At 43.2% G+C, this 72,089-nt stretch overlaps 1 protein-coding gene across 1 annotated transcript; it reads right to left on the bottom strand.

Moving 5' to 3' along the window:
* Positions 1–14,548: 14,548 nt before the first annotated feature.
* Positions 14,549–42,108, bottom strand: Atp12a (ATPase H+/K+ transporting non-gastric alpha2 subunit). The gene is given in 23 exon segments (NM_001172916.1): positions 14,549–15,563; positions 15,778–15,869; positions 16,294–16,395; positions 16,622–16,755; positions 17,211–17,356; positions 17,503–17,626; positions 19,050–19,204; positions 19,300–19,468; positions 19,846–19,996; positions 23,028–23,164; positions 23,827–24,002; positions 25,318–25,510; positions 30,537–30,671; positions 32,473–32,582; positions 32,705–32,903; positions 34,057–34,325; positions 34,562–34,679; positions 34,797–34,931; positions 35,691–35,804; positions 36,544–36,747; positions 37,607–37,666; positions 41,087–41,227; positions 41,956–42,108. Coding segments are annotated over 23 exon segments (3,102 nt in total). The 5' UTR covers positions 41,965–42,108; the 3' UTR covers positions 14,549–15,534.
* Positions 42,109–72,089: the final 29,981 nt, after the last annotated feature.

Raw genomic sequence — 72,089 nt, 5'->3', positions numbered from 1 at the left:
TACATCACATCCTGGCTCCACCCCTATGTGGGTGGAGAACTGACACCATCAATCCAAGCACTATACAATGAACCATCACATATGAACAATGCAAACTCATGAGGCCTGAGGGAAACCATGACAATGATTTTCTATATTTCCACAGAGTCTGTAGTGATTTTGCCTTTTTCATTCCTTATTGCATGAATTTGAGCTTTTTCTTCCCTTTTTAAAATAAGATTGACTGGGGGCTCATCAATTTTATTTATTCTTTCAAAGAATCAACTCTTTGATTCATTGATTCTTTGGATTGTTTTCTAAGTCTCTGTTGCATTAATTTCTGTTCTGATTTTTATAATTTCCTCCCGTCTTTTGGCTTTGGGCTTAACTTGCTCTTCTTTTTCTAGATGTTTGAGGTGTAGCATCAGGTTATTTATTTGTATTCGTTCTGTTTTCCTGATGTGGGAACTCAGTGCAATAAATTTTCCTCTGAGGACAGCTTTCTTTGTATCCCACAGATTCCGGTAAGTTCTATTTGTATTTTTGTTTGCTGGTAGGTGTTGTTTAATTTCTTCTTTAATTTCCTCTGTGACCCACTGATTATTCAAGAATGTGTTATCCAGTTTCCATGTGTTCGTGGGAATTTTGCAGTATCTAGTATTATTAATTTCTACTTTCATGGTGCTATGATCTGATAACATATATGAGATAATTTCAATTCTTTCGCATTTATTTAAATATGTTCTCTGGGCTAGTACATGTTCTATTTTAGAGAGTGTCTGATGTACTGCTGAGAAAAATGTGTATTCTGATGTTGTTGGATGGAACACTTTGTATATGTCTACCAGGTCCATTTGTTCACAGGTGTGATTCAGTTCTGTTATTTGTTTGCTGATTTTCTGTCTGGTTCATCTGTCCTTTGGTGTTAATGTCTCCTACTTATAATTGTTGTATTGCTCATTTGGTTTTTCATTTCTATTAATAGTTGCTTTATATAACTGGGTGCTCTGGAATTTGTTGCATATATATTTAAGATTGTTATTTCTTCCTCTTGAAGTTTTCCCCTAACCAGTATGTAATGAGCTTCTTTATCTCTTCTGATCATTCTTGGTTTGAAGTTCACATTGTCTGCAAACAGAATAGCTACTTCCACTTTTTTTTTTGATTCCTGTTGTATGAAGTATTGTTTTCCATCCTTTGAGTTTCAGACTGTGAGTATCCTTTGGGTTATATGGGTTTCCTGTAAACAGCATATGGTTGGATGTTGTTTCCTTTTTTTTTTTTTTTCTGTCTTTTTCCTTTTTATCGGTACCGGGGATTGAACTCACGACTGCCTGCTTGCAAGGCAGGCGCTTATGCCACTGAGCTAAATCCCCAGCCCCTGGATGTTGTTTCTTTATCCATTCTACCAGTCTGTGTCTTTTAATTAGTGCACTGAGACCATTTACATTAATGGTTATAACTGTTATACGTTGGTTTATTGTTGACATGTTATCTTTCTGCTGTTGTATCTTTATCTTCCTATTCTGTTTAATTGTCTGCTTTGTTTAGTGTTTTTTTCCTTAAGTGTATGTAAACTGTCTTTCAGTATTCTTTGCAGGATTGGCGGGGTGATCTGAAGTTCTTCAGCTGTTGTTTGTCATGGAAGTATCTTATTTCTCCATTGATTTTGTTTTTTGTTTTTGTTTTTTAAAAATTTTTAAAATTTTATTTAAGGAGAAAAAGAGAGAAAAAAAGCAGAAAAAGGGTACAAGTTATACAGAATTTCAGAAAAAAAATAAACAGTAGGAAATCACTAGTTACTGGATTACATATTGTCATCTTAGAAATATAATTTTGAAGGACAGTTTTTCAGGGTACATCAGTCTAGGTTGGAAATCATTTTCTTTTTTTTTTAATTTTATTTAAGGAGAAAAGAAAAAAAAAGCAGAGAAAGGGTACAAGTTATACAGATTTGCAGAAAAAAAATGAACAGTAGGAAATCACTAGTTAATGGATTACATATTGTCATCTTAGAAATAATTGTTCAAGTCACAAAATTAAAGCTTGTAAAGTGGACATTCCATCAATGATACTGCAAACAGTTTTGTTCAATGATCCAATAAAGCTCTGTGAAATCATTTTCTATCTTATACACTTAAATATACATGCAGTTATATAGTATAGAGCACTTTCTTTTCCTCTCTTTTGTACAATGACTATTACACATTTTGGGTTTCATTGCTCCCATGGTTCTTATTACTTTTTTGGAAGAGAGTAAAACCAAATGTGACATAACAGAACAGAATCGGTCAAGTCAAAAGGGTGGACATAATAGATAATGTGAAAACATAATACAAGGTGATCAACAATGGTTATTTTCCTTTAGGATCTGAAATACTTCACTCCATGCTCTTCTTGACTTTATTGTTTGTACTGAGAAGTCTGCTGTGATTCTGATGGGTTTTCCTTTATAATTAATCTGTCTTTTCTCACTGACCGCTTTTAATATTCTGTTGTTATGTTGGATTTCTGGGATGGTGATTATTATATGTCTGGGTGTAGTTTTATTTTGGTTATGGCTATTTGGAGTTCTATATGCTTCACTGATCCTGATGTCAGTTTCCGTTCTCATGTTTGGTTAATTTTCAGCTATTACTTCTCTAAATATCATCTTGACATCCTTTATGTTGTCCCCTTCTTTTTCATTTTTCCCTATTAATCTTATGTTTTTTTCTTTGCCTCATCTTGCAGTTGTTGAATTGTTATTTCCTGAGTCCTTGTTATTTTTAAAATATCTTCCCTTTCCTGTTCACTAGCTGCAATCTTGGCTTCAAGGCCTGAAATTCTGTCTTCAGTTTAATTGTGGTGGTTTTTACAAGTTTCAATGGAATTTTCGATTTTCTGTATATCTCTTTGTATCTGCTTCATGTATTCTGTTTGTTTCTTACATTGTTCATCCAAGGATTCTATCTTTTCATTTAGTTCCTCCAATTTTTAACTGTGTCTTCTTTGGATATGTTCAGCATCTTTTTCATTTCTTTTATCATTTCTTCTTTTACCTGGAAGATTATTTCTAGTTTGAATTCCTTTAAAGCTTCTTGGAGTTGCTTCTTTATTTCAGCTGCTATTATTTCAGGTATTTCAGGTGTATGGCATATGTTTTCTTATATGTGCATAACTTCTAAGGTTTCTTGAGATTGTATTTTGGTCTTTTGTTTTGTCATTTTCCTATATTTCCCTGTTTCAAGTGTTATTCCAAGGCTTCCCCTGGGCGTGTTAGAAATCCTCTTCTATGCTCTCAGTTTCTGGGACTCTGTCCACCTAGTTCCCTGAATTGAGAGAAGGTCACTGGGGTGGGGCATGCAGAACCAAGCCCCGCTGTGCCAGTCCAGTGTGGCAGGAATCTGCAAAGTTCCCTGGCCAGTGGGAGCATGGATGTTAAACTCCCTCCCAGGGACTCGGGATGGTGCAGGGACACTCACCCCAGGCCTCCAGTCTCTAATTTCAGGGCGCAGGGAGGCAGGCCCAATTCCACGGAGCTGGCTGAGCATCCCAGGAAACCGGAAAGTTGGTACAGGCTGTTACACGCCCTGCTGAGCTGGTTCAGTGTGGCAGGAAGCCATAAAGTTCCCTTGTGGGTGTGAGCTAAGATCTTAAACTACCTCCCAGAGGTTCCAGATGGTGTGGGGATACTCACCCCAGGCCACCTAGTCCAGAGTTCAGGGGACAGGTAGGCAGGCCCAATTCCCCAAAGCTGGTCGAGCATGGCAGGAAACCAGAAAGTTCTGGTTCTGTATTTTTGATTATTGTCTGAAGAGGTGTTTTCAGAAGCAGATTCTCTGGGCTCCCTATGTGGTGGTGGCTCTGTGGGGCTCCGGCTGCGTGGGCCTAGAGGCGGTTAAGACACACTCACCCACCTGGAGACCTCGGGGACAGGTCCTCGCACAAGTGGTGAGGGTGAAGGTGGTGATGCATCCCAGCAGGTCTGGTCCACACCCGCGACACCAGTGCATCTTGCCCTCCTCCTTGCACCCTCTGGGACACGGACCGGATCCAGGGAGGCAGTGGAGGTGGTGATGGCAGTGGTGGCAGTGGTGGCAGGGGCAGCTGTTCGGCACCAAGTCGCTCTGCTCCCCCAGCCTCTGGCGGGCCCATGGTGACAGTGTCAGAGGTGGTAGCTGGAGTGCGGTGGTGAGGGGATGGCCTGTCACGGTGTACTGAGGGCGGCCCGGAGGTGCTCAGGGCTGCATGGTGGCACCATTGGCCAGGAATGTATGTTTGATTGGTTCTTCTCACCTTAGTTTCTTCTTGGGATGAGAGACTTCCTCTCCCTCTGTTCGGGGCTCTCCACACTGTTGTAACGTTAGAGTTTGCAAAAATGTGCAACTAGGTTAGATTTTTGGGAAGCTTATAAAGGAAAAAAACCACAAAGCAGGGATGGGAGGGGATAAGGGTGGAGAAAGCTTTTGCTTTTTATTTGGCTTGGGGGGCAGAGTTTCTTGCTTAGCTAGTTGCCTTTATAGGAACTTTTGCAACTGGTGATCAGAGAGTTTCTTTTTTCAGGGTCTCGGCAACTTGTGATCAGCAAATTCCAGGAACAACTGTGTTTCACAAAGGGGGACAAAGGTTGAGACAGAATACAGGGTTACCAGGATAACAATGCATATAGAACAGAATGGCATTGCTTTTGTTAGAGCACAACAATAAAGGTATCATGGTATATTTTGTTGTCTTCACAATAATTGTCCATTCATCCAGGTATAGAAAAATCAAACCAAAAACAGAACACTCTTGTTGTACTCTAGGAAAAAATAGCTTCGTTATATGTGTATTATAGCAAAACCTGTAACGTGGCCTACTGTGTGTTTTCTTTTTCCCTCTGGATGACCTAATTGATATGTTAATCAATGCTCTTCTCTGTAAAGAATTGTAAAACCTAGCCTAATTGATATGTTAACCATTGTTGCCCTCTACAAATAACAGATGTAGTGCTAAGATAAGCTAACAGGAGTTGTTAATTACTCCTAGGCTTGCCCATTCTCTGCTGAGGAAAACCAGAATGTTTCCCTGATTTAAACTTGTTTGAAGTAAACTTGCTTGTGTGCAGGGAGACTTGCTTGTTAGCACAATCCTTACCTGACCTTGCTCTCCCCAAGGAATGTAATCTCACCATATTTTCTGTAATGCCGTACTGCCTCCCCTTTTCCCTACCTATCTATCTAGGGCTAAGTTTCAATTTCCTGACAGGCCATAAAGATTTTGGGTTTCTGGTGACCCCTTCCCGACCCAGTGGTGGTCTGTCATAAAATGTGCCTTAGCTTCAAAGAAATTACAGGAAAATGTTGTGGCTTAACCCTGATGCATCAAAAGCGTTAAGTTCCAAATCCTTGTAAAAACTTAAGTTTCAGCTTCTTGTAACTTTCGACCCCTTCCCACATGTTTTTGTTAACAAGCTGTCCTGAGATAATTAATTTTCTATTTTCTTCTCTGAATGTTATTGCAGATGTGCTATTCCAAGATAATGCTTATCTGCAGGATGGGAGTAAACTTGAAAGACACCAAAGGCTCCTGAGGTTGTCAGAACTAAGTGGACAGCTTTTTACAGTTTCCAGATTTGGGTGAACAGTTTAATGGCTCTGCGGGTTTCTTTTGTCTCCCCCCCCCCCCCCGCCTTTTCCTCCAGCCTCTTTTTAAAGTCCTTCCTTCAGTCTCTGGCGCACAGTCTCCAAATTGGCTCCCAGGGACTCGTTGCCAGGCCTGGCCTAAATAAAGCCTTTGCTCCCCAAATTTCAGTTTCTTGCTTCCTTGGATTTTATACCGGAGTCCGAGTTATCACACTCTAAAACCAATCAAAACAGAATATTGAATATAGCTAAACAATCAGAATAAAGCGAAACAGTAAAAGCAATATTGACCTTCAAAGACAAGATAGAATGAAATCCCCCATATTTGCTATACTGCATACTGTCATCCTCCCAGAGAGGCTCAGACCTCTGGCCCCAGGTCAGCATAATCAACCAAACAATACAAGCATTTAGTTGTTTTATGTATCTTAGTTGTTATCAACTCTGACTGACCTTGAAACCTCCAATTGCTAATGGAAGGGGTGGGGCATTTGATTCTCGGCTCATGCATCAGTAGGCTCACAGGAGACACTGACTTAATTCTCTGCCTGGTATGCCTGAGGCTTGCTTGTGCCACTTACTAGGAAGGATGGCTCATTGCTTTCTTGATCGGGTCCCCCAAGTTCTAGCATGGCTGGTTCTTGGGAGACAAAGACGCAGCCTTTTAAAGGAAGATAAATAGTAGGAAATAAATGAATCATTTTCATTTATTATTTTTGATTTTAAAGATAATAAAACCCAACAATACAAAACAGAATAAAGCCAATCAAAACAAAGCAGTGAAATTGATGCAGAACTTCAAAGCAGGATATTAGGAAAGCAACAATGGCTACCATAGTATATCTTGTTATCTTTACAGCAGTTGTCCATTCCATCAGATGTAGCAAAATTAAACCAAACAAAACAGAATAAAACCAACCAAAACAGAACATTGAATAAAGCAAAAAACAATCAGAACAAAACAGTGAGAACAGTACTGGATTTCAAAAATAAGATAGAAAGAAATTCCCCCATTTGCTATGTTGCTTACTGTCATCCTCCCGATAAATGCTCAGACCTCAGGACCCAGGCCTGTAAAGTCAGCTTAACAATAGAAGCAGTTGCTTTTTGTACTTCAGTTGCTATCAACTCAGCCTGTCCTCAAAACCAGTCAGTTACTTATGGTTGCGTATGTGTGTGTTGGGGGGGGGGGGGTCTTGGTTCTCAGCTCACTCATGAGAAGTGCTATATGATTCTCTCTTCCTGGGCACTACATGCTTCCATGACTTAGAAGAAAGGCTGGCTGGCTGGCTTCTTGGCAGGCTCCTCCCAGTCCCAACATGGCCAATTCTTGGAAGGCTCTGTCTGACTTCTCTCTTCTGCATGGCTTACCACTATTCTCATTTATATAGTTAACACACGCTTAATCTAGGCTGTCTAGTCATTGACAGCATTTGCTTTCTTTTAGTTTTTGACATGCTGTGCTAGCAGTTCCTAGAGCCTTCCCCATCTCAGGCTAATGCTTCACCCTTGAGCCACACTCTTAAACACAGTAACATAAGTTTTAATATTAAATAAAAGGGTAAAAAATAAAAAAGGGCAGAATAAAAACCTTTATATTTTAATTTTGCCTACACATAAGTGTAGTATACAAAGAGACAACTATTTTTTAATGCTACTGTCTAGTGATATGTAGGATGATTTTAATTTATTTCAAATGTTCTCCATTCTTCTTTCCATATTGTCTCTCACTGTGCTGCCAAGGCTGGTCTCATAGTTGGTCTTCAGGCCTCAGCCTTACAAATAATGAAACTACAGTGTACATAACTTCAAATTCCCTTAAGTGTGCTGCAATTTTATAATCATAATAAAAGATTGTTTTAAAAAGTGCACACACACACACATACACATATACACACACAAAACATGAATCTGGCCTCATTTTAAAATCTCTGAGCTACTCTGCTGTGCCAATTGGATTTATATTAACTTTTTTCCCTTAAAATGTATACTGGCCTTTATAGGGCAATTAGGTAACTCTCTTGTCTTGCTAGCCTGAGTCCCTGCTTTAGGATAATGGAAATTAAAAGTAAGCCAAATTTTGTAGGAGAAAATGTTTAACTGGAAAGAGACAGTAGACTCTGGTATGAACTGAACAAGAGGAATGAAAACAGGGAGATGACTCCAGCCTCAATAGTTGAAGGGGACACACGAGGCTCAGATCATCTGAAGGATGGCACCAATTTTAAGGACTGCCTTGGAGGACTGGGGTCTGGTTGATTATTATTTCAGTCCTGCTTTTGTAGCTCAGGAGGAATGCTCATGGCTTGAGCAGCAGTTAGGTTCCCATAAGATAATTGTTTTGCTTGGGCAGTCTCTGTTTTAGGAGGTTCCAATGGAATCCCAGGTGGCCTTAGTGTAGGACAATCGCTAGAGACTTCTAGATCCTTTTTAGAAGAAGGCCTGCAACTGGATGTTATAAAAGTTGGTCTCGTGTCTCTGTAAATCCTGAAAACTAGTTACTCTTATCTTGGTGCCTTCAGTCTTTCAGGTAAGGCTGAAAGTTTAGGATTTATAACCTGGTATTTGGATTTTTTGTCAATAACTAATATGCCCACATCCAAAGTTTTAAAGTAATTAAGAATACAAAATGAAGTTCAAGCTTTTTTTTACTTTTAGTTACCTGTTGGCCACCTGTAAGCCCAAGTGAAGAGACTTGGTTTTTAGCAAAACAAAAGAAAAAAACTCCATATGGAAGTCCCTATCTATCTTAGAAGAAAGCACAATTTCTATTTTTAAGGGTAACAGGTTAAGGGTCCAGGAGTCTGTCATCTGTCCCTATAGAAATTTTTATGTCATAATTATGTTTCCTCAAAAACAAAAATCCCAACAAACCCTCTGAGACAGCATTTTATTGCTTTTATTTAACTCTACAGCTTTATAAATCTACCTGATACAGCAGTGTCATTTCTAGGACTCCTTAAATGAGCTATTTCTTCATTTTACAAATACTTGTCAATATTCTGCAAGAATCAGTAACCCCAAATGCAACAATATTTCCAGACATGGTGGCTGCTCTGAAGAGACTTCAACATTAAATCTAAATCCTTGCAAATTTATCCCACCCCAGGTGACATCTTGTGGCTTTGTGCCATACTGATAGCCTTCTATTGGCCTTGGAGGACCAAGAGTTGCCAAGTGTCACAGCCAGCAGCACTCAGGCAGCTTGGCAGGAGAAAGAAGGACAAGTTATTCTTAGCTGAAGCCTAGAAAGTGAAAAGAGTTTTGGCCCAGATAGGACACTGTAGCCAGGAAAGCCACAACCAGAAGCAGGAAGCCCCATCTCCCCTGCCCCTAGGAAGTTACCTGTGACGCCATCTTCCCGCTCCTGGGAATTTACATATAGCGCCAAACCTAGGACCAATGGGCTACCTGCGCATCCCTAATGCCCGCCTTAGGTTCCACCCCAAACTGAGGCTATTTACAGGCCCCCACGCCACGTGTCCACCGGAGAGATTGCCGGACGCCAGCGGTGGGGGTGCCGGTCATCTCTCTCCGTGTTCTCAGAATGAAGGCCACTTTTTATTTTATATTTCTCATCTTTTGTTAATATTTTTCATCTTTTGGGAATAACCCTAGCATTTGGTGCCGTGACTTGATTGGCAGGCGATTGACTCCTGGGACACACTCAGTTGAGTCTCCTAGCCGATAACCAGATAACATCCTGGATTAATCCTGAGCTTTTTCCTCTCCCAAGATATTCCTGTCACGAGCCGCCTGCACTCCGCATTGGCCAGATTGATTTCAGGTGAGCACTCCCCGGGGAACTTTTGGTACTGGGCAGCCCCAGTCAACTGTTCTCCCCGTCTGCGTGGGTCTGTTCATTTTCACGTCCTTAGGACCGCCCAGGGCAGGGTTCTTTCTGGGCAAACCTGCGTCCACAAAATCTCTCACGTTCTTTGGGTTCGGATAGCCCAAAGCAGAGATTTTTGGGACTGCCCACACGGAAAGAATGCCTCACTTCCCTTAAAGCCTTGCGCTTTCACGGGCAAAACTGTTACTGACCCCACGTAGGCTCCACTCCTAAATCTCTCAGTGACGACTGGAATTTACGAGATTTTGGAACCGTAGCCACTGTGTGGTGCCACAAATAAGTGACAACTTGTTCTGGACCTCCGGTTTTTTTCTTGCCTGAATCAGTCATGGGGAACGTATTTTCTAACTTCCAAAAGACGCCTTTACAATGCCTAATTTCCAATTTACATACTCTAAAAATTAAAGGTACCATAAAAACTAAACAACTAACTTTTTACTGCCAGGAGGTCTGGCCAACCTACCCACTTATCAGCAAGCCTTGGCCCCAACAAGGAACATTTGACCCCTGCATTCTCAGGAACTTGTACGATTTTTGTCAAGCTGGCAACAAGTTATTAGAACTCCCTTATATCCAAGCCTTTCTTATTCTGAGAACACGCCCATCTCTCATTAAGTCTTGTGCTCCTGCTGAGATACTTTTAGCTAACTTTACCGCGCCACAAACTTTTCCGTCCTGTCCTCAGGATTTGCTTGAGGACGTTCCTCCGGTGTTTTCCCGGCCGCCGCCTGCCTACCACCAAACTCGTTCCCTGCCGTTACCTCCCGCCGGATCGCTCTCCCCTCCCCCTATGCCTGATTCTCCCAGCAGCTCTAATCCCCCTCCGTCGCAGATACCTCCCGCTGTGCGATCGTCTCCCTCTCTGCCTTCCGGGACCCATAACTCTCCCAGCAGCTCTGATCCCTCTGTTAGCGCTTCCTCGCAGTCTCTGACTTCTTCTTCTCCTGAGAATTCTCTATCCCCTACAGCATTCTCACTGCCCGCCCACCATACTAGGTCTTGGTCGCTATGTCCTTCCAGCAGGCCACGTGATTGTTCCAGCTTGCGCCAGGAACAGTCGCCATGTTGCAACCCTCTGCCACGTGGCATGGTGCCACCATGTTCAGGAGGGCCACATGGCGACAGGGCGCTGCCATGTTTCGGGTCACGTGACAGGGCGCCGCCATGTTCCCAGGACCCTCACTGTCAATGGGCGTCCCCTTGTGGTTCCTCTTGTGAACTGCAACAGCTGCCCTGTTGCAGTGCACATAATGCTTCATTGTGCTGCCAACAGCAATCCTCTCACTGCAAGGCACACAGTGAGACGCCATCTGCTCGTGTTTCCCAGGGTGACCGGCAGCAGCTCTGTAGCCGCTCTACAGATGATTGCTCACATGTGCCTACCGGAAGGATGGCTGCTCAATGGCCCTCTGCTCCGGAATCTCCTCAGGCTCTGCTACCGCTTTGGGAGCAAGCTGGCTCCAAGGAACTTGTTAACATCCATGTGCCTTTTCCCCTTTCTGATCTATCCCAGATTGCCCATAAATTAGGTAGCTTTTCTGTTGACCCACAGAATTATATCAGGCAATTTGAATTCATTACTAATTGTTATGATTTACATTTTAAGGACGTTTATGTGATTCTAAATACCACTCTCAGCTCAGAAGAACAGAATCAGCTGTGGCAAGCAGTTCAAGAAGAAGCTGATCACAGACATGAGGTAAACACCGCTGATAATGACTCTGGGCCTATAGCTGTGCCAGGGCAGGACAAGCATACTAACTATAACAAACTTTTAAAACAGGTCCAGGAGGCTAATCAAAACTGGGCAGGCCCCAGTTCCTAAATTGGCTTTCTAATCCTCGAGCCCTGCAAGCAGTTCTAGCTTTGCGCGCTGTGTCAGGCCGCCTCCCAGCTCCTCCCCCATGCACCGTCCCAGCCCCTCCCTCCCCTGTGTGCCGTTGTCGTCGCCGCTGCCGCCATCTTACATGTTTCCGGGGACAGTCCCAGCCTGCCCCTGCATGCTACGTCCCAGCGCTTGCCCCACCCGCTGGGTGTGCTCTGCCGGAGCGTCACGAAACAGCAGCTCAGCAGCTCTGCTCAGGCATGCTTTTTTTACAATTCGGCTCCGCTCAAGAGATGCTATTTTTTATCACAATTCTCAAACCATTTAATCAAGGTTATTGGCCACCTGATAATTTTACCAGCCTTGTTTATCAATCAAAGCCTTCACCAATCTCCTGTTTAACAACTAAGGTTATAAATTTCTTTTGCTGGGAACCACTAGCTCTATTTCAAGACAAGGGTTTTCTTCAAAGTTTTATTTGTCTTGGTTCATACCACTGCAAATAACAACTTTAAAAGTAAATGTGTTCAGAATTTGACAGTATTAGATCAGTTTCGATAGATTTATTCATAAGATTGCTAAACCTTTACTGAAAAATGTTTCCATTAAAGCCTTTTTGGGCAGATTAAAGCTTTTTTTTGTTAATTCTATGTGTCACCCTAAAAAAAAAAAAGCAATATGCCATCCAGATAAAGCCTGCTCTCTAATCTAAAATGCCAATATTAAATTCCTGCATACTTACTTAATTCTACTATAGTCCAAATCCCAAACAAAAAAGGCAAAACTTGACCTTCAAACCTTATAGAGATCTTAATATGGTTTTCATATTTTTAACACTTGTGACACTTGGAGTTCTGAGACAGGTAAACCTACACAAGGTGGAGCTGCCTGGCCCCTCCATGGACCACGCTCAAATGCAGCAGAAGACATTGGGCAACAAAATGCCCCATCCTGGCATTCTTTGAGACCTTACTCTAGGGCTACTGGACTGTCCTAGCCACCAGAGAGTGGGTAAGTCATCCTAAGTAATAGCCCTCATAGGAAATGTCAACACTGCCAGATTCGTCACCGACAGAAAATTGCTGCTGAAGACTGAGGGGGTTCAGGGCAACAACAGCCCCCTTTAAGGTATCTATCTCAGATTCCAAGTCACACTACAGTCTCAGGTAAGACATTCTCTATATTTGTGGACATAGAGGCCATATATACAGAGTTCTTCCTGAGTATTCAGGCTGCTGTATTAAGTCCTCAATCTCTATGACAGGGTATTGATGGTCAACCTATGCCATTTATAAACAGGGCCTATTTTGTGCAGGTCTCAGTCCTAAATCTTAAAATGCCTTTTATACGGGCTGACTTAGACACACTGAGGCCTCAACAGCTTCCACCTGTTGTCACTGGCGGACCTCTCCTCAGTGATATAAGGCCACCCCCTTCCTTTCTTGTTCACCAATTTGTCAGACAACCCTGGTCAAGACTCACAGATACATTTTTGTCTTCTCACTTGGTTTATATTTTTTCAGGATACATAAAAGCCTTTCTCTACTTGCTAAAGTTCTGTTACAGCAAATCATTCCAAGGACTACAACCAGGTTACAGCGACCCATGCCTAAATCAAAGTTGCTAGACTGCCATTCTGGTTTCACATCACTCAGGCTAAGAGGTGCCCTTCCAGCCCTAAATCTGATCATTCTGAGTGGTCATCTCATCTTCTGTCACCTACCTGTCTCCGTCTCACAAAGGCCTCACAGCCACAGTTAACAGGCTAAGTCATGTTTTGTTATCCACTTTGGTTCCTAATTCCTTAATGATCATTTTTACAGCAGGACTCTTTAACAGTATTGCCTACAGACTCCAACATCATGCATACCAGAGACAAGCCTTACCAACCTACCGTCTTAACTTTTATGCTTTCAGATGGGGGAGTAAGCACCTCTCATAACTCCACTCCTTCTAACCCCGTGTTTAATTTTCAGAATTCTGCCTTACCATGGAAATGTTTCTACCTCAACATGGTCCTGATAGAATGATATGTTTAAATCAAAGGCACCTTTTCCTCTACCTCACCTGGGTCCTTAAATATGACAGTGCCATAACATCTTGTCTCTTTGTTTTTCCAGTCTGACATATGTGCATTCACAAGTGAAGCTGTCATGGCCAAAACACCTGGCACCAGCATCTACCTGGGCATCAACCTTCATCCCGTCAACTCCCCTAGGCTCCAGTACAGCGCCCTTTGCCAGCAGGAAGTACTTAAAGAGAGAAATCTTCGCCCCTTTTCATAATAATCATAAGACGGGATATGAAAGGATTTTGGCCCAGACAGGACACTGTAGCCAGGAAAGCCACAACCAGAAGCAGGAAGCCCCATCTCCCCTGCCCCTAGGAAGTTACCTGTGATGCCATCTTCCCGCTCCTGGGAATTTACATATGGCGCCAAACCTAGGACCAATGGGCTACCTGTGCATCCCTAATGCCCGCCTTAGGTTCCACCCCAAACCGAGGCTATTTACAGGCCCCCACGCCACGTGTCCGCCAGAGAGATTGCCGGACGCCAGCGGTGGGGGTGCCGGTCATCTCTCTCCGTGTTCTCAGAATAAAGGCCCCTTTTTATTTTATATTTCTCATCTTTTGTTAATATTTTTCATCTTTTGGAAATAACCCTAGCAGAAAGCATGAACTCCCTCCCAAGGGCTGGAGCAGGGCCACTGACACCCTGCCCAAATTACCGTGGTAGTCACGGAACTACTACTGAAGGGGCATTTTCCCCATGACTGTTGTTAAACTGCAAATTAAAAAGTATCAGAATGGTAACATTATTTTAGTTTAAGTTGACATATATAATCTACCATAGACATTTTAACTGTGTGCCTAAAGAGAAGAGAGCAGCTGTTCTTTCTACTCAGAGTCTCCCTTTCACCCATCCAGCGGTAGTAGACGGAAGTGAAAGGGCACTGAATGGAGGCAATTTAACCAAATGGAATTTTCAGTTTTGACCAAACCGACTAGTTTTGTGTGTGTGATAGACGGAAAGATAGTGAAAATGACTTTCCCTAAGTGTTGCTGCTAACAGAGTCCTGGCTGAGGGCCGCAGGCGGCCAGGGCCCAGGCTGGAGCACAACATGGCAGAGGAAGAGTTCAGAGATAAAGCCCTACATTTCCACATCACCAGAGAAGTAAAATGATGGGGAAAAGCAAAAGGACATAATAAGATCATATCTCCTTTCTTATGATCTGTACTGTGTATTTTAGAAAAACTCTGAGACAGAAAACCACAATGAGACCTGATTTTATAAAACGTCTTTACTTAAAAAAGGCAACCTCTTCAGAGGTTAACATGAATACATCTAAGTTACAACATACTTACATAAAATTATTGCTGGCAACTGTTTTACAATAAGTATTGAGCTGGGTGTGGTGGTACACACCTATAATCCCAGCAGCTGGGAAGCTGAGGCAGGAGGATTGCAAATTGGAGCCCAGCCTGGGCAATTTAGCAAGACTGTTTCAGAATTTAAATAAAATGGGGAGGGACATAGCTCAGTGTGAAGGATCTGAGTTTAATATCCAGTACCACCGAAAAAATAATAATAGTAACAACAACAACAACAACATCTATCGGAGCCACAATAATTCTGCTGAGTTTGATCCTGGTAAATGAAAGCCCCTCTGGATGAGCTGAGAATTCTGAGTTGGGGTGTAAAAGCGGGACACGGAGCTTTCTGTTGGAGGCTCTGGTGCTAAGGTAGAGGGTGACATGGGAAGGGGGACACAAAAGTGCTGGGGAGGTGATGGGAAGTGGGATGATGTGATGTGACCAGGGAAAGTCATAGTGAGGAAGTCTCAGTTGAAGCCAAGGTTTCAATGCTACTTGGATGTACACCAATCTCCCAAAAACAAGGTGATAATGAACGTATATGTCCTTGGGACAATTCACAGAAATCTCAGCTGGTCATTGGGTCTTTACCATGTGAGGAAGTAAAGTCTGAACAATTCTATTTTAGTTTAAAAAGACCACAGCAGGGATTTGGGTTACACAAGACTACTTAACACAGAGAGCTTTCCATACACATAAACACATTCGTCTCTCTACCATTACTTTAGAGTTCACATATTTTAAAATAAAGAGATGGAGAAAGAGATGAAAATCCTACATAAACATTCAAACCTCAGCTTTAAAGTACAAAACATCTCTCATATAGTTTTCTGTATGAGCATTTCTTTTGATGATGTTGGCACTGCATAGAAATCTTCCGGTGAGTGACACGGTTTCAGTAATACATGTTTTTATCCCACCAACCTGTAGAGGTAACAACAAGTGTGTCAGAAATGGAGAGCCTCTGGAAGGCAGTGCAGAATCTCAAAAATCACATTGTTGGGCTAGGGGTGTATCATTGTGGTAAAGTGCTTTTTTAACATGTGCTAGGCCTTGGGTTCCACCCCCAGCACCACACACACACACACACACACACACACACACACACACACAGACAGAGAAATGTATTCCTACTTACTCCCAGGGTAGAGCCTGAGGAAGAGTTTTCGTACTTCATCATACACCCAAATCAAGATGGCATGTGGGACAGCCACAAACCAGTACTGAACCCTAGAAGCAGAGGGGAGTGAGGGGAGTCCAGCTTTTCCAAAGGGATAACCCAGTCCCTGGCTACCAGGCAGAGAAGTCTCATTTTTCCAGCCTTATGGGAAAGCACAACAAACTTACTCTGCTATACAACACAATGCTCCTAACTTAACCTGGGTTGTGATCACTAGAAGCAGTATCTGCCATTCATACAACCTTTTGGATATGGGTAGAGATGGCCTGGTGGGGCCTTAGAAACCCACTGCTTTCTTTTTTGGGGGTGGGGATGGAAATGGGCAGGTCAGATGCTGGACTTAGCACAGAATCAGTTTGATCTCTTTGGAAAGACTTAAGCAGAAGATTTTGCAAGAATCTTAATATTCATTTAGGCTGTAACAGTGAAAACAGGGGCTGCATCCTTCCTCCAGGCTGATGAAAGTGAACTCACCTGAGCATGGTGAAATTCAGGGCTGTGATGCTCCCAAGGCCACAGGAGAGAATCAGGGCAACGATGATCTGTGAGGTGATCCCCACCCAGATAACTTTATTTCTGTAACAGACCACATGAACAGACTCTAATCAGCAGCTCCCTAATCTTACACCCAGTGCGCTGTGCCATGGTGGAGTCAGTCAATGCCTTCTGTTACGGGTGTGGCCATGGGTAGGTCCTATGAAGGAGCAGCCTCCTGCATCCTGGCATGGTGGTGCCTAAACCATGAAATAAGGAAGTACCTGACATTGCAAACCATGTCAGGAAACCATGGCATAGGAAGTACCTGAACAGACCCTGCTGGAAGATGGAATTCCTCCGGGTTTTCCTGATGATCAGATCTGCTATCTGCTGAACCATGATGCCAACAAAGAAGGCTGTGTAGCCTGTCCACTCAAGGTATTTCCTCTGGTACCTTGTCTGTGAATGGACAGGAAAGATGAGACTGAGACCTGGAGAAGAACTCCAGAGAAATGTCAGTGTTGTTCTGCAAAGCTTGATCCTCTCACCAGATTGAGGGTAAAGCAGCTCCTTATGTTTGAAAAGAAAGCTCTATTTCTTTAAGCCAGCCAAGTAGGGAACATATTAATTTATTTGGTTCAACTGAGGGCATTATTGGACTAGTTACACGTCCACATGCATAGCAAAGGTAATGTAAAAAGGGCAGTGCTTAGGTCTAGTTTGAGAGATGGGGCTGAGTTCTGGCAAAGCTTGAACCAGGGTCACCAAAAACTCCCTTCCCCCATGAACTGAGATGGTTTTAGGGGTCTCATCGATGTCACTTAGAAAAATGAAGGTTTTGTGTCCTTCCAGGCTAGAGAGAGAGACGAGAGGACAAGAACCACAAGATGCTGGCATCAGAGCTCCCAACTCACCCATTGCTGACCATAACTGTCTTCCAAGTCATTCACGTAGTCCTGTTCCCATTTTACCCGCAGTTGAATGAGAGAAGTGGGCCAAAAGCCCTGCTGTGCGTAGACAGTGAAATACACGAGGAAAGCTCCCAGGGCCTGCATGAGGCCTAAAAGGGTGAGTGACATGGTCAGACTCTGTGGCAGCCTCTGAGAACCACCTCACTGTCCTGGGATTCCTCTCAGTCCGTCCTGCCAGCCCACATCACCTCTCAAAGGAATAGCACGTTTTCAGGGAGGAATGCTTTCATCATACCAATATGCAGGTAAGAGTAGATGGCAAGCTGGTGGTTCACTAGCCTGTCCTTTTTCTTGTGGCGTGGCTTCCTGTTCATAATGTCACTTTCAACCTTCTCATATGCCAAGGCGATGGAGGGAATCTAGAGGAAAGGAAAGGAGGGCTATGAAGTCTAAGCCTGGGCACTCAGTCTCAGCACTGCCATGCAGACAGCCAGTGACCTAATGAAGTGGGTGGGAGGATCTGGATGGCGGTGGGGGTGGTGAGAATGGGGAACTGGTTGATCCAGTTCCCTGCAGCAACAGGAGATGCCCTTGTCTGTGTGGAATTTGACAGCTGGATTTAAAAATCCATCTGCTTTTGCGTTGGAGATACAGTGCCATGCTAGAGCACTTGCCTGGAGTGCATGGAGCCTGGGGTTTACTACTCAGGACCATGATGGGGAGAAAAAAAGAGAAATCAATCTTTTTATTATTGCCATATATTGGTAGTTCTAAATAATGCTTACTGTAAAACACCTGTCTCTTCCTCCAAGGGTTTCTCATACTACCCTTTCCATTTTGGCATGCAGTTGGACCCCAAAGCAATGTGGTAGAACAGTGTCCTCTCCCAGACTCTGCCAACAAGAGGACCTTTTGAGTCAGATCCCTGAGCTCCACCACCAGGCTTCCTGGGCTGGGAACTTTGCATTTCTAACAGGTTCCACATTTGGAGAACTACTAAACTGGGAAAAGTGAGCAAATTTTAAAGACTAGGAAAGTTACCTGTGTACTGTGGGGACTATTCCCCTTAAAGGTTAAGACATGCCTAGTCTCCCCCAACACAGAGAATACACTGGGTATTCCATCAAACAAGAGGGAAGAAGAAGGTAGTTTGTAAGGCTATATTCATGCTGAATTCAGCTTATTTCCTCTGGGAATGAGTAAGTCAGAGACACATGGGGCAAGAGGGGACACTAGAAGAGGAGAGGTTCAGGGGATATTATTGTAGGACGGGGCTTTGTAAGCCTTAATAACTGCTATTTTGTACTGCGGTTAGGTAAGCAGCGTCCAGATCAGATTCTCCAAGGGGTGTGGTCCTGGGGTTAGTGCTTTAGCCACTGGGCCCTCAAGGCACATGTACTATTTGGGTAATTTCTTTATCTGCCCCAAACAGTGAGGAGGCACATGGGCTAAAACTGACCACTAGCGTATTTTCTGAGGGGTAGAGTCATGTCTTTTTTTTTTTTTTTCAGTGCTGGGAATTGAACCCAAGTGCTCTGCCATGAGCTACATCGCAGCCCCACGATTTATATCCCGAAAAGTGCTACACGGAGTGGTTTTAATTTCTAAATTCTTGATAGCAGTCTCTAGTCTCTTGCTTTCAAGTGTAGTCTGTGGAGAAATAGCACTGGCATCACTTGGAAGCTTGTTAAAAACACAGCACTTCAGGCTTTACCTCATGGTGATAAAGTTTCAGAAGCACTGAGTTTGGCCATCTCTTGGCCCTTGATAATAACTCTGAATATACAAAGTTCTTGTAACCCCTAGGGTGGCTATTAGACTGTTCCCTTTTGAATCACTTACTATATCTGTGCCCAGGTCAATGAACAGGATGGTAATGGTGCCAATGGGCAAGGGGAGCCCGACAATTATGTAGACCAAGAAGGGGCAAAGTTCAGCAATGTTCTTGGTCAAGGTGTATGCAATGGTCTTCTTTAGGTTGTCAAAGATCAGGCGACCTAGGGAAAAATGTATCTCTTTATAGAACTTGTTTATCAACCCCCTCCCCCAGGCAACTCTGGCAATTGGGAAGACACCTTGAGTCCCTACTCACCTTCTTCTACTCCTGTGACAATAGATGCAAAATTGTCATCCAGCAAGACCATGTCAGCTGCATTTTTAGCAGCATCAGAACCTGCTATCCCCATGGCAATCCCAATGTCTGCCTTCTTTAGGGCCGGAGAGTCATTCACGCCATCCCCTGTCACTGCAACAACTGCATTCTGTGGGTATCCAGTGAAAGAATGAGGGTAAATGGGCTTGAGGGGCCACTGGTTGTATGTGTGTAGCTTCTGTGCAAATACTACCTCATCTTATATAAGGAATTTAAATATCCACAGATTTTGGTGTCCTTGGGGTTCCCAGAACCAAGCCCCTGTGGCTCCCAAGGGATGAATGTATCCACTGTCTTCATACGTTTAGTGTTATATTTTTACATCTCTCAGTATTCTATAGCCACAACTATCACATGTGGGATACAATGCAGAGATCTGGGCAGTGTGCAGCTGTGAGGGCCTCTCAGAAACAAACATGGCATCAGCCTACTTCTCCAGGGACAAGACAGGCCTGGCCAGTCACCTGAGCACTGCCATCCACTTACCTGCCTCTGACAGCCCTCCACAATGATCAGTTTCTGCTGCGGTGATGTCCGGGCAAAGACAATTTCTGGGTAGTTGGCTAAGATCTCATCCAGCTGTTCTGGGGTCATGTCCTTCAGCTCCATTCCAGTTACCACAGCGGCTCTAGCATCCCTGAAAAGGCCAGAAAAAACTTGGTGAAATCCAGGGCTAGATTTTAGGTTGAAACACTGTTCTGGCCAAGGAATAGGCAAGTCTTTTTTGGCTTTGTCCAGAAAACAATATCCTTGACATTTGATAGTCTGATTAGATTTCAGAGGCCAGAGGTAGTGGAGACATTCTGGTCTCCATTTCAAGATAGTAGTTAAGGTCTTGTAGTAACAGGGGGAAAAAATATCACTTAACCTTTCTCACTCAGGAATGAGTAAGCAGTGTGTGTTTCCTGGGGCAGTGCTTTACTTCACAAGGAAAAGTATGGTAAAAACAGACCGCTTGGGACTAGGGATGTAGCTCAGAGGTAGAGTACTTGTTTGGCACCTATAACCCCTGGATTCAATTCCGAGCAGGACCAAAAATAAATAAAGAGCAAAAACAAACAAGAGCCAATCAAGGTGTTGCACACTTTAATCCCAGAACTCTGCGAGGTTGAGGCAGAAGGATCACAAGTTGGAGACCAGGCCTCAAAGTTAAAAATAAAAAACTGGTGAGGATGTAGCTCAGCATGAAGGTCCTGAGTTCAATCCTCAGTTCTAGCAAAACAACAAATGAAACCAAATCAAATCATCAACGAAACAAAACAAAATTAAAAAAAAAATGTTTCTAGATCCCAGAATTCCCTTAGGTTAATAGATATAAATAAATAAATTCTTTACTGTTACTTATTTCAGGTTTGTAAAAGTCTATGTGCAAAGTATTCTTAGGGGAAAGGTTTGTTGGAGTCTTTTTTGAGCAGGATTATTTCTGCTCCATATAAAAGTAAGACTCTGGGATTCTTGATTTTGTGGATCTGAAAGGGCCACTCTTCTGCTAAAGTTGGGGGCTTTCTGCTGTGCTCCAAGCAGATTCTGGGATCCTTAACTTGATTTGGCAGCAGGGCCAGGTGTGGACTGCAAGGTCATGGCCTGAGATACTGAACTTTGCCTCCTGCTAGGCTCTACCTCCAGCTCAGGGGTCTCCCTGTTTCTGAGATCCCCTGAGGCCTGCATAGTTCTCCTTGCCAGAACTAGGGAGTCTCTCCCCCTCAGCTTCCCTTGCAAGCACTACACATTTTGGCCTTCAAATCTTAGCTTAAATACTGACAGTACAGATCACTGCATACCTTTTTCTTTATATTTTGTAAGTTTTGAGCTTTTCTTGCTTTTCTTCTTGGTGCTAAATATTGGAATTCTAGCACTTGACTTAAGCTGCACATTCTTCCTGTCAGTAAAAACCCCTGAGGTATGATACAAAGGAAAAGCTTCTTCCTCTCCTGGTATAGCTGCAGGGTAACGTTCTGATATGGTCATGAAGCCGGAGCTGACGAAGTGGGTCAATGAAAACAGTCACAGAAGTGTCTACTTCATGCTTCTGTTCAGTGTGATAAAGTACATGAACTGTATAGTCCTAGTATTTTTTAAAAAAATGAACCAACTAAACAAACCCCAAACCTGTTTTTACAGAGGGATGTTACTTATACAAAATGAAGCTGAAAACTGAGACTTCATACTTGCTGCTGTGCCCAGGGCTATCTTCTGGCTGGCAAGCTTTCTTGATAATTTATTACTTAGCAATACTTGATTAGTTGATAGCCAGCTCTGTGTTTGCAAAAGGCATAAGTGCCTGGGTAAAAGAGAACAGTCATAGGTTTTTCCTTTCCCCCTGAAAATAGAATCCAAACCAGATGAGGTGGCTGGCAAATGCCTATATTCCCAGCTCCTTGGGAAGCTGAGGCAGAGGGATCACAAGTTCAAGGCCATTGAGGGAAACTTAGCAAGATCCTGTCTTGAAATAAAAGGGCCTGGAGGTGTAGCTCAGTGGTGAAGCACGTGTCTCAAGTGGAGCTTCGAGTTCAATTTCTAGTACTGGAAAAACCAAACCAAAACCCCCTTCCACAAAAACAGCAACCAAAACTCAAACCAAACAAAAACTATAGAAACTGGTGACCTTTCTTTGCAACCTGAGATTCTGGAGCCTTTTATTCACTCAGACCTTTCACAATCCAGGCCGCTGTCCCTTTCATTATGCTGATTACATCCCAATTAGTTTTCTTTCCTGTCTTCCTAGCTACACAGAAAGTTCCCCAAGCACATGAGGGCAGTATCTGTTGACTGCAGTAGTGTATGTGCCTGGCACATAGTTCACACTCAAAATGTAACTGTTGAAAGAATTAACTGGTGAATACATGAATAGATGTTTGAATTATTAAAAGAATTAAAAGACGGCCAGGAATTTAGCTCAGCAGCATAAGTGCCTGCCTGGCAAGTGTAGGTGGTGAGTTTGATCCATGGTACCAAAAAGAAATAAAATATAAAATAAAATACTAGAAAAAAGAAAGAAAAAAGCTTTCCTTAAGAAGCTTCCATTCTATTTACTACCAAATAGAAAGAATATGCTTACACAGCTATACAATGTGAAGCCAAGTGAATCCATAGCTAAGTACCTAAGATGCTCATTGGATATGGTGATATATGAAACTCAAAGGGTTCTTAATATTTCTGATGATACAACTGGATTGATGGCAAGTGATTTGTATATAAACCTTTTTTTAGTTTTTCTCTAAATGGAACACACAGGTTTTTAGATCTATTGTCTTGTGCCACATGACTCCAACCTGTGACAGAAGTCCTGTAAGATGTTGCCACCTAGCGATTCTGTAGTTACATTGGCTTGTGTAAATATAGTTTATTATGCTTGCACAATGATGGAATTGCATTTCTTAGGACATTTCCCTGTTATTAAGCTATACATCACTGAACTTATTGGATTTTGATATTTCAGATGACCAACACATAGAGTTATTTTCATAGCACTGGTATGGTTCTTGGTATGAATTAGGTACTTGGTAAACTCTTGGGTGAATGATTAGATAGATAAATTACTTTGTATAGGTCAAACCAGTCAAGCATTACCCTGAGAGAATGTGTGACAAAAAAGGTGATCTGTTCCACAGTACAGCTCTTTAGCTGGGTACAAACTTGAGTTTCTGCTACACTGGTTCTGTGCTTACTGTTTGTTAACTTGCTCCACAGCAATGTTGCAGCGTTTGGCAATGTCTTCCACTGTCTCGCTGTTAGCTGAAATGATTCCCACGCTCTTGGCGATAGCTTTGGCTGTGATGGGATGATCTCCTGTAACCATAATGACCTAGAGCAAAGACAAGAAGGACTTGTGGGCATGAAGAACTAGGCTGGTGGCAGCAAGGTTAACAGTTTAGCATCAGGACCTGGCGAGTATTATTCATGGCTGTGGCAGCTTGCTTTATGGGAAGTTCTGGATCTAAAATGTAACTGTCATGAAGGATGCGCTGGTCCCATCGGGTCTACCCTTACTCCTAGGCTCCTTCCGTTTTCTTCTCTGACACTAGAGGAAGCTCTTCTACTTTGATGTCACTTTATTTGTGGAAAGGGCCTATAGATGTCTACCTGAGGCAGCCCCATGTTGCTGCAACAGTCCTGAAACCAACATGGTATTAGACACTCATATTTTATTTTTAATATCATGAAGATAAATAGATGATGGAGGCTGAACCTCAAGATTAAGTAGTAACACTTTATTACCTATCATGGCCTATGGTAAGATATGGTCAATTCATAGCATCATGAGATTTTCACTGTAGTTACTATTGTGGTAACTATACAGAGACACAATCCTATTACTTTCTCAGGCCAGTTATTGAAATCTTAGCACAGTAAAAGTAGAGATACTATGGGGACTATGATATGTACTAGAAGATCCTAAATACTCTTTGTGTCTTTTGACCAAAGTTATTAGAAAGGGCTGTTTTAAATTAGGAAAATAACTCCCACCTTGATCCCTGCACTCCGGCATTTGGCAACGGCATCTGGCACAGTGGACCGAGGAGGATCGATCATGGACAGAAGTCCCACGAAGCAGAGGTTAGAAGTGGGAAAGTTCATGGTGTCTACATCAAATGAGTAGTTCTCTGGAAACTCATGTGCTGGCAGGTAGAGATGACAGAAACCTGAAATGCATATGAATTTGGGAATCAATGAGACAAGGATAAGGAATGACAAAAGTAAAGAAGATAGAGCTTAGGGACTGAGCAGGTGCTTAGCATTTGTGGGCCCTGAGTTCAATCATCAGCATCACAAATGAATGAATGAAAATCTCAGTTCTTTATTATTTATTGTTTTATCAATACATTAGCTTATACTGAATAGTTTAATTTCTTCAATTCCACAATATATGCTTTTTTTTTTTAAAGAAAAAAGGAAACATATTTTATCCAAAATAATGTATTATGCTCATTAAGTCTAGAGGTATAAAGACTAAAGTAAGTAAAATGTACAGCCTTTACTTCTGAACATATGCCTGTTGTGTGGTGGAACCAAGAGCTAAAGCAACCAAGCATATTAAAATGTGGTATAAACTGCGGAGTCAAGCTATACTTCAGCTACATGGGGAGGCAGGTGAGACTTTCCCAGAAGGTCACATGTGAGATACATGATCTTTCCAGGGAAAGAAGGGAAGGTTAGGGGTGAGAAACTCATTTTAGGCAGAAAAGTCAGCACAAGATATTTCACAACATGGGGAAGGAAATTTGGGCATCTGGTGAGCAGTAAAAAGCTCAGTCCTTAAGCAAGAAAAGAACATCAGAAAGATCATTAGGAATGGGGCAGAGCCATCATCCTTTCCCCCCGAACATCAGCCAGATTGAAGTAGAAGATATTTCTGTGTTTGGTGGAACCTCCCAGATAGTAGCTTCACAAATGGCGTGCCTCTGAGCAGCTCACTCGTGCTGCAAAGCGCCCCGTGTTTTCTGCTGAGTCAGGACAACAGCCCAGTTCCTCAATCATGTATTCAAGCCCTGTAATTTGTGTCTGTGGCCCTGCTTTCCACACCTATGCCATCTCGCCTATCCTGCAACACATGGCATGGGCTGGACCACTGCACCCTGTGTGAGTATGCCCTATCCCTTTCTGGGTGGCCTCCATGGTCCTCATTTCCCTTCCAATACTGCCATTCAAAGGTCAGTGAAAAATGTGACTCCTTCCTGGAAGTCTTTAAGTTTCCTTGTCTGGAAGGAACCCCATTCTTTTTGGAGCTATTATGTTGCATCCTCTTACATGTTTCCATCTTGTTTATATTTTTTTTTTCAGTGCTGGGAATCTAACCTGTATCCGTGCAAGTGCTAGGCAATCGCTACCACCTAAATATATCCCCAGCCCTTCACTTTTTTGTGATTCATGTGACACAATCACTACTCTGCTAGCTCCTGAGGCATCATCATCTGTGCCTCCCAAGAGGTGGGCAGCAATTCTGCTGCCTGCACTCACCTAACACGCGCTCGCCCATGCCGCCCAGCTCCATGTAAGCTGTGTGGAAGGCATTGGCATTGTTCTTGTCCAGTGGCTGCTCTTGGCCATTGATCATGATGGTGCTGCACTTCTCTAAGATCCTCTCTGGCGCCCCCTTCATCACCATGAGGAAACGCGGGTCTCCAGGGTCTTCTGTCTCATGTATGGACAGCTGGGAGGCATCAATAGAGCATGTTAGATGTAGTAACGTTTACCATAGCTCTCCCAGCTAGCAATGGGACAAGAGGGGAACACAATCCTTTCTCCACTTGTCTGTGAGATATAATGGTGGAAGAGGAACCCTTAACATCCCCAGGTATGACCTATCCACTTTTTTTCCCCTGCCAATTAATAACCAGAGACCAGAGGGACATGGAATACATATGAAGTGAAGCTTGTATTTCAGACAGAAACAGGTTATTGCTGGGTATGGTGGTACATGCCTGTAATCCCACCACTCTGAAGTTGAGGTAGCAGGAAACTTAGTGAGACTCTGTTAAAGCAAAACAAAACAAAACCACCAAAAATGCTTAGTGCAAATCCTCAGTACTGAAGGACGGGGGCAGGGGAAACTGCGTGGTTCAAGGTTCTCCTCAGCCAGGACCAGCCCTTGAGGCTGTGAGAGTGAGCCTCAGTGGCTCAGCTCCTCTCCCTCCTGTGGTGAGCAGCCAACTTTCACAACTCTTGAGCAGAGCAGGAATTCCTGTGCCGCTCTACCTTGGGTTCAATCCAGATGCATTACGTGGACATAAAAGAAGATGACAGAGGTGTGGGGAAGAGGATACTGTCATATATGGCCTTTCAGGAGGACAGCTAATGAATGGGGTCACAAGTTTGACAGGAAAGAGGAATGAGAGAGGGAGGGAGAGGGAATGGAGAGGAGGGGAAGGATACATAAAACAAACTAAAATGTATTATAGACGTGGACCAGCTTCCCATGAAGAATGTAATGATTATGTCCTACCCACATATCCTAATAAAAATCAAATTTAAAATGTTTTGACATGAATACCCTTTCCCAGCCATTCTACCCCTAGAAGCATCCTAGTAAGATTACTAGAAACTGTAAGAGAATCATAAAATGGCTCACTTTCTTAGAACTCTTATTATATACTCTTTGTTCTAAGCATACCAAAGACTTTTAGAAATATTTTTTCTTCCTTTCCTTTCCTTTCCTTTCCTTTCCTTTCCTTTCCTTTCCTTTTCTTTTCTCTTTTCTTTTCTTTTCTTTTCTTTTCTTTTCTTTTCTTTTCTTTTCTTTTCTTTCTTCTTAAATTGTTTTTGGTACCAGGTGTTAAACTTACAACCTCATGCTTACCAGGCAAGCACTTGAGCCACTGAGCTAAATCTCCACCTCCTTTAGGAAACTTTTTCAATCTATAATCTTTGGGAGCAAATAGGTCACAAAGAAAAATTCTGCCAGTTAACAATTGATTTCAAATTGATAGTTTTTGGACTTTGGGATATCAATATTGAGTACAACTAGAAAAAAATAGCAGAGGACAAACAGGGTTGCTTATGGCTTTTTCTTTTTATGGCCAAGTAATGACACTAAAAAAAACCCAAAAAGCCAATTAATTTACCCAAAACATTCCAATCTATTCTCACCTCCCAATCTACACTTACCATCATTTTATAAAAAATAGGACAGAGCTTGAGGTGTAGTTCCCTGGCAAAGTGCTTGCCTGGCATTCCCAGAGCACTGTGTTTAATCTTCAGCATAGTCAGGAACAAAAAAAAGGTGTTTTCATACTTAAAAATAGGAAGCATAAACACTTTTATGGTGTGTACTACATGCTAGGCACTGTTTATGTTTTGTACACGGACCCATTTCATCCTTAACATGTTTCTGAGAAATGGCAGTGCAGCATAATGTAGAGTTCCTATAGCGTGTGCATGGGCTGGGCTTGATCCCCAGCATTAAGGAGAAGGAAAAAAAGCCAAGAGCACAGTTACTACCTTTCAGAAAGGGGAAACTGAGGCATGGAGAAGTTCAATGGTCATACGAGATGTTTAGATAGAATTTTTTTTTTTTTTTGCCATGCTAGAGATTGAACCCAGGGCTTAATACAGCTAGACAAGAATTCTACAACAGAGCTACAGCCCAATCTTAGGCTGAGGTTTGGAACCATGGTAACAGGCTCCAGATGCCTGAATCATGGGGGATATAAATGATACCCTTTTAAATGAAATACATTCATCTTTGTGTAAAATTTTATGAAGAACTATCCTAATTTTCTAATTTCCCATAAATTGTTTTATTGTATTTACCTGCATTGTTTTTTCAGTACTATGATTCAAACTCAGAGCTTCTCATACACTGGGCAAGTGCTCTCCACTGAGCTACATCACACCCTTTTTTTTTTGAGACAGGATCTTGCTGATTGCCCAGGTAGACACTGAAATTGCAGTTCTCTTGCTTCAGCCTTCAAAATAGCTGGGATTAGAGGTGTGTGCCACCACTACCAGCTTGCTGTAATCAGTTATAAGTATTTTCATGCACAATCCCTTTGGGCATAGCTATTTTAAGACTATAAAGGTTTGGACTTTCCAATTTTCTTTTCCTTCTACTGAATGATACACAGAGACCTCCAGGGCCACGACTTCTAAAGCCTCATTTAAGTAGGGTGTTGCTTATGTATAAAAGGCCCTAATGGCACCCAAGGGAGTTGTTTTTGCAGTACTGGGTGTTAAGTCATGGCCTTCTGTGCTAGGTAAGCACTCTACTCTTGGGTTCCACCCCTCCCTCAACAGTATCTCTGACTTCTTTTGTGAAGGCTCACATAGGCCTGCTCCCCACGTCAGGCCCTAATCTGTGTGGTCCACTTTTGCCATAGGAAGACCCCAGAGCCTGCCTTCTCTCACTTCTCACGTGGCAAGAAATGCCTCTGCTGTGGTAGATGGAGCCTCAGCAACATTCCACATCCTGCTCCTACCTGCAGACCATCAGCCCAGCCTCTACTAGCGCTGACTTTCTGCTCTTTTTGACTTCTGGCTCTGTCCCTCACAGCTGTATACCACCCTCTGTACCTTGGTTACTTATCCTCTGCCTGCTTTAGAGTCACGGCAAGAAGGAATGATTTCATGTGTATGGAAATTAGCTCAGAATAGCTAACAGTAGTAGTATTATGGTACTGTCATTTTAGAATCATTGCTCATTCTATCATTCTATCTTCAGGTATGTTTCAAATAACACATCTGATTTCCTGGCTTTAAAATTCTATGTCATATATTTTTATTAGCTGTTGCTGTTATTTTTTGTACCATAGACTGAACCCAGGCCCTTCAAACTAACTTTCATCCCCAGACCCTTTAAAATTTTGATTACCCAGGCTGTGTCTGAACGTGTGATCTTCCTGCCTCCATTTCTTAGAGTATCTAGATTATAACGATGCACCACCAGGCCAGACTCCCCTGCTTTAAAATTTTACACTATAGATTTTTTTGTACCAGGGATTGAACTCACGACCTCATGCTTGCCAGGCAGGGTGCTAAGCTAAATCCCAGTCCCTACATCATATATTTTTATTAATTGTTTACTTATAGAGCTAACCACAACTCTCTAGTGGCTCATTATCCACAAAGCTGTCTGCAACACAACTGTTCACTAATCCTAAACTGTATCTAAACCAGTATGAATGGACAGTTGCTAGAAATTTCCTTACATGTGATTATTCTCTTTCTATACAGACATTACACATTGCATAATGATATTTTGATCAAGGAGGAACCACATGTACAGTGATGGTCTCATAAAATTATAGTGGAGTTGACAAAATTGCCTAGTATTTTTACGGTACCTTTTCTATGTTCAAATACATTTAGATACACAAATACTTACCACTGAATCACAAGTGCCTACAGTACTCAGTGTTGTAACAGGTTAAACAAGTTTGTAGCTTAGGAGCAACTGGCTATGCCACCTATAAATGATACCAGTAGTGGTATGAGCCATCCAAGCTCATGTAGATATACTCTGTGATGTGTGCACAGTGATGAAACCACCTAACAATTTCTTCCTCAAATGTATCCTCAATTTTAAGCAACATATGACTGTACTTTACAGTTATGCAAAGCCCAAGTTACGACCCCTGGCTCTCTGGGGGAAGCCCCATCTACAAGGTCAAGGACCTTGAGTTGTAAACTCCTGTTTATGGGAACACAAGCAGGATGGAGATAGTCTGCTGGCCACTCCTGAAGTGATGAGAGAAATAGGGCCAGGCTGGTCATGTTCTTCCTGAGCAGTGGGTAGAATTGAGAGCTCTATCAATGGAGCCACAGGTGAGACAGGAAAACTGTGCCTGATCACCCGAGAGACTTGTTCTCCTCAAGGGAAACCTTTCCACGCCATCAGACAGAATTGTCCTGCCTACATGCAGTAGAAAATGTATGCACTTTGGACTCCATGAATTTGCCTTATCTATGAATTGGAATTCATTGGTTCTACCTTGTGGGCTTGTTGTGAGAATTCAGTGAGAAATGTAGGAAAAAAACCTGTTACACATGATTGTTGTTTGATATTCTCAGGAGCTTGTGAGGATATCAAAATTCAAGTCCCTCATATTAAATCACACAGTATTTGCATGGAACCTATGCACATATTCCTATAGTCTTTCAGTCACCTTTAGATGACTTATGCCACCTAATAACATTGATGCTAGGCAAGCTGTTGTTATAATGTAGTGTTCAGGGCATAAGAAAAGTCTGTGTATATTTAGTGCAGATGCAATTATTTTGTTCTTAAATATTTTGATCCCCAGTTGGTTGCATCTATTTATGTGAAACTGGAAGGTATAGAGGCCCAACTGTACTCAGCGAGCAATAAATTTTAGTTCTTACAACTTCCCCTATTTCCCATTTATCCTATGTCACGTGGCTGGCACTCTTCACTTGTACACAAGTTACCTGGTGGCGGGGGTGGTGGTGTGTAAGTGGTGTGTGTCTGTGACATGCGTGGATCCTTCATAGGAGAAGCAGGCCTGGAAAGCTCTTTACTTTTTTTCACCTTCTCCTCTTCTTTAGGGAAAGCAAGAAACAAGGGAAAACCACCATGTGTTTACCAGATCCCCAGGCCCTCCATCCCTCAAGGACTATTTCTAAGGCCAGGAATCTTTCATGTTATGGGATAATCAGTGGATATGTGCAGGTAGAAGTGTTTTAGTGACAAAAGAGGCTGCCAGTTGTGAGGAAAAACTCACCTGAAATTTGTTAGTAGAGTTAAAAGGAATTTCAGCTACTTTTCGGTTTCTTTTTCTTATTTCCATTACATCACCCAAAATGACCTCAGAGAATTTCAAAAGAGCAGTTTCTGAAGCATCGCCAACCACAACTCTCTGAAAGTCAAACAAGATAAATATTTTCAGTACATAAGCTGGGAGACAAGGTTGTCACATGACCACCAGTGCCTGAGTCAGGACCCCAGTGAGGATGTAAAGCAATGTGGCTGCCTGCTGGATCAAATAAGTGAGAGCTATGTAAGGAAAAGGTTCCTTAGCTCTGACAAGACAGGAGCCACGTAGGAATGGGCTAAAGGAAGCCTTCTAGAAACCAGAATAACATGAATAGAGGCATGGAGGATTCCACTGTGAGAGCTGGAAACACAGGTGGATGTGGAGGATGTAGTAGGTTTTGAAGTCTCTAACAGGCAGGCTGAGGTCTCGACTCAAGAAATGAAAACTAGAGAATGACAGGGAGTTTTGAAAACGTGAGATGGAGACAGAATCAGTAGTTCTGGAAAACTGAGAAGGGATAAACCAGGATCAAAGAACCAGTGAGGAGGTTGCTTCTTTAATACCTTATTTGCAAGACAGTAGTAATAGCACAAATGTAAAATTATGCAGATTGGGGCTGGGGATTTAGCTCAGCAGCATAAGCACCTGCTTACAAGCAGATGGTTGTGAGTTCGATCCCTGGTACCGTTAAAAAGTTAAAAAAAATTATGCAGATTTTGAAGCCAGAATGATAGGACTTGGCTCACTGATGGATATTAGGAAAGGAGAAAGATAAAAGTGACTTCTAAAAGTATTGACTAGATGACAAGCAGAATGCTTATGCAATAGAAAACCCAAAAATTTGGGCAAGATACTAACAAGCTAGGTACAGGCAGAAGGTGACAGGTGTCATCTGTCCTGAGGCTATGTGATAGAACTTCCAACAGGATACACAGGGCATGCTGTGGTTCACACTGGGCTTTGCGTGAGAAGTCAAAATTGGACATAAAAATGTGAAAGGCAATGACACGAAAGCAACTGGCCAAGAATGTCAAAGAGCTTTCTGAGAGGGGAAGAAAAACAAGCACACACACACACACACACACACACACACACACACACACAAATGAAAGAAGGGGGAAGGCTCACCAAGAAAAATAGGTGGTAATTGGAAAACTCTGGAGAATGGATTCAGTGTCTTATTGAGATGGAGAAGAAGAAAGAGCAGGGGATGGAAGTAGATGGAAAGAAGCAGGGGAAGGGGAGACAGATGAGAAAAAGGCAGCAGAAGAGGAGGAGGAGGTGGTGGCGGAAAGTTTACCTTACAGTCTGCTATTTCAGGACCGCTCAGATCCCATCTACTCTATATTTCGGTCAAGAGGAACAAGCACTAGGAGAGATCCTTTATTTCCATCCAATTTTATTTTAAACTTCAGTGGATGGAACTTGTAATAAACTTTGATTATACCCACTTGGGAGGAAAGTAACTTAAAGGCACATTTATTTTCTAGAATGAGATAGAATTTTCAAAAGAACCTAAATCAACATTCTGAGATCTTGAACCAAGTATGGTAGCACACACTTGTAATCCTAGCACTCAGGAGGCTGAGGCAGCATCACCACAGGTTTGGGGTAAGCCAGGGTTACACGAAGAGTTCAAGACCAGCCTAAATAACACAGTGAGACCCCATCTCAAAAAACAGATAAAGAAATAAAGAAACAAGCAAACCCCACATTCTGAGGTCAGCTAAGCATCTCTGAGATTTCCAAAGTTAGCTGGAATAAAGAAAACCTTCTACACGCACTTGAGTCACACTGCTCTTACTAGTATAAACTTTCTTCTGTTAGATTAAATCACTCAAGTGGAACACAGAATAACTTCATGCTGGCTGTGATATAACACTAAGTGATACGGTAGCTTTACCTTCATAATGGGGACATTTTCCTGTCCTGGCCTGAACTCGGCTCTGTTACACAGTGCTATTATCTTGGATAAGGAGGCCCAGGTTCCAGAGCTTTGGTCAAAGGCTTGGTCTGGAGAAGAGAGAGAACAGAGGCATCGTGGGTGCTGGGCTGTCATGCCTGAACCACCCTCCACATGATGTACTGCTGCTCAGCCAGGCTTTGGGTCAGAACAAAGGTTCCAGAAAACTCACTTGATTGGCTTTCACTCGTATCGGCCGTGAAGATCTGACTGTCGAACCACAGATGTGCCACGGTCATCCTGTTCTGGGTCAGCGTCCCAGTCTTGTCTGAGCAGATGACAGAGGTGGAGCCTAGCGTCTCCACTGCCTCCAGGTTCTTCACCAGGCAGTTCTTCTTGGCCATCCTCTTCGCTGTCAGTGACAGGGTCACCTGGCCGGACAGAGGACAGCACTCAGGGATGGCCATTCTGAACTCGGGCTTGGTTGTACAGAAACCATTTGAGGTTAGCTGTGACTGAATTTTAGGAAAGAGCTGGAATAGTCTTAGGCCAGAGGTATAGCTGGCAAAGCAGCAAAGTTTGTCCTGTGACCAAAAAGCACTAGAAGCCCTAAAAGTCACAATCTTTTTCATTTTAATTAAATGTGAGGCACTTTTAATCCCTTTATTCTTGAAGAAAAGGTTCTGTGGGATCAATGTGCGGCAGACAGGCCCAGTGCAGCTGATGCTAAGGTATACTTTGGAAGGGAGGCTGGAGATCTGGGTGTACCTCTGAGGTGGGAAGCTGGCCTGGTGTGCAGGAGGGAGCGAGGGAGTGAACTGGCTTCGGCCTCTCTATCCTTGACAGTTATGAGCATGAATGCCCAAGCACAAGCTCTTTTTGGGGAGAGAGAGAGAGAGAGAGAGAGAGAGAGAGAGAGAGAGAGAGAGAGAGAGAGGCCTTAGCTCTTTTTTTGAAATGAGGTATTGATAAATTCCCCAGGTAATACTTAAATTTGCAATCCTCTTGCCTCAGCCTTTCAGTGGGCTGGGATTATGGAAGACCATGCTTGGTTGTTTTTAATAGAAATGGGAGCCAGCTGTGGTGGTGTACACCTGTAATCCCATAACTCTGGGAGGCTGAGGTGGGAGGTAGGAGGACCACAAGTTCACGCCCGACCCAGCCTGGGCAACTTAATAATTTAGAGAGACCCATCTCTAAATAACAAATAAAACTGAGCTGGAGACATAGCTCCAATGTGAAGGCCCCAAGGCCTTCAATTTCCAGGGCCAAAACGAACAAGGAAGACATTAAGTTTCTAGAAAAATACACAAACTTCTCTAGATCTTCAGAGAGCAAAGTAATCTATGTGAATTGCAAAATGATCTATAGAAAATGTGGTTTTCAAGGATGACACATTTAAATGTTAAAAATATCACAATTTCTTTTGTCAAAGCCTCTAAGACATGATCTCCTCAGAATGTGGCAAAAGATTCGGAAGAGATTCGAATCTGTGAGTGGAAGAGATTCAGGTTTGCTGGTAGCCACCTCCCCAGCAGTAGTGATGGATGCCAGCACTGTTGCATGCAGGCTGTGTGGACTCACAGTGACAGTGGCCAAGAGGCCCTCGGGCACGTTTGCCACAATGATGCCAATGAGGAAGATGATGGAGTCCAGAACACGGTACTTCAAGGACACCGCGATGATGAAGAAAAGGATGCCTATGGAGACAGCCACTCCTGCTACAATGTGGACAAAGTGCTCAATCTCAGTGGCAATGGGGGTCTTCTCATTTCCAACCCCTGAGGCCAAGGAAGCTATGCGTCCAATGATGGTGCGGTCACCCGTGTTGATGACCATGCCGGTTGCAGTGCCTACAGGGGAAGTTGACATTTTATTCCACGGGTCCTGCCACTGCCTTCTCTGCAGGCTGACAGGACTGGTTAGCATACAACATTACAAAGGCCAACAGCAGTCCTCTGGGTCCTCAATTCTATGTTTGCTATGGGAAAAGCTTTGTAATAGGTGATGGATCAAACAAAAACATCACACACTAGAGGAAGAAGTGGTCCCACTGGGGCATGTGATCCTGAGAACCAGCAGGCCTTACCTTCCAGACAGGTGGTGGAGTAGAAGGCAATGTTCTTTGTTTCCAGGGGATTTTCATGGGTAAACTCAGCTGAGCGAGGCTGGGGCTCAGATTCCCCAGTGAGAGAGGAATTATCCACCTGGAGGAAATTTTGAAACAGTTCAAAAGCAAGCACCTTGTTCTCTACCTTTTCTACTGAGACTGGGAAAGAAGAGCACCCCCCCTCCCCCCAAGGATTGGGACTCCTGAAGCTCACCTTGCATCCCTGGGAAAATAGCAGCCTGATGTCCGCAGGGATCTGGTCTCCTCCTTTAATCTCCACTATGTCCCCCACCACCAGCTGCTCTGCAGGGATAACCTTCTTTTCTGCGTCACGAGTGACAAGAGCTTCCTGTGGGAAAACAGAATTGAGGGGCCTAGGACTGCTGTTGGGGGTGGTAAGTGACCCTATGGTGGTCAGAATTAGACTGAAGACTGTTCCACTTGAGGCCTGGAGACTCAAGGAACAATTTTTTTCCTTGAGGTTTGCTTTTGAATGAGAAAAGGCTGCGGTCAGGTGAATAAGGCCAGGGAGCATGCTGGCCATAAGGGTGAGCCCTCAGCTATGTCTGGGAGAAATGCTGAGGGTTGGTTCTCAGGGTCTGATAGTCTTGGTGAGGTGTGGAGGACTTTAATGTCCTACTTTTTAGACAAGAGCAGCTATCTTTTCCACCTAGCCACCAGCTTTGGGCCAAGCCAAGGCCAAGGCCTGGGCCATGGTAAATCCCTAAAAGGGATTACTGGGGGAGAGGGGACAACAGGGTCCCCCTGGAACATTTTGAGCAACACACTCTGAAAGCAAAAACAGTGGCAAAAAACAAACAAAAAAAGCATAGGTAGTCCTCCTTGGAGAACCATGGAACATTCTAGAACCTCCTGAACTGATCATCCAAATGGTCCAGAAGACTAAGTTCTGTCCTCTTTTCCCTTGACTAAGCATTTCCGTAGCTATTACTTCATTTAACCATCTCAAACACTGAGAGGAATTGGGGTTCAGACTCTCAACTGAGGTACCTTGTCCAGATGTCCTGGACAACCAAGAGACGAGGTCAGAGATACTTCCTCACCTGGAATTCACATAGGGACTGGAGGAAGAGTGGCTGCTGCTTACCTGGGGAATCATCTTACTGAAGCTGGACATAATGTTGGTACTTTTGGCCTCTTGATAATAAGCAAAGATCCCTGTTAGAATCACAACCAAGGCAAGTACCACACCCAAGTACACCTGTGTGAGGAGGAACAATAACAGTCAGAAATAGGTACATCTTTAGCATCCTGCATCCAAAATTCCAAAAGCTGAAATGCTCCAAAATCTGAAACTTTTTGAGTTCCAGTAAGATGCCAAACTGGAAAATTCCATACCTGACCCCATGTCAAAACACAGACATACTAAAAATTACTACAAAAATATATCTTCTGTCTGTCAACAGGCATATAGGAAATGCAAACACAATTTGTGTCTACACTTAGGTGCTGTCCCCAAGCTAGCTCACTGTGTATATGCAAATACTCCAAAACAATACACAGTCTGAACTTGGGAACACTTCTGGCCCTCCTGTCCTGTGGTAGTCACTCCCCAATCCTGTTCCCAGCCTGCCCCACCGACATGGCCTAGGTTCAGGATTCTCATCAGTGGTCTCACACAACACATGGTCTTCTGCATTTGGCTTTTTTCTCTTAGTGTGGGGCTGGACAACTTAGTCTTGTAGGATTGACATTCAGGTTAGTTGTCTTTTCTGGTAAAAGGAAAGGGTAGCTTTGTGGATAGAGAGCCCCAAAATGCATATAGATTATTTTTCCCATAAGTGTTTTGCTTATTTTAAAATTGGTGCTCAGATTGCTCCTGAGGTGTGGGAAAGTTAGATAACATTTGGTTTACAGTGGGGAGAGTTTCTGGTTTTCTCATCTCTTGCATCCTGCCTCTACCCAGCACCGTGCCCACTGATGGATGGAAGGTGGCTTACATTGTCAAGGGATCCAGATTGATTGCTGGCATACTGAATCCCATATGCAATCCAGCACAAGATGGCGCCTACCCACAGAAGGATGGAGAAGCCCCCAATCATCTGCTTGAGGAACTTGATAATCTCTGGAGTCTGCTTTGGAGGGCTGAGTGCATTGGGCCCATCCCGAGCCAGGAGCTCAGCAGCTCTAGTGCTGGAGAGACCCTGAAAAAGCCAGTGGGGGTGGGGGGGAAACATACATAGAAATATACAGAAATTAGGTTAGGTTCTGGGGGCTCCATGGATATACATCCAAGTCACCCTGAGTCTCAGTTCAAACACTGCAGCACCCCAGGAACCTACTGTGCTGCTCCTTTGGGTCATAATTCATGGGATCTCTCTGTGTATAGGCCACTCAGATAGGATAGCGTGCACACTACACTTTCCTATACATCTACTGCTTTAAGGCCAGGTTTCTGTCTCTCTTTATCCTTTATTGCCAATTCAGTATGAACCACATGGTAAGAACTTCTGTTAAGTTGGAAATAGACGGACACTTAGATGTTGAGACATCCAAATCTTTGAAATTGAACTTGGATCTGAATTCACAGAAGGAAGCAGTACTTCTGTGGTAGGAGAGTCTGTAAGATCTAGAAGATACAGCAGGCTTCCTAGGGCTCTAAAATGGTTTCTCAGTGTCCTTACTTTCTAACACAGCCTCCCTGGTTTCTGATAAAAAGAACCCCATGGACTATCATATTTCCTGAAGACAGAGAGGAGGCAGGTGTATCTTTCCAGAGACACCACAGCAGCCCCTCGGTCACAGGAAAAAGATTTTCTATGCCCGGGCATCTGTCCAGCTTGAAAAGAGCTTGGATTGGGCCCTGGTTCATGCATGCCAGCTCTGGGAGGCCACCTGGTCCTGTCTTGGGATCAGGCTAGGGTCTATGCGCACCCTCACAGGTGTGGCCGAAGGTCCTGCATCCTAAGGTGCCTTTCCTTTCCCACACATCCCAAGTGTAGTCTTCCCCTTTGTAGGGCCAGGAGGCATCTCTTCCCCATCCTCAGGTCCCTGATGACTTACTCTGATGATGTTTGTGCCATATTTCTGCTCCAGTTCCTCACTGGTGAGTTTGTGATCGTCCTGAAGTCCATGAAGGGAAGGAGAACAGTGGATTAGGTTATTCTAAAGGATTCTACTCCCAGTCTCTTACTGTCCTGGAAACTGGGAGAGGCACTGAACATGGGAGGGGGCAGACGATGTGAGGAGGAGGAGGAGGAGGAGGAGAGAAAAACCCACCTGTGCAGCAAGGGAAGACACTGAGGGATAGCCTTGGTCAAGGCCCCTTGAGAGGTCACACTGCCCTTGCCACTGGCATGGAGTAAGCTGTCTGTGGCTTCAGAACAAAGCAGTGCCTACTTCCTCACCCTGCTCTCCAGAGCATGTAGGTCCTGACAACCTTATCTGCCAGGTGCTAGTGATGGAAAATTCACACAGACCTGGACCCTGGATCTAGCCGAGGGTAATGACTGAACCAAAAGTATACTTGATTACTATGTTTGTACAGTGGCTCCCTCCCTGTGGGGTCTCTGGAAGGAAGAAGCATAACTTCTCTTATTGTAGTCATGAAAGTCATGTGGTTCACAGGTTAGAGAAGTCCCACATATTAAAAACTTGACCATAAGCATATACTAGTATGGCCCACACTTGCTGATTTTACCACAGACTTGAAAGACTGAAACAGAGTTCTCATCCATAGCACTACTGACACTCTAGGTCAATAATTCTTGGTTTTGAGGTCTCCACCTCTTACCATAGTGGCTCTGGGTCGTGACAACCGAAAAGTGTTCCTTGACATCCCCTGGGTGGGGCAGGGAGGATTCTTTCCCTCTTTTCCCTTTGAGAACCTCTGGGCTACAAGACTGGAAGTCTTTTTTTGTAGCAAGAAACCTAGAGAGAGTCTTTGTCAGCCCCTAGCAAGCGCAACATCCAGGATCATTTAAGCCATGGTTATCTGAAACACAGATTTATCCTGTGACTGCTACCAAAGCCATGTATTTTAAGTATATCCAGCAAAGTTTCATGTTGCATTAAGATTAGGTTGCTTCTAGCTTTCTTCTCAGCCAGATTCTGGTTTGCTCATTCATTCATTCCATCAGCATTGATTGAATGTGATATTGCCAAGGATCCAGAGGGTTAAGGAAGAATTCTGTGTATGTACAGTGTACTTAGTTTGATCAGATGCAACACTGGATGATCGAAGAGATCATTTGCATAACTGAACCTCATACTTTTTTAAGTCCCTGCAACGAGGTCCCTAGAGCCAGGGTGCCAGAGACATGGGGAGGGATGAGGTGAGATAGTTGACATGTGGAGCGCTTTTTGCTGTTTAGAACTGGAATAGCACAAGGCAGGCCCCAGGGTGGCAGATACATACAGATCTATAGATATACAGACTATAGATATGCAGAGATATACAGAATACAGAGACATACAGATATACAGACATGCAGAGATATACAGATAGGCAGTGATATGTAGATGTATAGAGTTATACAGTATTACACAGAGGTATACAATTATATAGGTATACAGAGATATACAGTGCTACATGGAGATATACAGACATACAGATATGCAGAGATGTACAGATACACAGAGGTACACAGTTATTCAGAGATATAGAGATATACAGAGTTATACAGATATATAGAGACATACATATATACAGGTACACAGAGATATGTATATAGATATAGAGATATTCAGACATATACAGATATACAGAGATACAAATAGACATGTATATGGAGATATACAGATGTTTAAAGTTATACAGATATACAGACACACATATACAGATATATAGAGATAGACATACAGATATACAGAAATATACAGAGATGCAGATATATATATATATATATATATATATATATAGAGAGAGAGAGAGAGAGAGAGAGAGAGAGAGATACAGAAATGCAGAGATACATAGATATACAGAGACACAGAGATATACAGAGTGGAAGATACACAGAGAGGACAGGGATAATTTTAGTGACCAAGAGTCTAATTTGCCCAAACGTTAGGGTGCATAAGCATTCCAGTAGCATGTGACAAATTCTAGGATTCTTGTGAGAAGCTTGAGAAAGACAAGGAAAATCAAGATATTCCTTTCTTAACAACAAAACAGGAAAATACCTTGGCTAATACTATGGAAATGATTTGTCTATACATCTTCACAAAGTGCTCAAAGGAGAGAGAATCTTATCACAATCAACAGACATATGACGGAATCGGTATATAAACAGAAGTTTCATGTCTTCAATTTTAAGCACTAGAGTTACATAAGAAATGTTACTATTTATTACCAAGTGGTGTTCTTTGTCCTACTATAGTTCAGCTAGAGGTTCTATTTCTTTCTTTCTTTCTTTTTCTTTTGGTACTGAGGATCGAACTCACGACCTTGCACTTACCATGCAAGTGCTTTGAGCCACTGAGCTAAATCACTAGTGCACTATACAGTCTATTTCTAATTCCCATTTTTTGAAATAGGAAACAGTGTCAGCCACACTGGGATTTATTTAAATTTTGGCCAGTCCATCTTCAGGGCTTCTTTCTTTCTTTCTTTCTTTCTTTCTTTCTTTCTTCCTTTCTTTCTTTCTGTATTGTAAATGTCTTATCAGAATGAAAGAATGCAAAGCAGGTGCTACTCTGATTAATCAGCTTTCCAAGAAAGATAAACAGCTCTGGTTTGCAGCATTTATCAAGCAAACTTTAACTGAGCCAGGCCCAGTTTTCCAAATCCTAGACATTAACCAATCAGCTGTCCAGCAGCCCCAGTGCGTTGAATGGCTGCATCAGCCCAGCTACTGCCTCACAATCACAGGACTCTAATGTCTGCCCAGAACTGCAGGGACCTTCTAGCAGTGTCTCAGGCTCCCTGTAGATCTCTTCCCTTTGGATTCAAGAGATGAAAGCTGTCATAGTTGCTCTCCAGGCCTAGGCCCTGGAATAGTGGGTAGCTTACAGAACTCCATAGTTCTTCCTTACACTACTGCATTCTTACAAAGTTCGTTAATCACAAAATACTTATCTTTTTCCCCTTTACAGACTCTGCAAATTATTTATTTTCCATTTAACATGAAGGTAATGACACTTCTATGCAGCCAGCTCCTGGCTGAATCAGAGGAGTGAGATGTGAACTGAGCCAAGGGCTGTGGCACCCAAGCCAGCATTCCTCCCACTGGGCTCTTCCAGCTCATGGGCACACACCCCTACACCTAGCAGGGCCTGTGCTCTGGCTGTCCTCCTGGGAGGCTGGGCAGCACAATGTGTTTCAACCACTTGGAAACTGACAAGTGGTTGCTTGTGGCTCCTTAAAGTGGTCAGGAGAGAGAAAGAGCAAGGAAAGCTGCACAGGGCCTCTGGGGCTTGGGACTGCTGTACCAGGACGCTATAACCAGACTGCAGCCGCCTGGTAAAGAGCCCACTCTCCTCTCTCCTGACAGGGAGGGGACCAAGGCAAGCTCATTGGGATACTCTGGCCCCAGGACTACTGACCAGGTCAAGCTCCTTCTTCAGCTCCTCTTTCTGAGAACTCTTTTTGAGATCCAGCTCGTTGCACTTCTTGCCCTCCTCCTGGCCCAACTGCTTGGTGTCTTTGGTTCCATCGAGTTCCACAGAGTAAATCTCTAGTGTTTTCTGAAAGAGAAGACGAGGGACACTATTGACCTTTCTGGTTTTGTTTTGTTTTATTTTTTGGTACTGGGGTTCAAACTTTCGGCCTCAAGCTTGCCAGGCAGGGGGTTTGTGCCCCTGAGCTAGTCCCTAGCCTTCCTCCTGTTTTTTCTGAGAGGAGTGCGCTCCACTGGGAGAGGACATACTGTGAAGGGAGCCGCCCATCAGGGAGGGGCCCATCTGCCCCTCGTGAGCACCAGGAGAGGACACGGAAGACCAGGGCTGTGGGGACTTCCCCTCTGCCACCTTCCCAGAGTCCTTTAGGTCCTCTCCTTCCGTGGGGCTACCAGGCTGGCGTGGCACCAGCCTTCCCTTGCCTTCACAGAGCCCTGTCTGGTGAGGCAGAGGGGTTGGCAGCAAGGTCTCAGAGATCCAATTCTCACAGGTCACATCAGCGTTGCGCCCCGTTCCGTGGAGGAGGTGGCGTCCACTAAGCTTCAGTCCTCAGCACCCAACAGGGCGGTTTCCTGATAGCCTTCTCCGACTACAGCTCATCGGTCTAACTCAGCAGAGCACCAGCAGGACGGATGCTGCAGAGCTCGCCTGGTCCCTCGACCCCCTTCCGCGGGTTCTCCGTCCAGGCGGCCCGGGGCGCACGGCGCCGGGGCTGGAGACAGCGTGGACCCAGCGCACTTTCTACCCCTTCTCGCGCCCGCCCCAGCCCGGCCCTCCGGGCGCTGGACTGCACGCACCCGGCGCATGCTGCGGCTGGCTGCGCCCTGGAGGGCGGCTCGGGGCGGGTGCGCTTGGTGGCCGGCGAGGGCCGGTCTTGTCCGCCGTAGGGCGCACGGCCTGGACTCCCCGGGCGGCGGTGCAGAGTCTGCGGGCGAGGATCCAGCGGCTCCTCCACGCGGATCCCGATGGCCAGCGCCGACCGGGGAGGTTGAGTCCGTCTTAAATGCCGTGCGCCCCGCCCACGTCCACGCTGAGGCTGGCTTCCCGCGAAGCGCCGGAGTGCTGACCTGAGGGCGCGGACTGGGCGGGGTGATGTGGGGCGGGCCTAGGGTCCGGCCCCGGGGTCACCGTGCCGGCCGGCTCTGACCTTTTGTGAGAACCCACACCCATTTTTTCTTATGAAAATGTATTTTTTTTTAAACAAAGAAATTTATAAAGTATGTAGGGGAGGTAGCCAATATTGTGTCCTGACCTTAACGGCCAAGATCCCAGATAATGGATTTGGGTAGGCAAATGAGCGATCTCCAAAGCAATCCAGGGTTCCAAGCATTTTGGAGGGGGTAGGGCAGAAGACCAGTCGTGAGTTTAGAGGACCTGGGGAGCAGGCTACTGGGGACTCAGAGGACACTGCTGCCTGCCTCCCTGGAGAACTCTGTATGCATCCAGGTCTTTCCCTCCTTTCTTCCTTCTTCCTTCCTTCCAAATCCATCCAGAAGGGCAAAAAGTCTGGCATGTTTACTGTAAGCAGGAAGCACAGAGCAAGTCATCTTTTAGCTAAACCCCAAGAGCAAGGAAGACTTGGGGAGACGTCTGATGTGGAAGTGAACTGAACAGATTCTTGGCAGGAGAGGAGGGCCTCACATCCAGATCCAGACTTAGCTCAGGCTTTGGGGAGCTCTGCATTCTTCTCCATGTCCTCCTTCTGAGGAGAACACTCTGCAAAAGCAACCTCCAAGTAGTATGAAAAAGCTGTTCCATGATCTGCTGGGAATTCCCAAGGACACTTCGAAGGCTGAGGTGGCTGCTGCTTGCTTTTGCCTGGCTTCACCTTTGCGACAGAGCCTAGAGAAGCAGGAGCCCAGAAAGGTGTCCCTGAACCCAAGCCCTATAAACATTTTAAGAGCAAAGCTGCTGCTTGACTCCAGATGAGGAGAGGGGAGGCAAGCAGTGTTCCTAGTGGCGGGGGAGGGGAGGAACCAGTTTCACACATTAGTGACTGTCATAGCTCCCCTTGGCCAGGATGGCTGTGATTCCTGTTTGGTGGAAAAGACCACCAAATGGGACAATTTTTGTCATCAGGTTCTCTGGTACTTCTCGGGTCATGCAGTTTGGGTCCTCTGCAGTTCCAAGGCAGCCTGTGTCCTGTAATGTTGACTTTTACCAAGAAGAGAAATGGGGCTGCTAGACAATCTGCCCTGCCTCCAGAAGAGTGGTGTCCCGCATGTGTGATGCAGGCACTTGGAGCAGCCCTGCTGTATAGAGCCAGGAGCTGGAATTTCCTGTAGATACTGACTTCACTATCTTTGGCCCCAGGTCCCTCACTCATGCTGTTCCAGGCAGTGAACTCTGAACTCCGCCAGTTCCAGTGGCACATCTTGGGCTGGTTACACGGGAGGACAGGGTACACCTTCTCAGCCTCGTAATGCAGTAGCAGCTTCTGCTTGAGGTTTCTTTCCTGTCTTTCAAAGAAGCAATTTGTGCCAAAGGTCTCTTCCACAATTGTTCTTTTTTCCGTTTTCTTTTTCTCTTTTGGTGGTGCTGGGGATTGAATATGCTGGGCAAGTATCTACCAGTGAGCCATGACCTTAGCCTTCTTATGAGCTTTTATTGACAGATATTCCATATCTGGAACAGTCTGCTGTGATACAACAATTCCCGACTCATTTAAATCAACTGTTACCCTAATGTTATGGTTTGGGTTTGAAATGTCCCATTTAATCTCATGGACTGGAGGCTCTCCCCTGATGCAGCAGTGTTCAGAGATGGCAGAGACTTTGGGTGGAGATCATGGCCTAGCTGGAGGAAGGAGAGTCTGGGGGCAGGTTCTTTAAGGGTGTATTTTGTTGCTGGTCCCTTCCTCTCTCTCTCTCTCTCTCTTTTTTTTTTTTGGTAAAACTCATGACCCGGCACTTGCAAGGCAGGCGCTTATAACACTGAGCTAAATCCCTAGTGCTCTTTCTTGTTTCCTGATGGCCTGTGGTGAGCAACTTTGGTCTACTGTGTGTTCCCTGCCATGATACTGCCTCACCATAGTCCTTAACACAAGGAATATGACAACCATGGACTGAAGCCCCTGAAACTGTGAGCTGAGTTAGGTCTTTCTTCTTTTCAGATTGGTTGTCTTAGGTATTTTTGGTCACAGTGATGGAAAGCTGACTAAGACACTTAATATCCTTAAGGCCAAACTAGACATAGAGAATGGTAGGGAGAAAGCATATGGAAACTCTGCCATCCTGTGGTCTCTAGGCACAGAGCTTGAATTGGAGAGGCACAGTTAGTAATCAGTAAGAAGTGGTATAAGGGAAAACTACATTAGCATTAAATAGGCCAGTGAGGATGAACCTTTTAGAGCTTTCAGTGTTACAAACAGTCTGCTGTGGCACACACACCATAGACTTCCCCCACTGGTACAGGCTGCAAATGCATCAAGAGTTTTAAAGGAAAGGCACATGGCTGGGGGAGGGCTATAGTTTAACTGTCCACCAAAACTCAGGTTGCATTTAATTCTATTGTGAGAATTAAGACACAGAACCAGGTGACACTTTGAAGCGTTGATGGGTCACAAGAATTCTGCCTGTGGGAGTGGATTAATTTAGAGTGAGTCTATTGTAAAAGCCAGTTTGGCTTTGTCTCTTGGACATACCTGCTCTGCTCTGTGATGTGCTGTGCTACTACAGGACTTTTCAGAATCCCCACTGGCAAGAAGGTCCTTGCCAGGTGTAGCCCCTCAGACTTGGACCTCCAGCTTCCAGAACTAGGGCTTTATTCTTTATAAATCACACAGTCTCTCGTATTCTAACCGCAAAAGAGACCAACACAGGAGGTGATGTGATTTTTATTGCTAAAGATTAGTCACCCCATTTTTTCTATCACTGTAAACCTTTTGAGAAAGTGGAAGAGAGGTATAGAGGGGACTGAGTTGGGCTTGTGCTGGAAGATTTCTTGGAGAGGCCCTTTCCGTGGCACATCCAGAATCAAGAGCTGTCCACCAGCACGCTGGCCATGAAGATGCAAAAGGGCAGAGAAGAGGGCCCAGGTGACAATGAGAAGAGGATGCTTTACTTCCTGCTTCCCATTCGAACTGGCTGGTGTCTCTCCTGCCCACCTGCCCTCTCCCTGGGCCTGGATTCCTTTCCTACACACCAGAAAGTCCCCACCCAGAACCTTCCCCATGCACCTGTGTTCACCCATAGACCAAGCTATGAGTAGGCCAGCATTGCTCCCAGGGCTGCCTGGAGTTGAAGTCAGAGAGAAACAAAAACACCAGGCTGCAGCCTCACATGCCTCTATTATTTCCTCATTTCTTCATAATAGGAAATCCCGGGATTGGCATATGAACTTCCTGCAGAAAGAAACCTGCTGTTCAGAAAGTGACTCACATGCGATGGCAAGGATCTTGCCTGGGGCTCATTACGACCATAAGCAGAGTGAGCCGTGATAGAGTCCCTTGAGGGGCTTCAATGGGGCTGTTGGGTTTGCCAGGGAACACTCTTTCTCCCTCTGTGGGCACAGCACCCCCAGGCATAGTTCTGCTGGGCACTTGAGGTTCCCCAGGGTTTCTGCTCTGGGACCACAGATGTTAATAAGATGTTTTAAAATGCACTGCACATGTTAAGTTGCACAACATAGGCTTTGGTATATACAGTGAGTTACTATAGTCAACTGATTTTTTGCAAGAGTCAAAAATCCAATCTTAGCAGTTTCCAGTATGCAGTGTTACAGTTCTAGTCCTCGTGTTGTACTTAAATCTCCAGAAGTGTTCATCCCGCCTGTAATTTTGTACCCTTTGCCTCACATCTCCCTCTTCTTCCTGCCCTCCATCATAAGATCCTTTTCCAGGAAGTCACCATTTTCTTCTCTTTTTGTTTTTGGAGACAGAGTCTCACTATATTTCCCAGGCTGATCCCAAACTCTTGGATTCATGTAACCCTCTTACCTCAGTTTCCTTATAATAGGTGATTGAAAAAGAATGAAACTGTATTCTGATGTGTTTTAATTTTTAATCTTATGATGAAAACAGGTTTTCTTCATGTGACTCATCTACTCCTTTGTTATGGACATTCTAACATATTAATATATGCCATATGTATATATATATATATATATATATATATATATATATATACAACATAAAGAATATTGTCCACACAGATGCACTTGCTAACTTGGCAGGAATTTGCCTCTTCTCATGAATGAGTCATACTGTCTTGGTCTCCAGAGTTGTAAGGCTCAAGCAAATATGCTAATATTTATTTATTTATTCCAGAGTTAATAACCGGGGTTCTGGCAAAGGAGGGATAGGTGCTTCTTGAAAGGCTCAGTGCAATGCAATCTGAAGGCTGGTTGGCTTCTGCAAAGAGGTCCTGGTAGGGAGGGAATGAAGAAGAGCTGAGCAGTCAGGTTCTGTCATGGAGTTGCAGGAGTCCAGCTGTCCCTGTGTCCTGTGTTTTGGGGAGCCTTGGAGCATGAGAATTGGATGATGGAAGCCACAGTTTGGGAAGAGGGTCTACAGTAAAAATCAGGAGCCCTCTTGATACTACGAGTGAGCTTGGCTGGCTGCTTCCATCTTTACCTCATTTCCGTGTGCCGTTTCCTGCTGGCCAGTAGATTTTGTAAGCGAGGTGGGCAACTGCTCTGCCATATGGACTTTAGCATCTTAATTATTTTGAGACTATTTCATATGTAATTTATTTGCTCTGTCAAGAATCTTTGAGCTGATAATGTAGTTCAGTGGAAGAGCGTTTGCCTAACATGTATGAGGCCTCGGGTTTGATTTCTACTGCCATCTCCTGAAAAAAAAAAGTCTTTGAGATGAAACTAGAGCAAAGGCAAATGATAGTCTGATACCACTCAGTCTAAGTTAGTGAGGATCAGATGACTGCCCTCGCTCACTGCCCCCTATAAATGCATATTTACCAGTGTTTCCAGGGTGAATTGTACTGTTCCAAGACCATGTGGAAAAAGGCGGCTCTGGAGTGAAAACATGTACATAAAGAAATGCTGCAACCCAATAGTCGAGGCGGTGGGGTTGGGGTTGAGGGTATGGGTGGGGGTGGATGATGCAAGTTAATCAAGTAGAATTTGTTTTAATTCCTTCTCCAGTGACACTAAAACAGCTCCATGTCCAGTTTGATGCTCAGTTTGACCCTCATGAGACTTCAGGACAGGTTTCTGGGCACATTAAAGAAATGACCTTGACCTTTTGGGGTCTGAGTTCCAGGGACGGATATTGATTTACATCACTATCTTGGCTGCTGTTTTCTTCGTCTCAGAGGTACTTTAAATAATTATTCATGATAACCACCATCCAAAGGCAACATGAAATAAGTTAGTCTAATTCTGTGAATGAAATCTATCCCACAATCAGTGCTTCAAAATAATTCAAATCTACTCCTGAGATGAGAGAGAGAAAGGCAGACAGACAGACAAGACAGACAGACAGACAGAGACAGAAACACAGCAACATAGTTGACATTCTTGATGCCATTTGCTCAGGGCTGGACTGTGTTCTTGCTGCCCCAGATGGACAGAGGAGGGAGGGCCACACTACCACCAGTGAAGAATTAAAAACTCCACTGGAGACTGCAGGCATTTTGTATGCAAACCTGAGGAAATGAGAAACAAGTAAAGGAAACGATAAACATTGCTGTCAAGGACAACTGGGAGGGACCTGGCAGCTGCCTGGCTGTAAATGCTACAGGGAAGTCCGCCTGAGAGCTGGTGGGTGGCGTGGGCCCCTTTGGCACAGGTGGGGTGCACTAGCCTGGCTCTCAGCATGAGTCTGAGTGTTGGGGAGGCCAGAAGTGGGAAAGGCACCACTCAGCCACAGGATGTCCTGTTCAGATCCATGCAAGAGAAAACACTTATTACATTTATGGGCCATCTTATGTAGCTGTCACAATATTCCCTTAGGAAATAAAGTGTGTTCATTAACAGGTGGCCAGCGTGATTACTGCCTGGGAAACAAGGAGGATGAGAAAAGCAGGACCAACAGCCTGTAAACCGAGTGGGGCTAACCATGTGCAGGTATGCAGGAGAAGTGGGGTTGAAATATGAAGGCATCAAGGAGAGTCAAACACTAAATATTTTGCTGAAGTTCTTTGCAGTGTCTTCTTAGACAAGGATTTGTATTAAAAGGCAAGACGGCAGGACTCAAATCAGCCTGCAGTAGTTCCAATTACAATAGGGCTGGACATGGAAGATTCATTCCAGGGCCTCAGTGTGGTTGGAAATTATCTCAGGGCTAACGGCTTAGCTGTCACCAATTTCCAGGCACTGGCAATTCATCCAAGACACTTGGCTTCTGGTCTGGCCTTTCTCCTTGTCCTCATCTCTTTCTTCCCTTTCAGTGTTGCCCAATAAAACACACAGGGTGCCCTAGTGGATAAATTTTTAGTGTTACAGATATACTTATACTACAAAAGTTATGCATTGTTTAAGTGAACCACACATTTAACTGGGTATCTGGTATTTTTATTTGCTGATTCTGGCCACCCTCCTTCCTTTAGATGCTTTAGGCATGAGTCTTTTACTGCTTATTCCTTTGCCGGGCACATCTGGGGACAACATTACCTAAGCTCCTGCAGGTTGCTAGGCCAACTTAAAAAAAAAAAAAAAAACAAAACATTCACCAAGCTTTTCCATCCCAGGAGTCCATAGGAGCTGGCTTTGTCTAAGACTGTCATGTTGAATGAGGGTGGGAATATGGTTTTGTTGTTCATTTTTCATTTTTTAAATCAACTGTCACTTTGTTAGGTAGGTAGGTATTGAGACAGGCCTGAGAGACAAAGGAGACCACAACAATATGCTCTGTCAGTTTTAGTTTAACAACAACAGCAAAAGTAAAGACTCCTGTGTATAATACATTTGTAAGTATTTATTAGGTTTCAGATCAAAATGTCTACCCAACAAAAATTCTTAAAATGAGATGTTAGGTGTAGCTGCATTATGTAGTCAGACAAAACTTAAGGGCCAAAACTTTACTTTTATTATAATTGTATATGCTTATAATGCATGATAACTAAATTCATCTTGGGGAACCGGTGCATATAAACATCCCATCTTGATAATTTGTTTTTTAAATAAGACAACCGGACATACAGTATTCCTGGCTGCTAAGGCAATGAATGGCTCACTGAACACAAAAAAAGAAAGTAAAAGTAATATTTTAAAATTTAGGCACAGTGTCTACATTAAACTAAGACAGCTTAGATTAAAATTGTCTTATGTAAATAAAAAAAATATATAAGCTGGGTGTGGTGGCATGTCAGTGAGTCAGCACTCTGGAAAGCTAAGGCAGGAGAACTGCAAGTTGGAGCCCAGCATGGGCAACTATCAAGCCCCTGACTCAAAAAACTAAAAAAGGGCTGGGGATGTAGCTCAGTGCAGAGGCCCAGGTTCAGTTCCTGGTAGTGAAAAAAATATGGTTAAATCTGCTGGGACAATGGTATATGTACCTCAAGGCAAGCACTGACCACTTAGAAAAAACAAAGGAGCCATTTTGTAACACTGAGATGAAATGTCAATAAGCATGATCACCATAATGATAATCACTATAGTACCTGAGGCCCTAGAGTCACTGTCCCATACATAAAATAATTCAAACCGCCACTCTGCAGCTGCCATCTTGAATTCTGCTGCCTTCCATGGTAAGCATGCACTTAAATCTTGCTGTTTTCACATTGCAATGCACTCTGCTTTTGCTTTTACAGTGCTTTTCTGTGTCTTCATTGAATTCATTCATGGAGAACAGAAGAACAGAAAATCTCTGTTAGCTGCTAGTAACTTTAGACTGAAGCTCCTTAGCAATGATCTAGCGATTTTGGGTCTGAGAACTGTGTTGTAGGCATTCTGTGGTGTCTCAAAATAAATGTTCAGTCCTTAGTCGTAACAGCAGAGGGCGCACACTCTACAACAGTCGGGTTTGGGACACAGGGATGAAATCATCATCTAGGAGGCCACTTTGTTATTCAGTCACCAGGAATTTATACACCACCCCCAGAATTCATAACCTCATGCCAAATACTTCCTTTCTGATTGAGCAAAGGACAGCTTGGATTGAAGATGGATCTGTAGCAAGCAAACACAAACAGGAAAAAGAAAATCAAGAAAAAGAACAACAAAACACTCCAATACTAATCAGCATGAAATAGCAATGAGCACAAAGATCTAAAAGAAAAAACTTGCCATGTGTAGTGGTCAACACCTGTGATCCCAGCACTCTGGGAGGCTGAGGCAGGAAGACTGCAAGTTTGAACCTAACCTGAGCAATTTGGTGAGACCCTGTCTCATAATAAAAAGGGCCTGGGGATACAGCTCAGTACAACAGCCCTGGGTTTGATGCAGGAAAACGAAACGAAACCAAAACCAGAAACAGAAGCTGAAACATTGTGACTTTCCCTTCTCTTGGGGCTGGATGAGCTTTGGGACCATGCCCAGTCGACCCCCACTTGCTGTTTGCTCTTATTCTCTGCCTTCTCCCAAGGGTGAGAGGCCCTCAGTCGTCATTCATCCATTTCCCAGATGTGTGCTCCTGGGTGCATATCTGGGTCTGTTTTTTCTTTTTTTCTTTCTTTCTTTCTTTCTTTCTTTCTTTCTTTCTTTCTTTCTTTCTTTTTTTCCCTTTTCTCTCTTCTCTTCTGTCCTCTTTTCTTTCATTTTTGCTCTACTAGGGAGCTGTGTCCTCAGAAACATGGCTGGGGGACTGATATGTAGCAGGTTCTCCTTATGTGTTGCACAGTAAGTCCCTGATTTAGGAGTGAGTTTCCTTCCTGGAGAATGTTTGTAAGGTGGATTTGTTGACAAGTCTGACAAAGTGAATCTCACACACCTCAGTGACACAAATATACAATATAAAGGATAGAAAAACTAAACACATGGGATGGGGGATTTAGCTCAATGGCATAAGCGCCTGCCTGGCAAGTGTGAAGTCATGAGTTTGATCCTCAGTATAAAAAAACGAAACACCCCCCAAAACTCTAAACACACAAATACTACAAACAAATGATTTTTACTTTTAAATACAGTAAGCAAACAGCAGTACAACTGTGTCCGGCAGACACATGAGCTACTTTGGTGGTGTTGGCATCTATTAATGTTCCTAATCTGAGGTCTGTTGGTATCTGTGAAGGTCTGCAACTTCAGTGTTCATAAGTCAGGGATTTACTGTATTGGAGAAATGAAAGAAATTTAACAAAATAAGTGGATCTTTGACTTATGAACGCGATTCACTTCTGAGGGCTGGTTGTAACTCAAGTTGTCAACTGAAGACTCACACTCCTCTACTCAGCCTTCCAAGTCCTCTCTGCATGGGCAGATCTCTGTGTCTTTGACACTGGCCCAGGACCTCTCAGTTAACCCCACACAGGAAAGAAAGCTGCAGTATTCCTTCCAGAACTCCTTAAGGGTTAAATCTGTGTCAGAGACTATTTGGAAGCACAAACAACTAGCACTTGTGATAGCTCGGATTCCAGAATAAAATCCAAGGAAGCAAGAAATTAAGAAATTTGGAGCAAAGGCTTTATTTTAGGCCAGACCTGGCGACGCAGCTTCCGGTAGCCAATATGGAAGACTGTGTGCCTAACAGCTAAAAGGCAGCGTTTTTATCTTGTAAAACCACAAACAGCTGCTGGCCTCACAATGCAAGGAGGGGGATGGGTTTGTGGTGCACTACAGAATAGGAACACAGTGATTACATTTCTTGGGAAGCACAAGGTTCAGCTAAGGGTTGGGCTAAAAAGCAAGTTTAGATTAGGCAAACATCCTATGGGGGAAGACACATCCTGCAAACAAGCAAGTTACCCTGCAAACAAGCAAATTTCCCTGCAAACAAGCAAGTTTAGATTAGGAAAACATTCTGTTCTGTTCTTAGAGTTACCTTTGATCTTTTTCTTGCCTCCAAGGAGACGGGTTTTTTTTTTTATACATAGGTTATAACACACTCAAGTCGTAACAAGACTTTGGTCTTAAGCTAAAATTAAAATGCTGGTCACAACCCAAGTTATTCACATGCTAGGCCTGTCAGAAACGGAGGGTGCACTGTATCTTTATAGAAGGGGGGCTTAGGCCGGGAGCAGCTCCCGTAGTCCTAGTCACTCAAGAGACTGAAGCGGGAGGATGGCTTGACACCAGTTCGAGAACAACCTGGGCAACAACGGTGAGACCCTGTCCAATAAATAAATAAGCCTCATGATTCTCTATTATCGCCCTTGATTTTAGTGACTGATTTTCCAATCAGGATAGTCTTCTAGGAAGATGGCACAGTGATGAACAGTAGAGAAAGAGATTTGATGTCCAGATGCTGGAATGAAGCAATGTGAGGAAGATAGGAAGGAGGGAAGTGGATCCTTAGTAACCAGAAAGAATCTGAACTGAGAATGGAAGGCCACTGGGAAAGCAAAGAAAGACTTCAATAGAGAAGGTGGTCACAAGTGGTATTTTTTCCTTGAGCCTTGACTCTTGTGGGAGGGGTAGCTTGAACTTGCAGATGTATGGTGGTCACTGGGGATCCCAGAGGCCTTGACTAGTGGAATGGAGCACCGGATGCAGCAGAAGACTACAGTGCCTGGTGAATTATCCCAGAAGAGGGTGACTGACCCATTGCCTTCATGGAACGGGTCAGCTGAAGTCAGGACTCAGGGCAGCTGCAGGCTGGCTCCATCTAGTGGCTCCCAGTGTTAGGGTGAGTGCCAAATTCAAATCTGGAGGATGTCAAGGACTTGAGTTCAAACTGGTGGGAGGCACACAGATTGTTGCAGGCTGAAGTAATAGGGGTCCAGCCTCACAGCTAGAAACCAGCCTGAACTTCAGTGGAACAACAGTGCAGTTCACTGGGATTATCCACTAGCCTGCCATAAATCCATAGCTGACTTCCTGGGATTAATCAGCATGAATCTGGACACTGTTTGCCAATTCTATCTACCAGTGACAGCAGAGGCACACCTTGAATAAACTTTTTTCTTGTTCTTATTTTCATGTATGTGTGTGAATATGGTTTCTAATTTTTGTTATTGTTGTTCCATTCTGCTTTTGTTTTTATTTCTTCCTTCTCTCTTTCCCTATTGTCTTCTTCATCAGTTTCCCAAGATTTATGTAATCTTCCCTTGTCCTCCAGTCTTGCTTCTAATTTTTTCCTCTTCTTCTATTTCTCTATTTTTCTCCCTAGTCCCTTAACTTTCTCCCTCCAGACTAAAATCATCATACAGAGGGGGATATTATTTACTGAATACAATTTTCTAGTTTGTTTTAGATTTTGCTATATAAGCACAAATCTGGCTCATATTATTGAAGGTGGCAAAGGTAGCAAATATTGCTGAAGGTGACAGTTTGTCATTTTCTAGGCTGCATTTGATACTCATTATCGCTGGTTGAACTACTTTAGCCAAGGTGACATAATTGTTCTAATCAGTTTTTCTTCCAGGTATGTTAAGACTAAGATTGCCTAAGGGTCATAAATAATACTATAGGCCAGTACTAAAGAACCAGGGGCTGGGCCAAACAGATAGCAACTTGTCATCCCCAGTACAACAGGTAGGATATTACAACAGACTCAAAAGCCAAAAGCCAGCTACACCTGGAAGACATCTCTGAAAAGCAATCATTTCCTAAGGGTTCTAAATACTAGCAATAGAGCTACTCACCATAGGCAATTTACAAGCATCAACTCGGGAATTAAACTAAAAATAGAAAATGAGAGGGTGCTTAAGCAAGATGCCATCCCAGACTTCCAGCTCACAAAAGGCACACCCAGTGGGCAATGAGGTGTAACACTTCGAAAGCCCCCAACCTGGATTCTCTGAAGTGGTAACAGCAGAGGTGACAAAGCAGATGAATGAGGCCCTTGTAATGGCCTCCACTGTATGAGGGATGATTGAGCCTTGGCTCCCAAACTCAGCTGATTGGATAACATTCTAAGAGACTTTAAAATGCAGATTCCAGACTCCTACATCCAAGTATTTCTGGGATAAATACTGCAGCTTTCTTTGTTTTTACAAAGTTTCTCAAGTGCTTCCTGTAGACCAGCAGCTGTGAGAGCCATGGACTCCCTCACTGGTTCCTACCCTGCTGGTGTGGACACCAGAACCACCCTTAGTCTCACTACATGGTTTGCTAGGCCCTGAGGTTAACCTTATTCCCTGTGAACCATCAGGGTGTGTGCTAAAGCTGAAATGCTACTCTTTAAGACCCTTCCTGGGGCTGGGAATGTAGCTCGGCAGCACAGGGCTTGCCTTGTGTGCACAGGGCCTACATTCAATCTCCAGCCTTTCAACAAAATAAGACAAATGGATACAGCTGGGTTTGGTGCAGCTGCTTGTAATCTCAACAATTCTGAGTAGCTGATGCAGGAGGATCTCATGTTAGAGTTCAACACAATTTAGCGATTTAGCAAGACCTTGTCTCAAAATTAAAAAAAAGAGGGGGGAGACGCGGATGCATTTTAGTGGGAAGGCCATAGGTTCAATCTCTAGTACTGGGGGAAGGAAAAAAAGACACAAGACAAGAAAAGAATATGACAAATCCTTTCTAACTCTAATGTATTGCCAGTCAGAGAACTCTAGCTTTACCATTCTAAATTCTTCTGGGATAGTTTTATTACATTTAATTAAAATGGACATTTTGTTATTGCAGTTCTTATTTGTGCATAAGGGGGAAATGTCAGCCACCTCTGACAAAGTATCTCTCTGTGGGCATGGAGTGAATCAGTACAGCCTGTTCCATCTAACAATGGGGTGAGTGTACATCTTACCAGTGGTGAGTGAAATGTCCCAGTCTGTTCTGGAGTATGGTTTCTATGTGAGTGTCATTGACATTTGTAGAAAGCTTTTCTTAAATAGAGACGCAAATCTAGTCTACAGCAACAGATTGAGTTGCAATGACTACAATGATCACAGTTCCAATCACTTCTGCATTCTTAGATATAACTGGTTTGCATGTGTCGTACACGAGGTGGGGAGGCACATTGCCAGGGTGCCGGCCTCTGACTGGAGCCTAAATTGTACCCGACACTGGCACTGGGAGCTGCTTGGGCCTGTTTAGTTAACCATGGGTTGGTGGAGGCACCTTGCATGTAAGGGACCAGATACACAAGGCTGGTTCAAGAGTCACTACCTGAAGGTTTTGTGGCCCAGATCACAGCTGCATCTCGAGCAGGAGGCTACTGAAAGTCAAAGTTTGGGTGTTAGAAGCCCTCAGAAAACACTGACGTTTGGCACCCGCAGGCCTTGGAGAATGCCTGGTGGATGACTAAGGTGTTTGGCAGGTGGTTTGTCTTGCAGGAAATGGCAGTAACTGTTGGACTCGGCATGAGCTAGCTGTAGAATTTGAACAGGACCAGAGCAGAGAAAGGACGGGGAGGGACAGGAACGTTTCTGACATTAGAACTACAGGGTGATTAGTAGGTACTAGGATTCTGAATGCACATAAGAGAAGGCAGCCAGCAGGATCTGCCCTGCAGCCACATTGTCAGTGTACAATTCTAGACATCTGTGTTGGGGCCTGGGCTACTGTGGTCTCCGTGAGAAACACTGTGGTTCAGCTCTGAATCTTGGGCTTTGTTTGTTGCTTTCCACTCAGCTGTGCGGATCACTTGGCCTGATGATGTCCTGAGTGTGAAGGGTGGCAGCCCTGTCCCTGCAGTGAGTCCAGATGCTCTCAACTCCCAAACTACAGACCTGTTCTAAAAGTGCCCATGGTTCTCAGAATTGGAGTGAGACTTAGCACCATCTTTCTGCATATCTAAACCTCAAATTAGAGGATCCAGATTTGAGGTTATTCCTCCAGAGCTACCCCTCCCCAAGAAGCTAGCTAGGCCTGAAGACAGTTGGAAGCCAGGCCGTCAGCCAGAAGCACTGACTCAGTCTGTCTCTGAAGGCGTGTTTAGTGACTCTACGTTCCCTCTGATGCAATCTTGCATCTCTTAGGAAGTTCCAAATGAATTTCTGGAATGATTAATGTCATGTGTCAGCTGGTCTAGCCCATAGCATGCAGCTTTTGGCCAGACACCAGTCTGGATGCTGCTGTGAAGACATTTTTCACACCTGTGATCCCAGTACTCAGGAAGCTGAAGCAGGATCACTGTAAGTTCAAGACCAGCCTAGACTACACAGTGAGTTCAAGGCCAGCTTGAACTGCATGGTGAGACCTTGTCTCAAAAAAGCTTTTTTTTTTGGAGATCTTATTAACAGTTGCATCAGTAGACTCTGAGGAAGGGAGATAAGCAATCTTCCACAATGTGATTGGATCTTATCTAATCAGTTGAAGACCTGAAAAGAAAAGCATGAGATGCCACTGGGTGAGGAACAGGGAATTATATAGATTGCCTCTGAACTGAAAGGGGAGCTACCATCTCCTCTCTGGGTCCCCAGCCTGCGCTCCAGATTTTGGATTTCCCAGCCGTACATTGCATGAGCCAATTCCCTAAAATCTCTCTCTCTCTCTCTCTCTCTCTCTCTCTCTCTCTCTCTCTTTCTCTAAGCATTCTATTTGTTCTGTGCTTGTGGAGAGCACTAACTAATACAACATCCTTAAGATCTTCAGTCTAGCAAACCACACAAGGAAGTTTTAGAATATGGCAAAGCAATTAAATGGAAAAAGCAGCATTCAGTAATTTGTAGCCAAAAGGAGATCTATGGGCTATTTTGCCTTTCAGGATGGGGTTTATTACAAAAGAGTCATTGATGATAGCCTTCATTTTATTATAAGACGACTCCATTTTTACAGACAAGGTTGCATGGTAGTTTGTTTGGAAGCCAGGTTGCTCACATTAGGATGTCTAAATCTCACTGGCAGCTGGGCTGAGAGTAGACAGCTCCACTGACAGATGCTCTGAGTAGACCCCCTGATTTGAATTTATTTGAGATTCTTCAGTGATTTGAATCCTTAGTCTTCACAGTGGCATATGCCCGCAGTTTCAGCTATTCAAGAGGCTGAGACAGGAGGATCCCTTGAGTTCAGGCATTCAAGATTAGCCTAGGTCATATAGTGAGACCTGGTCTAAAAAAGGTGCTCTTAGTTTTCTCAGGAGCTCAGAGAAGCCAAGTTACTTCTGCAAAATTTCATATTTGTTGTAAACACTCTTTTAAAATAAGCTTGTAAACATAAAATGAAGCAGGTTGTTCAGCAGCACCCTGGCAGATCAGAGTAGACATCAGGTCTGCAGCTTATAGGCTCACCTAAAATTAGAGGTTTGGAAACAACAAAACTCTAAACAGGTGCTTACCTTGGTTTTTGGCCTCTCTGGTGTCAGCTACCAAATAATCACAGCTTATTTGGCTGTGATTATTAATCGATGACTAAAGGGGCATAGAAAGGTGATTTCTCAAGGGCCTCCCTGTCAGCAGCCCCTCTAAATGTGTGCCATTGGATCTTAGTCCTGCTCTCCATGGTTATAAGGACAAATGTATTCGCCATTGTTTTATGCAATAGCATTTTCCTCCTCCTTGAAGAATCACCATGCTTTCTAATATAAATCAATACAGCCACAGTAGAAAGAGATATGATGGTTCCGCCAGAGGTTGAAAACTAAAGCTACCATATGATCCACCAGTGCCACTACTTCACAGCCAGTGGACATGAATGCAGAATATTAAGAGGACATCTTGGGTTGGGAGATAGCTCAGTGGTAGAGGACTTGCCTAGCTTGCGCAAGGCCCTAGGTTTGATCCCTGATCCTTGGAGTGGGACTGAAGGAGGAAGACCTCTGTACTCCTGTGCTCACTGCAGCACTAGTTACAAGAGCTAAGATACGGGATCAACCTAGGTGTCCATCAATGGATGAGTGGATATGTGTGTGCATGCATATGCATTCTCTATATGTGTCTCTCACAATAGAATAATATTCAGCAATGAAAAGAATAAATATTGTTATTTGTGACAATATGGGTAGATCTAGAGAGACCATAACGTTAAGTATGCAAACCAGGCACAGAATGATGCATGACAAGTACTATATGATCTCATTTGTGTTTAGAATCTTAAAAAGCTGAGGTCATGAGAGCAGACATAGAAGAGTGGTTACCAGAGAACTGTGGAGAGGAAAACGAAGAAAGGTTCAGCAGTTCTACAAAGTCACAATTGGGTAGAAGGAATGGGAATGCCTATGAGTTCTGCTCACCCCCATTTTCCTAACTCATTTCCTAACTGTGTTTTACATATCTTTGTTTAAAGACACTTTACCTATATACATTTTTTTTTTTAACCAGGGATTGAACTCAGGACCTCACACTTGCCAGGCAGGCGCTTATGCTGCTGCGCTAAATCCCCGGTCCCACTATGTACATTGTGGTCTCAGTGACACTGAATTGAGCACCACTCTTCAAGGCTGTTTTAAACAGTGAAATCCATATGAAACCCAAAAACCCAAAAACCATGACACTAAATAGACCGCAAAAGGGGACCCTGGTTTATAATGTGGGAGCTCAAATAAAACGATGTGTCCCAGAGGGACCCCAGCTGGGAAAGTGCATGCCACTTTCATTCAAATTTCTCACTACTGCACAAGTCCTCTGTATCTGCAAATGTGCCAGAGGTGTTGATGTGGGGTTAAAAATGAATCATACCAAGTAGGCAAAATCTCCACCATGGAAATTATGAATGATGAGAACTAACAGAATGTGTTAACTTTAACAGAATCAAATTTTCAGAAGATAAGCTAACAGCAAAATAAAATGCAAGCCATAAAATGCTTGTCTCTGCTAACTGTGTGGTTCTCAACTAGCAATTCCTGTATATTTTTAGGTACATTGTAAATCAATCCTGTCCTTCTAATAGTAAGCAAATTCTCTGAAATAGCGACTACGAGTTTTTCACATTTTTTGATTTAGCAATTCCTCATTTAGGGTCAATTCTTCCTCAAAAAGGTGACTCAAAAGTTTAGAAAGTTGTTTGTGTAAGTATGTTTACAATAGTTATTTTTAAATTGCAAATGTTTGGAACTTATCAAGTGACCAGAAAATAGGGCTGGTTTTGGTGTCACCTGCCTGTAATCCAGGTCCTTAGGAGGCTGAGGCAGTAGAATCACCATGAGTTTGTGACCAGCCTAGGCTACATAGTGAGTTCAAAGGCCAGCCTACACTGACAGTGTGGGACTCTGTCTCAGAAGAAGGAAAATTGCTCAGAACACAGAACTATGACAGCAAATTATAGCATAATAGCCTCAATGAATGCTATATTAGTTGGAGAAAGTGGCAGATTTGTAGAAAATAACAATAGAAAGACATACATGAATGATATAAAGTTGGTTAAAAATAGCAGAAAATAATTGTTTCCATTGATTACAACAATGTAGAATTATATGTGTGCACACTGACAGATATGAGGGCTTTCTAATGAGTTTAGACTTTGATACTTACTATGTTCTTTTTCGTTCAATTTCTCAAGTATCTAAAGGAAAGCAAGTTTAAAATCCCCCAAGTCTGTGGTACAGGGCTTATTGTCCCAGCCTCCTTAGTGTGACTGGGAAATGGTGTTCAGGACATGAGTTGGATGTGTCTGCCTTGTGAGTCTACTTATTCATCATCCAAGTTACTCAAAGCGTTCATCGAGCGCTGTGCGGTGGTTCGAAGATGCAGCTAAAGCCTGTAACTAGCTGACTTTAGGCAAGGGAGGCTGTCCTGGAGGGTGTAAGTGGCTCCATCCAAACAGGTGGAAGACTTTAAGGGCAGAGCTAGCTGGCAGTGATGAGACTGTAGCCCCAGCACTTGGGAGCTGTGGTGGGAGGATCACATGAGTTCAGGAGTTCAAGACTTACCCAGGCTGCATAGCAAGGCCCTATGTCAAAGATAAAGGGAGCACAGTGGGGGTGGGGCAGAGCAGAAGCTTCCCTGAGGAAGGACTCTGCCAGTGACTGTGGCTTTGGCTCAGCACCCGCCCCCAGCTGTCCTTGACAGCTTTCAGCCTGTGTCTCAGTCCTGCAGTCATCCCAGCCAGTTCTCTATGCTCAGTCTCCTACTTCATGGCTCTTGCTGCTTCTGTTTCTCTGGCTGGACCTTGACTAGTTAACAGTTGCTTTCCAGATGGGCAGATGAAAGTACAGTAGAGCTGTGTGGTTTCCACAGTGTCACAGAGCAAGTGTCAGCACTATGACCAGATCGGGGCCTGGCACTTGGAGTTATTTGTGGCATACAACCTTGCTTCATTCTCCCTGCTGAGCATAAAGGAAGGGAGGATTTGTTGAATGTTCTCTATAAATTTCCACAAAAAGTTTTATGGGAGTTGATAGAAACAAAAAGCTTTCCATGGGACAGAAACTATTTGCTTTGCCCTCCCTCTTCATGTTCTCAGAATAGCAAAGGCTCTTAAAATCTTCTCAGGAGACAAATCCATTCATTTTATTGCTGTTCTCTGACAAAGAGCTGGTGCCGAATTGCTGGGGGTGGCTTGCAGGGAGTTGCACTGAGCAGGGACATTGGACACCAAGGTCCCAGCCAAAGCAGGGATGAGGGAAAAGATCCCAGGTGAACTGGCACTAAAAACTGGGTGGACTTGCTTCTTATCTCACAGGCAGGATGGCTGATGGATTTGTGTGTGTGTGTGTGTGTGTGTGTGCTTTGCAGGGGATGAAACCCAGGCAAAGTAGGCAAGTGCTTCACTCCCAGCCTGTCCTTATCTCATAGTGAGGCTGGAGTATCAGAGCCCAAGACCTCAAGTGTCTAGCTGGACCGAAGACAACAAGACAAGGGGACCCTGGAGACCAGACCTCTTCCACAGGTGACAAGAAGCATTCTCTTCCTGGAAACCTGCAAATGTTTTACTCATTAACTCCAGGAAGAGGGAGATAAATTAGAAAGTTCCTTCCAAGAAAAGAAAAGTTTGTAAGTGATGTCTGAATTCATCATTCCCAGTCAGATGCATGGCTCCGCCTAAACCAGTTAACACTCCTGGATGTAAGGAGGGAGACAGTGTTCTCCAAATATATCTACTTAGAATTAAACTTTGTATTTTCCTTGTCATGTTCTTAAAATAGAATTTTAATTTGCATTCTTATAAAGTTTGTGCAGATACAGATTCTAATATAGGTTGGAGAGTTACGTCATTAAGAGTACACTGAGTCACCTGCACACAAGATTCAGTGTCCTTCTGTAATCCCTGTACTTAGAGGGCAAAGTACCAGGAGTGGCAATTCTTTCTTTAAAATTAAATTTAAGGGAAGTTATGAAGCCGTGTAGCACATAGACTCCATCTACCCATTGTCCTTATTCTCAAAAGCTGTCACCTTTGCGGCTTGCTGGGGAAGATGGTCACAGAGACTGTCAGTGCTGTTGTGCCTGTGACTCGGACAAGGGTTGTGACTCCTGAATATGTGTTGAACACTGTGTGCTCATGGAGAGAGAAACTCAGACCACAAGTGGGTGCATAAGAAATAAAATTTTCTTTGTTTTTCTCTAATCACAACTTCTGTTTCAAATTCCATTTGCTTGATGGTAGAAAGGCCTGAAGTCTGTGGTCTTTCTGGATGGATCAAGCCAGTGTTGGTTAGTGTGGGAGAAGGGAATCCTGATACCAGGGGGTCAGGCATTAGAAGCCTTGCAGCGGTTGCAGCAGGGGAGCACCAGGCTGACTAGCCCATCTGGTGCTTCCTTTTGTGCATGAAGTTTGTCTTTGGCTGTGAAGGGCAAGGTTGTGAAGTTTGACTTTGACCATGACGTAATCCTTCCTTTTAGTTCTCCTCCTCAACTGCTCAGGGATACTTTGGAGCAGCCATGTGGAATTCTATGGTTTTCCTCCTCTTCTCACCATGAGGAGTGAACAGATGAGCTTGTTGAGAGGGAAAGAAACAGAAAGCCACAGAAGGAGGTGGCCTGAGAAGTGTGCAAATTGGAGAGGAAGCTGAGCAGCAGTTCCCACAGCGCTGGTGTCTGTCTTGGTTATATTTCTCTCCTTGTTGGGACAAAATACCCCGTACCCCAAACAAAAGAAGGAAAGGTTTATTTAGCTCACTGTTTCAGTCCATAATCAGCTGGCTCCTAGGGTGGCATGGTGCTCCTAGGGTGGCATGGTGCTCCTAGGGTGGCATGGCATGGGGCAACACTTCAAGGCAGCAGCCAGCAAAAGCAGCCAGAGCAAAAAGGAGGGACAGCAAACCTCTCCTCCTCCCTTATACTGTATGCAAGTCACCCTCTGCACTCCAGGCACTCACAAAATCTCTGTGCAGTCCTCTTGCACAGGATGAGGAAATTTACAAAGTAAGGATCCTGACTCTCTGCTGAGTCTCTTAGTTAAACTTCTAAACTTCTCAAGTTGACACAATGAATCAAACAAGACAGTGTCCCTCCTCTAAGGCTAAGACTGGCAGTAGCTGCAAGCAAACAACAATGTTGAATCTACAGTCCCTTTGCAGCTTAACTTGGATTTACTGGAAAAATGTTTATCATTTGCAAATAATGAACTTTCCCACTTATTTTGCAATGTTAGCTCAGGCTGTTTTGCCCTTGACTTTAAGTGGAATTCTAATGTTTCCTAATTCAGTTGGATTTTTTGAGCCTAGTATGGTGGCACCTGCCTATAATCCCAGCACTCAGAAAGTTGGTGCAGGTGGGTTGCTGCAAGTTCAAGGCCAGCCCGGACCTAGCAGGACATGATCACATGTTCAACATTCACATGATCCTTGGACCTCCTTGGCTGTGAGTGTTTCTCAGGTTTGTCTTGTTCGTCGTGGCTTTGACAGTGCTGAAGAGAGCAGTGAGGTGTTTGGTGGGCTGTGCCCTTTTCTCTCATGAAGATACTGGAGTGGAAGAGCGTAGGGGGCAAGGCCCTTCCACGACTTCACTTCCAGAATGCACGGTGAGTGTGGCTTCGCCTTTACAGTTGCCTTCAGCACCCGGCTGCTTCAGTGCTGCTCAGCGTTTTGCACTGAAAACTGGTTTTCCTCCCATCGGGCCTTTTCCTGCCTTCCCTCCCCTCTCTTTTCCTCCTCCTCCTTTGTCCCTCTCCTTTCTTTCCTTTCTCCTCCCTCCCTTCTTCTCTCTTCCTCTCGTGGGACTAGGTATCCAACACAGAGACTCCTTTATGCTAGCCAGAGCTCTGTCACTTAGCTACAATCCTAGCCCCTCATATTGCACTTTTAGAAAGAAAGGTACTATGTGTAGCCCACACTTGAGTGGGAGGTCTTGCTTCATTTCTGAGAGTGGAGCAGTTACATAAATTATTTGGCATCTTCTGTATGACACATTCGTCTATTTTCCTCAAGAACTCACTATCATATTCCCTGGTATCTTGCTTAGCTCTTTTCTTCTCTCTTCTCTTCTCTTCTCTTCTCTTCTCTTCTCTTCTCTTCTCTTCTCTTCTCTTCTCTTCTTCTTTCTTTCTTTCAAAGTCTCACAAAGTGGCAGATTGGCCTCAAAATCATGGCAATCCTCCTGCCTCAGTCTCCTGAGTGCTGGGATTACTCTGCTGAGTGCTCCACCATGCCATTTGGTGGGTTATTTTTGAGTACAAAATTAATTTCTTTCTATTCTTCTTATTTGTCCCCTATCCATTTATTTGTGATACTGGGGCTTAAACACTAAGCTACATCCCCAGCCATTTATCCTCCTCTCTCCTCCCTTCCTTTCTCTTTCCTTTTATCAGAGCCTCACTAAACTGATAAATTGCTGGGACTGGGCTCCAATCTGTGATTCTCCTGCCTTGGCCGCCCCCACCTCCCATTGCTGAAATTACAAACATTTGCCACCATTTTGACTATTTGAGTTTTTAAAAGATGCATCTTTTTGTTATTAAGTAGAAATACTTCAAAACTGACAAAGTAGGTAGAAATCTTGAAAACATAAGGGTAGGTAGCAGATTCATGAACAAAAATCAAACTGCACGGGATATACTTCCCAGAATCAGTGACTAGGATCTTGTCTTATTAAAAGGTTTTTGCATGTCAAAAGAAACCTCCAACAGAGTAAAAAGGAAACCCATGAATTTTGAAAAAATCATAGTCAACTGTCCCTTAGACAAAGGACTTCTGTCTAGAACATATAAAGAATTAAAAAAAATCAAACCCCCGTAATTCAAAGACCCAATCCAAAAATGGGCATCTGAGATGAATACACAATTCTCAGTAAAGAAACATAAGTGGGAGGGAAAACTGGAACATGAGGAATGGTGCTGGGCGAGAAATCCTAAGCAAGGGGAGATATACTTTGCCGACCCAGGAACTAACTAAACTAAGAGAAACCAACTGGAAACGCAATCCCAGTGAAATAACAGGAACAGACAAGGTCTCAGCGTGGAAGCTGCACCCTGTGCCACTGGAAGCTGGATTTGAACTTCCTGCAGTCGCTGCTGTGTCCCAATCAGCATGGCAAGGAAAGAGGCATGAAAGCTCTGAGAGTGGGAAGCGGTGAATGGAGTTGAGAGTGGGACTGGCCGGGAGCCCTGCATCAACCTGTGGTGAGAGAGCGGATCGGATCGGGGACCCTTCCATAGAGTAGGAGGTTTCAGCAAAGGACATACTGGGACCGGGCAGACTACCCAGAACAGGATGCTGCTGTGACTTCAGTCACATATTCCCCTCTCAAGCAGGATTGGTGGGGAGTGCCTGGCTTGCATGATGCCACTGACTAAGACCCAGTAGGCTATCCCAAACCAGGTCCCATCACCTGGAGGTGCACCTTAGCAGTGAAGCCTTCAGTAGGTTGGAGGGGTGGGCCCAGCATAGGCTGCCCAGGTCTGTGTCTCCCTGGTACACTGCAGTGGGTGGGAACACCTAGCCGGTGCAATTCAAACAAACTGTAACTGACAAAGAAAGAAACTTGGCCTCCGATATATGCTTGTATAAAAGGAACAAAAATATGGGAAGAGGGAGCAACAAGAAAGGGTCCTCGGCCCCCAATCCTGAGAGACATGCAATATCAGATACAGCACCAATAGACATAAAGCACTATCTCCAGAGCCTCATAGACGAGTTCAGGAATGAAGTTATTAATGACCTGAAGCAAGATATAAGTAGAATAGTTAGAGAAAGACTAAGCACTGCCCAAGAAAGAACAGATGGTGGAATGGAAGAACAGAAAAAAAGGGGAGAATTGTTTGATAGAGAAAATAGAGAAAACGTAGAATACGTGAAGCAGGTTCAAAGAGATTACCAGGAAACTAAAACTCTATCAAAAACTGGCATAACAGCTTGAAAGAAACTAAGGCTAGATTACTTGAACTGGAGGGCAGATTTGCAATATGGGAGTATGAGATGAAAAACTTCTTAAAAATAACAAACAAACAAACAAACAAAAAAACCCAAACAGCTACAATACAAAGGCTAGAAGATGATAAGAAGATCTATAACAAGAATTAAGAACATAAAAGAAGAAGTAGGGACACAAACAAATGGACTATAAAAGCTATTCAGAGAAATAATCCAGGAGAATTTCCCTAATTTAGCAAAAGGTAAAGATACTCAGATGTATGAGGCATACAGGACCCCAGCCACCTACAACCCAAACAGAGCTACACCCAGACATATAATAATCAAAATTCCAGAAATCCAATATAAGAACAGAATATTAAAAGCTGTGAGAGACAAGAAACAGGTCACTTACAAGGGAACACTCATCAGAATTACAGCAGACTTCTTGGCACAAACCATCAAATCACGAAGAGCGTGGGGGGAAATAATTCAAGCTTTGAAAGATAATAACCTCCAGCCAAGATTGATATATCCTGCACAACTGTCCCTAGAAATTGACAGAAAAACAAAGTGCTTCCAGGATAAAGAGGAACTAGGGGAATTCGCAACCACCAATTAAACTCTACAGAGAATACTGCAGGATATTCTAAAAAAGGAAAATACCAAGATTTCAGAAATAGTGGCAGAGAGGCCACAATGAATGGAGCAGAAAGCGAAATGAAGAAGACAAACTGACAACAAACAACAGAAAAAGAGCTCAACAGAAATGAGGCAGAGAAGATCTGGTGGTAGGAACAGCTATTTTGGAGAAAACAAGACATCATAATAGCTAGTGCTGATTTAGTATCATCTTGTTTTGAAGTCCCATCAAACTTGTATTCTTCTGTCTCCATCGGTCTTAAAAGGTTATATCTTATTGGATTTTATTATATATGATAATATAAGTAAAAACTTTTATAGACAAGGAGATTATACAGAAACCATTGTTCATTTCTGTTAATTGGTTCTAAATACCCTGTAATAATGTCATTCTCTTGAATGGTTTTATAGTGTCTTGATATGTTTGGTGCTATAGTATACGAAGTTATACTCAAAGATTTCAAGGAAAGAGACACTATGGTAACTATTTTTATGTCAGGATATCTTGTGGTGAAACACTATTTTGCTTAAAAGGTTATGTTTTGACCTGCACTGTTCTGTTGTTATGCCCTCTTTTATCTCAATCCCTCTTTTTAAAAATTATTTACTTTTTTCTTTTTATCTTTTTAATTAAGGGAAAAATAAATAAAAATAGCAGGATACGTTATAGTAACCTACTTTGATTTCCTATTAACTTGATTTGAAATCCTGTATTGCCCTCACCATCTTGTTTTGACTGATTTTCCCCTATTCTGCTTTGCTTGATAGTATCAAGTTTGAAAGTATAGGCAAAACTGTGAAGACAATAAGAATCATTATGACACCCATTCTGGTTGACTATTATCTTCTTTTAAAGTCCTGTAATGTCTCCAGTGCTCTGATTTTATTCTTTACTGTTTGTTCAATTTTATTATAACTGGCAATTCTTCTTCAAATAGCAAGAGGCAGTATGGTAACCATTGTTGATCACCTTGTATTTTGTTTTTACATTATCTATTATGTCCATCCTTTTGATTTGACTGACTCTGTTCTGATATGTTGCATTTGGTTTTAGTCTCTTCAAAAAAAAAGTAATAAGAACTGTGGGAGTAATAAAACCCAAAATGTGTAATTGTCATTGTACAAAAGAAAAGAAAGTGCTCTAAAAGTTATAACTGCATATATGTTTAAGTGTATATGATAGATAACCATATTACTGAGTTTTTTGGATTATTGAACAAAACTGTTTGCACTCTCACTGTTTGAAAGTTCACTTTATATGCTTCAATTTTGTAACTTGAACAACTATTTCTAAGATGAGACTGTAATCTATTAACTAGTGATTTCTTACTGTTTATTTTTTAAATTTTGTATTACTTGTACCCTTTTTCTATTTTTTTTCTCCTTAAATAAAGAAAAGTTAAAAAAAAAAAAGAAACACAAGTGGCAAATAAATACATGAAAAAATGTTCAGCATCATTGGTCATTAGAGAAATGCAAATTAAAACCACACTGAGATTCCATCTCTCTCCAGAAAGAATAGCTATCACAAAGAAATCAACCAGTAACAAATGCTGGTGAGGCTGTGGGGAAAAAAGAACCCTTCTCCACTGTTGGTGGGAGTGTAGACTGGTGCAGCCACTGTGGAAAGCAGTATAGAGCACAGCACCTCTTAGTACTTCTGCCAGTGTCAGCCATCTGATGAGTCATGACCATTGCTTGATCTAGTTGCTTTCTATGAAAGTTTGGGAGTTTTTTCTCTCTTGGTGACTTTCCTTAGGCACACTAGATCTCATTGATCACTTTCCTCTGGGGGTCATTTTCCTCTAACCAATCTCCTTGATCAGAAGACCAGGGACTTACCAAATTATGAGATATTGCAACAGTTTTTTTTTTTTGTCTTTTTCCTTTTTATCGGTACCAGGGATCGAACTCACGACTGCCTGCTTGCAAGGCAGGCGTTTATGCCGCTGAGCTAAATCCCCAGCCCCTGCAACAGTTTTCTTATATCCTGGGTCCTCACTGACCTCAAAGAGCTATGGCCAAAACATTGGCCATCCTCTTAGCTCATCTTTCTAGTATTTTGGTCTATAGTCCTCAGTTATTGAACATCCAGAAGAAAAGATTGATAACAACACAGTGTAGTAGAGGCAGAAAGCTTAACAATGTTATCTTAACTATCAAGCATCTTATAGTATAAAATGGAACTATTATTTTCTAACATTTGAATATCTATAGAATTTTAACAGTTACATATTTTACACAAAAAGTAGAAATAAAGACATTATAGTATGACAATCATGATGATATTTTATAACACACTCAAATTTCTATTTTGACATAAAATATCCTTTTTAGTCAATCATCCCTACCTAATACATAGGAAGATTTTATCTAACTTGTTGACCTTTATTTGGACATACATCACATGGGTTTTTGTTAAAGACAGAGGTCTGAATCTGAAAGAAAAATCTATCACAATAAACAATCCCTGCACAACTGGAGGAAAGAGTACATTTGATACACCATGAGGTTAACAATCTGCTATCACAGCTATATGAAAACATTTATATCACAACATCTTTAAATCTAAAACCTTATAGTCTGGAAAACTCAATCCTTTTGATGATGACCAATGTAAACATCACAATAATATATTTTAATAACAAGTATTGGCGGTATTTCCTATAATGCTATGGAAATCATGGGGGCCTCCCATTAATGAGCTGAACTGGCTAAAGTTATCCCAGGCAGTGCTTTTTATTCATCAATTGGAGTTCTGTCCAATAATCTCTTTCCACTCTAAAGAATTTTTGTTTAATATCTTAAAATTTTTTTGATGACTTATGAAACCCAATTTGATATCATTTTTACCATTTGACAACTCAAGTGGAAGCATGCTTTATAAATCTATAATCCAAATTAAATTATGAAGAAATAATCCAAAAAAGGAAAAGAAAAATTGTTGAGTTCAAATAAAAACAGCTACTAGCTTATTAAACAAAGGGACAGACACACAAGTACACAGTTTAAAAGACTGGAGAAACAAACATCTTACAAAATCAGAATGCACTCAAATATTTTTTAACCAAGTTGAATTGCAATAACTTTATAATTATAGAATTTATAACTGTAAATAGACTAGTCAAACTTTGTTGTAGGTTAATTAGCAGAGATCTCTTAAGAATTTGGAACAAAATCTTTTATCTATAATCAGTGTATAGTTTTGTATTTTATTTTGTCTTAAGAATACTGGTAACTTTTTTGTGTGCCCTTCTTTTATGTAACTTTCAGCTCAGTTATCCCCAAGCACTCAACCATTCATTCAGACCTTTGATTGCCATTTTTGGTTACCATTTCCTGGGCATTTTCGGTCAATTCCTTTAATTAGTTCCAAGTTGGATCTAGCCCCATCCTTGTCTATCAGTTGTAGAGCAGTCTCTAAGGCATCACTGTCATAGGACTGGGTATCAGCTTCTTAAAAGGAATCAACTCCTCCAGGCCTGGGTCCATGACAGCATGTTCTGGTACTCTGGTAGGCCATTCAGCATTCTCTGGAAAGATACAAGCATACCCTTGATGCTAATTTAGCACTGGGTTGGATCCCTTCCATTGGCTAGTATGAAGATCTTTCCAAAGGACCCTTCCTAGCTTTTTTTCTTTTACTTCATTGAATTGTCTTTCTGCTGCTGTAGTCCCTAGTAAGATTTAAAATTGTTAATAGTATACATTGCCAAGTGATGTCTATTATGATGTATAAAATTTTATAGATAAAATTCTCATTTTTGTTTCTGTAATTGAATTTTGAACATGTTTAACAATTTTTAGCCTCTGAATGGCATGTGAGGGAGTAACAGTTAATGGCAGTGGAAGACAGCAAAAGTAATAAGAGCAAAGGAAGGGAAATGTAAGCCTCCTTTTTCCCCCTATGTGGTAAGCAGGCTACCGTGCTAAGGTGGGTGCAGCATGCACCCAATCTCCGTGCCCTCCTTCTGCACTGTATAAGGATGCTTACAAAGTGAGGGCACAGTCCACCCTTCCCCAGTCACTCAGTCAAGCTTCTAAACTTCTCAAGTTGACACAAAGTACCAGCCATTTCAATTCACCTCTTGTCAACTTGGTAACCAGACACATTTTAAAAAATCACTTTCTAGATACAAAGATATGCTCATTTTATCATTTCATAAATTGAACATCATATCACAGGTTTAATGATCTTTAAGAACTGGTATTAAGTCTATCAATATTATATTACATTAGAACCACAACATTTCACCCCTACAGCTGAAACAAGCAATGTTGCTTCTCCCATCTTCCTTGTCCAGGCCAAGCTCCAGACTTGGCGGAGCTCTGGGGTTCACTCCTCTGCCTGCAGGACTGTGAGAAGTAGTGAGAGGAGCAGAAAGCAGAAGTTCTCCTTGTTAAATAACCCTTTAAAAGTCTGTAGCGGTGCAGATAGATCTGCGATGGCTTGTTGTTTTCCATAGCCTTGCTCTACGCTGCTTTCCCATTTGCTCCCAAATGTGTAAATTTACAGTTTTTTTCTTTTTGGAAACAAACAAACTCAAGAAATTTAGCAAGTTGTGTAGTGTCAGTGTATTAAAAACTAAAAATTGGTATAAGAAAGAAAAAAGACAAATAAATGGAGAGTTACATTGATCATGAATTTGAAGCACATACCCCTGAAGTAAACAACAATTTTGAAAAACAACAGAGTTTGGGAATTTATACCAGATATCAAAGACTTATTTCAAAGCCATAGTGACAGTGATATACTGGAGCCAGCCAGTATAAAAGTCAAATGTTGAATTTTTAGAAGTTTTACAGATTGGTTGTTGTCATATTGGTTATTTGAAATTGTCTTTTGTGAGAGTATTTTTTAAACAAAAATCAGCAAACCACAAATCAGAACCACATTACCCCTCAACTACTCCCATACCAAGCAGGCAGTGCCATCTCAGGGGAGCTGTCCCAACTGAGGCACCCCTGCTGTTTGGCAGGGCTGCTGTGGCTCCCACAGTCCAAAGCCCATTTTTAAAGGCTCAGTGGAGTTTTCACCACAGCACATGGGATGCAGGGCCACTGAGTCATACCTCCACCCCACAGCTAAAATAAGTGTTTTCCCTTCCTCCAAGCTGTGGATAAATAACCTGCTGCCAAGGTACATACAAGGGGCCAATGGCTACACAAATTTGAATCATTTCAGCCAGCATAACCCATTTTTTGTGGGTTCTTAAAGCCTTTCACACCATTTATTTGCATTTTCAAAGGCCAACTGTTGAACCATTAACTTAAAGGATGACTGTCCTTTATGAAGGGTGGAAATTGTAGTCTGTGATGTAGCAAAACTTCCCTGAACGGAGAAGGCAGGAATTGCTGCTTGTGTCTCTGTTATCAAGGTGGCTGTTGTTTTGCCATTTTTTTTTTTTCCTGCTCAGGACTTGATTTTAAAATAGTGTTCCAAGCCGAATCCCTTGTGTTCATCCCAACAAACTCACAATCATTGAAGCACTCCCTAATGCAAGTCCACAAAAATAAAGTAAATGCAGAAATCAAGAGTCCAACAAACATATACATTTGTGGTTCTGGAGAAATTGTTTGTTCCTTGTTTAATAACTGGTAAAATCAGTATGTTTCTTTTCCTTTTGTTTCTTGTAAGCCTATCTTTTTTCACATTCCCTAAGCCAATTTCTCTCTTTGGCCCTGTTTTTTGTCCCAAGTTTAACACCTGATGATATGACTATCAATTCACTCCAGTGATGAATATTGACCATTACCAATGCACTTTCCCCCCTATGCGTGCATAACAAGAAGCATCTCCTTGTCCTCTATTTCTTCCTACCCTGTCCCTGTTCAGGTGCTATATGCTGTGTAGCACAGTTCTAGATGTTGGGGAAGAACAGTGAGAAGATAGGAAAATAAAGAAAAGAGACAGAAACTGAGGTCAGTTGGAGCCCTCTCTCCTGATGGGACAAAAGGGAACTGATCAACCTCTGTAGCACATTTATTTATCCACTTAGGAGGATGATGTCAATTTAAACCCCTCTGCCTAGCAACTTGTTTGCCTCTCTGGCGTAGGCACCTTACCTTCTTGGAACTGGAACAGCTTGTTTATGTGACTTGCTTTGGGCTCTTTGTGTTCTCAGGGCTGGCCTTGCCATAGCCCCTCATGTGTGATCAATCTCCAGCTCCAGTCACTTACAACTA

The sequence above is a fragment of the Cavia porcellus genome, unplaced genomic scaffold (assembly GCF_034190915.1).
Source record: "Cavia porcellus strain 051 isolate PalLab524CR breed Dunkin Hartley unplaced genomic scaffold, mCavPor4.1 scaffold_21, whole genome shotgun sequence".
NCBI classification, from domain to species: domain Eukaryota; kingdom Metazoa; phylum Chordata; class Mammalia; order Rodentia; family Caviidae; genus Cavia; species Cavia porcellus.
This window is presented reverse-complemented; position numbering and strand designations above follow the sequence as displayed.